Below are 67,320 nucleotides of genomic sequence, written 5' to 3'. Positions count from 1 at the left end.
GGGACATCTGCTAAAGAAATCGGCAGGCGCTTAGTAGAGAGGCTGTCTACACTGTAGGCCACCGAGCTGGAGCTGGAGGGGTGTGGTGACACCAGAGGTCTTGCATTGGTCTGATCTTTCCTTACTATTCTCCTTATCCTCCCTTTGAAAAGAAAGTATTTACATTGTGTTTGTAGCAAATCACTCTCTCAAAAGAGGAAGGAGGTTTGGAGAGAAGGGGAGGGGAAAGAAAGGGTAGAAGGGAGGAAAAGGAAAGAGAAAATAGAACTCTTTTATTTTTTGATTTGGTGGGCTGGCGAGTCTAGAAACTGTTCTCCCACAGTGGCCACCAGATGGGTTTCCACCAAAGTCCCATCCCTTGTGAGTGTGTGTGTGTGTGTGTGTGTGTGTGTGTGTGTGTCTGTGTCTGTGTCTGTGTCCCTGTCCAATGATCGCAGGATAGGGAAATGGCTGGTGTTAATCCAGGGCGTATCTCCTTGTCAATGACAATTCCTGGAGAACAGCCCTCTCTGCAGAGACCGATGGACTGATTAGAACACAATGATGTGGAGAGGTTGGAATGTCCGCAGTCCAGAGACTAACTACCTTAGCCTGAGCTCGCTTCAGCCCTGCCTCCTGCCTCCAGGTTCCTGCCCTGCTGTCCTGCTCAGAATTGCTTTTGGTTCCAGTGTTTATTACAACAAGAGAAACCCTAAGACCCTAGCTCCGACCGATCTTGGGCCTATAGCCTCACTGTATCCCCGCTCTGATGTTCCTTCCCATCAGTGTATTTCAAACCTGCCTTGACTTACGACTTTCTCTGTTCTGTGAAGCTCTAAAGCTTCGTGAAACTGCTTCCATGTTGGAACATGGAACCAAGATCTGTGTTCCTTGGCCATGGTCACTCAAAATAGCTCCAGAATAAACACCCCTCATCACCTCTTAGGTTTTGTTGATGTTTCTTTCTAGCCTTTTCTCTCTGTGTTTTCCTGGACTCCATTTAGTAAATATTGGACTTTTGTATCTTTTCTTGTTTTTTTATCTGTTCTTTCATGTTTTCTTTTTAGTCAGTTCTGAGAGACATTCCCTCTTTTATCATCATTTTGAGCATTTTATTCCAACTATTATGTTATTGATTTCTAATAACTATCTTTTTTCCAGAACATCTTTTTTGTAAAGATTTGAGTCATTTCCCTCCATTCTCAGGTTATCTTCATTTCCCGTAGAATTTACTTCTCGAGTCTGTGTGTGTTTCGGTTTCTTTTCCAGGCTGTTACTTTTGCTAATATTCTGGTGGCCATCCTTAAGGAGAGTCTGCGTAACTGGATGTCTCTCAGCGGTGAGAATTATGACATGATGCTCTGCGAGGTGCGGCAAGGTTCAAATTCATTTTTAGCCTGAGGCTCCGTGATTAATAGGCCAGGACTTCCCTTGGGGACACCAAGCTGATGACTAAAACCCGAGATTCTCTAGGACAATCGGTGTCAGATGCTTGTTTGCTTAGGCCTGGAATGACTGACAGTCAGGGAAGGAAAGGCTGCTGTTAATCTATCAAAGATTGCCTGGTCACATAGTTGGCTAGGAGCTCTCCTCCCCAGCCTGCTGTCTGACGCACCAAGACCTTATTAAAATTCATGTTACTCTAGCTCATGCAGAATGCAGAAGCAAATCTCACTTATTTTGCTTAGAGTTAGTAAGCCAGTCTACACGGCACCCCTAACCAATAGCCAGGTTTGAGAAACTCCTGACTCCGCTTTCCCCAGTGCTGCTTTCTCTTTGCTCATCCCTTGCACACTGTGCCCTTGTTTCACAGGGCTCCTTTTGTTCTGTTTTCCTGCCTTACAGTTCTCAGAATCTCTCTCAGGGTCTCAATAGGTTAGGCCTGAGGTCTGACTGAGTAGCCCTACCTTTGACCTCTGCTAAGGACTGCAGCTGTCGGAGAAACACCGGCAGCGGTCCTGGCTAACCTGGTAAATACTGCAGTAACTTCCTCAGTTTGCTGGATCTGATTCTGATCGATCGTTCCATGGCAGATTAATAAATAAAAGTAATGCTGCAGCTGGGAATCACAAGGGAGTCCAGTTGCTAGCTATGTAACTAATCAGTGGCCAGAAATAAGACTATAGGCCTGAGTCTCAGATAGCCAAGATTCGTTTCTTCCTGTGTGTTGCGCAGGCAGTGGGGTGTGAGGCAGTGGGTCTGCTGGTGAGTTCTCATTTATTTACTCAGTATGAAGAGATGCTGTGACATTCTCATTAGGTTGTGAGGGGTGGATAACAGAGGACTTAGCAACATGGCCCAGAGGAACTCTCCGTGGGCTGGGGCCAGCTGACACATGCCACTTAGGTTTCCAAGGAGCCAAACTCCCCACTCACACACGGCTGATGCATTTGTGTCTAAATGTGGTGCTGCCAGGGCCTCTGGCCAGCTTCAGGGCAGGAAATAGAATGTCCCCTTCTTCCCCAGTGAAATCGGTCTGTGCATGAGTTATACTGGGGCCAGTGAAAAGGCGCAGAGGGACAGGCAGCGGAGGCAGGCAGACCAGGAGGAGGCTTCTACAGATCTCCGCGAGCTGCCTACTTGCACAGGTGTAAGGGCATCTGCCTGGAGGAAGGCGATATGTAACATCTTACTGGAGACTTAGGGAAACAATGTTTCCGACCGGCCACTTGGGACCACGGATGAAGACGCTTCTCGAGATCAGGTGATAAATTTACGCTGTGTTTGTGTTTTCAGCAGTGTATGGGGTGCTTGCAAGCCCTCTAGAAAATGCTTTAGAGTTCGGGTTTTCTAAACAGCAATAGAAAATGAACAGCTGCTGGACTTGGATGCATATATTTGGTTTTAGTTTGACCAGGTTTGGGGAAATTACACATGTAATTTAGAGATCAGAGTGCGATTTTCAAACATGTTTCTCTGATTAATAATTCAGACGCTTAATGCATTTGAGAATGTTGCAGCTGTTGACTGTTCCCAAACGCTCACTAACTTTGCTTTACAAACAAGTCCCAAGTTAATTCTACTTTGTAGATTATGGATTGTGCATAAAGTTAAGAACCTTTCTTCCTAAGTTGACTGGGAGTCTATTAAAACAACAAACCAAACAATAACAGCACAACTGGTATCATGGCTCATTCCTGCAATACCAGTACTTGGAAAACTGAGGCAGGAGGATTGCTGTGTGTTTGAAGTTAACCTGGGCCACATAGTGAGTTCTAGGCTAGCTTAGGCTATAGAGTGGTTAGAAAAAAAATAAAAGTACTAACCGAAAAACAAAAGTTGTTGCTTTGTCTCTCATGATTTGCTACCTTTGAAGAGTTTCGTTCAGCTATGGCCCAGAAATTGATCTCACTTGTGACTCTCCTGCATCACAGAAGTGGTTTTGTGTCAGGCCCTCTCGGTCACTTCCGTCCATTTCCCCAGAGACCTTATCATGGCACTGCCCACCTGAAGAAAGTCAGTTGGTGGTGGTCTCCCTCACGATTTCAGTCCGAATATTTCTCATAACTTTTCAATTCATCCTACTGGATCTCCTGAGCTTTCCCTGGCTCCCTGAAGGATGAGAGATAGAAGGGGCCAAGGAAAGGCAATTCTAGTAAAGACAGAGCTAACAAAACTCCAAAAAGAGTTGGCTCTAGAATCATCTTTCCTTGGCCCCTTCTATCTCTCATCTTTCAAGGCTCAGCTTAAAGTTTGTTTTCTCCAGAACATCCCCCTCCCCAATCCTTTGCCTCCTCTTTCACAATGGCACCTCTGAGGCTAAGCATCCAGAAAGATGGTTGTGGGAGTCCAGCCAACCGCCAAGCCATTTGGTCTCCTGACTCGGGCTGACCCTTTGGTTCCTGCTATGCTTGCTTTCTGAACCCATCCACACTCCCTCCCTCACATGGCAGGGCTCCATGAGGGTCTGTCAGTCATCCAACCCCAGACCTGCTTGGTGTGTTCATGCCCTTGTCTCCTTTCCCTGTTCTTAAGGTCACTAGGATGAGCCAGGAGCCTCTTCTCTGTTCCCTCAGGTCCCTCAGATCACACACATTGGTCCAGGAAAAGAGAGGTGAGATGGAGGGAAAGAGCGTGAACAGAGGAAGATAAGATTCCTTTCATCAGATACAGGCAGGTTGGAAATACTTGCATATTGTATAGTTTTATTCCATCACTCTATGCCCTTTGTATACATCTGTGAATGGCTGTGACGGTTAATTTTTTTTTAATTTATTTTTATTATGTATACAATATTCTGTGTGTATGCCTGCAGGCCAGAAGAGGGCACCAGACCTCATTACAGATGGTTGTGAGCCACCATGTGGTTGCCAGGAATTGAACTCAGGACCTTTGGAAGAGCAGGCAATGCTCTTAACCACTGAGCCATCTCTCCAGCCCTGTGATGGTTAATTTTGATCATGAAATTCACACACCTGACAAAGAAGAACCTGAACTGAGAAATTGCCTCCATCAGATTGGCTTGTTGGCATTTTCCTGGTGGCAGTGTTTTGCTTGCTAATTAATGAAGTAGGGTTCAGTTCACTGTGGGTGGTGCCACCCCTCAGTAGGTGGACAGGGGCTGTATAGGACAAGCAATGGAACAAGCCGTGGGAGCAAGCCAATGTGAAGTGTTTCCTGCCTGGCTTGCCTCCTCTTTCGTCAATGATGACTATAGTCTGTAAGCGGAGATAAACCCTTTATTCCCAGGGGCCAGTTTTGGCCATGCTGTTTATAACAACACAAAGGAGACTAGGGCAGAGATAGGCCACATAGAGTCTGCAGTTGCTGTAATGGACCCTTCATTTTGGGGGCGGATTGTGGAAGTGTTTGAAGATTTGGGCTGAAAGAGCCATTGCTCCCTCAGGACGTAATGAACTGTCCTGGGACTTGAGGGAAGATGCCGAGAGCAATGCAAACCACGGAAGCCTGGTTTATGAAGTCTCAGAGGGAAGCTTGAAAGTCCCTTACAGAATCTATCAGGGCCATTTGTGTGAGAATCTGTGGTGTTTGGTCCTTTGGGGCTGAAGAATGAGGTGTGATTAATAAGAAGAGACCAGCAGCACTGAAGTGAGGCTGGAATAACTGGGGCTGCTTAGCTAGGCCTGAAATGCCAGTTGTGATAAACAGGAGACTGGAGTCACTGAGGTGAACTCTTCCGGCAAGTGTCGGGTCGGCGCGTAGAAGCTGTGGTCCGGAGAGGGCCAGGGCTGCCTTTCAAGCAAGTAGCCAAACTCGATAATGTGAAGTCTCCCACATGGGACTTCAAGGCACTGAAGGGGTCATAGAGAGCAGCTGAGACTTAGCACCATGTGCCAGGGTTGGAGTCTCTGGAGAGAACCGAGACACCATTGTTGAAAGTGCTGCCTTAGTTGCAGAGGAGACACCAGAATAGAGAGAGGCAGGGACATCCACCAAAGACAGCCACAAGCGTGGAGTAGAGTCATCTTGAGTCTACAAGACAAGATGTACGTACTGCTGATTGTAGATATGTGGGACAGTCCAAGTCCTTGGATCCCAGGGGATCGTGAGTCCCAGACACTGGACACAGCTTTTTACACTGTTGGGTTTTGGTTTTGCTTTGATCTGATTGTAATTATGCCTTGGTTCGGCCCTTTTGGGATATAAAAGTATATAATTTACTTTGAATTTTACAGGAGCCCACAGTTAGGAGAATCAGGAGAGACTTTTGATATGGTGCTGTTTTATATTGTGATATCAATGTGAGAGCTTGGGACGTGGAAAGGTTGTGATTCAACAGTGATGTGCTTGTGTCAAGTTGGTGACGGGTGGACTTGGGATGGCTAGCCTCCCGTTGGCTCTCAGCTTGATGCACCTGGGAAGAGGGTACCTGAGCTGAGAAATTACCCTCTCAGGGTGGCCTGTGGTCACGGCTAACTGATGCAGGAGGGCCCGGTCCACTCTGGGGCAGATGGGTCTGGGCTGTTGAAGAAACTTAGCGGAGCAGGCCGAGGAAGCAGAACAGTAAGCAGATCCTCCATTGGTTTCGGCTCCTAGCTCCTGTCTTGGTTTCCTTCAGTAACGTAGTGTAAGCTGTAAGCCGAAACAAACCCTTGCTTGTTCAGACTGCTTTTGGTCCGTGTTCTATCACCCTTTATCCTTTGTTCTGCTCTGTGGCCCTTACCTCCATCCAGACTTCTGGGGCTTCTTGTGGCACAAGGAGAACTCTGAGCTCACAAGTAAATACAGCCAGGGGGCCTAAATAGGGTTGCAATTAAAATCATCTAATATCAAAGGTCTGCAAGTCCTACTCTGAGTAGGGTTAGTCCTAGTAGATGAGCGGAGGTTTTCAAGCAATGTGTGTGTGTGTGTGTGGGTGCGGGGTGCAGAGGTCTACAGAAAGTCTATCTTCTACACAACTTCAGGGGTAGAGAGGCCCAGCACCCCACTTCTTCAGGAGTCAGAGACCCTAATCCCTCCTCCTCAGATGAGCAGCAAGTGCGAGGCACATGTGAAAACACACCAGAGATGGAGGCTTCCTTACGACGAGAGCTGGCCGAAGGATAGCCCAGGCATCTGCCAGCATGGAGCCGGTCCGCCTGGTTCTCACTTGTGAATTTATTTGGGTTTTCTGAATTGGCAGTTGGCGAATACAGCCCTCTAGAGACAAATGCAGGTTCAGTCAGACAACAGGAGGTTTTAGACGGCTAGGTGATTGCCTACATTTAGATTGAAGTTCTTCTGTGTACTTTGGAAATTTCTCGATTTTTGCAAGCTTGAGTTTGTCTTTAAAAATGAGGATAACAGCTCCTACCTCTTACACGTGTTGGGAAGGCAAATAAGGTAATTTATATAGAAATGTTGCACCAATGCCTGGCACATGAAAGTCCTGGTGTCTACCAGCCCCTTAGATGCATTTACTTTTCAGTGAACAATGAATAAGTAGATAAATTACTTACTCCTGTTCACCTGGATTTAGTTCCTGGTGGGGCTTTTCAGTTTTCTTCCAGTGTCCAGCTAATTCCCTCCACCCTTGCTGAGACAGGGAGCTACTCAGCTGGGGATTCAGAGAGGGAAGAAGTGAAACCAAAGGGCTTCAACCAGGGCTAAGATGGCTGAGCGCAGAAAACCGAGGCAAATCCGCCAGCAGCACAGGGCTGGAGGGAACCACCACACCCAGGCCAGGCTTCGCCACAGCTGGTCCTCCCACTCTGTCTCTGCGGAGGAGCCAGCTTGGTTTGGGGCTTGGTTCCAGGCAGTTTCTGGATTCATCCTGTCAGGATATGGGGCTGCTTCAATCCTCTGTCTGGGGTCATTATGATGAGACAAGTGAGAGACTTTTTTTTTTTCTGTGAAAGAATTAGCAACCAATCTTGGTATCTGGGGGTCCCTGTGTTTCAGCCCCTTCCCTATGTCCTCAAATGACTACTAGAACTGAGCCTGAGGGACGTAGGCCAATCGGACCCTCTAGCTGCCCCTGAGGTCTCTCAACCCACAGAACAGGTTGGGGGTTCCATGATCTCGCTAAGGGCTTCACTTAGTCATCCAGTTCTGTCTTGGCCCATCACCTGCTGTGTATCTACAGAAACACTCTTCCCCTCTCTGGTCCTTAGATTTTCCATCTGAAAACCAAGGGAGATTATGGTCCCGTCTGAAATTTCTCTTGCCTCCCAGGGAAAGATCTGACTCTGACACATTATTCAACACACGTCTATGTCGCGACCTTCTCCTGGCTGCAGAGTGCCTGAGGTCTTATGGAATCTACACTTAGTTATGGCTTCCTGAGTCCTTTTATTTGGGAAGGTAATTGTTGGATCCTCCTAGCCCAGAGGTAATTAGGCTCCCAGCCAGAGTGTGAGCAGCCCCATAGAAGAAAATTAGGGCCTCTGACCTATTCTGGTGCTGGTTGGGATTTCTCTGACCTGAAAGGCCGAAGACAAGAATTCCCAGTTCCTCTAGGCCTGTACCAGATTCTGACTAGAGTGTTTCAAGCCAGCTCGGCTCAGCCCCAGGACTCCCCTTCCTTCACTCCACCCTCTTTGGACTACCCGATGTTTGTTTCACAATTAGACAGCCTGCTAAGTGATGCAGGAAGTAGGCCCCCTGGGAAGGCAGATACAGCCCAGCAAAGCAGATAACTGAATGAAGCCTCTGGAAGCTTCTGGGGCCTGGACAGGGTCAAAGATAAGTGGAAATACCAGGCTTATCACTAAGCCTGAGTTCTTCCAGAGAAATCAACCCAGCCAACCAGCCCACCTCATTCCCAGGGCTCCATATAGTTGGGCAACATCTATCTCCAGGCAAAGTAAACACGACTTGGCCACTGTGGCCACAGGATGGGAACTCTGTGCCCTGTCCCAGCACTGTGCAGGCCTGGCACCAGAGGCCAGCAGCGGGCGTCAGATTACACCCAGATATTTGCGGTAAGAGTGGCGTCAAGCCATGGTGCTTTGAAGTTAGAGCCTGAGAAACAAGTGGTAAGGTCGCAGGACTAAAGGAGACAATGACAATTGTTCCCGAGGCTTAGGTCCTCTTGGACAAAGAAATGTAGTCAATAGAAAATTTTGATTGATGGGTATAGTCTGTGGATAGCCATCTTGGGCCTCCCTAGCTTCTACTAGGGTGTAAAGGACAGGCAATGTCAAGCAGTAACTAACCCTCCAGTGTGCGCTGGACTCTGGATTTCTGGGACTGATTTCCGTTTGCTTTCCTTTCTTAACTAAGCTTGGTTCCACAGACAGCGTGTGTGTCTTCCAAGCATGTCTACTGCTGCATGTGGAGGGCACAGAGAGGTGCAGGGCAGACTGACGGGAGAGTGCGGAAATATGTTCCCTGCCCGTACCCATAGCTGCCTTCCTGGGCTGACAGCTTCAGGGGGGAAGGTGGGGACGGCAGTCTTAATCTCTACATGTGCGAGACACTATGCAGGCGCTGGGCTGACTTTCCCGGTCCATCGCAAGCCTCCTGTGAGGAGGAGGGATGCCGCAGGCAGGCAGGTGAAGTCGTTCCCACGCTCGCAGCAGTTCCTACGGCACTACTCCCTGAGCATAGCAATACACCACATTGTTATGAACGCACAAAAAGGAGGGGTGCCTTGTGTTCTGTTTCTTAGACGTGTGCCTTGAGTTCTCCGTAATAGACCTCTTTGTCCCACAGACAACGACGGAAATTTTTCAGTTGTTTTTGTTTGATTGTCTTTTGTTGCTGTTTTGTTTTGTTTGGTTTTGGGTTTTCGAGACAGGGTTTCTCTGTAGCCCTAGCTATCCTAGAGCTTGCTTTGTAGACCAGGCTGGCCTCACGCTCATAGATACTCACCTGCCTCTGCCCCTGGAGTGCTGGGATTAAAGGTTTGGGCCACCACGCTTGACTCAGCTGTTTTCCCATACTTGCTTGCTGTTAGTTCCATCCCTGGACTTCCTTAGATAAATGGTCCTGGACCTTTCTCTTTCGGGCTTTCAAGCGCATCCTAATCTTGCCACATTTCTGTTTTTGCATACTAAAGTGCTTGCTTCCTTTGGGTTGTAGATATTCATCGTTAAATCAGTGATTGTACTTTAACATCCTTCTTTCTTGTAAGACGTTTTTGGGGTTTTTGTTTCTGTTTGTCATGCCTGTCAACCGTCAGGTTACCCGCTGAATACTTTCACTGTGTCAATCACTGATAAACCTTGTAAGGTTCTACATTTCCCTGGTAAACCATGAGATACACATATAATTATTTTTCTTATGTCACAGAACAAGCAAGAAGGGCAGACTCAGAAGTTAGGTAACCCTTGGTCACTGTTCTAGATAATAACTGGGAGGGAGAGAACCAGGAGTTAAATCTAATCATTCCGACTCTCAGGCCCCAAGCTCTTAACATTTCTCAGATATTTTAGGACTGGGAGTGTAGCTCAGAGGTACAATGCTTGCCTAGCATGTGAACATCACTCCACTCCCCCAACCCCTAACAACAACGAAACAAAAAACAGTGTGTGTGTGTGTGGGCGGGGAGAGACGGGTTGCTGGATTTTGAGACAAGGGTTCACAGTCTCATGTAGCTCTGGGTGCCTTCAAGCTTGAACTGTTGACCCTTCTGTTTCTACTTCCCAAGTGCTTGGATCACAGACATGGGCTACCACACTTAGCTAACTATTTTACAGACTGTTCTCTGCTCCCTTAGAATCATCCCTTTGGAGAATTCTTCATTCTCCTGCTTCAACATCGAGACTGGGTTGAAACTTTTTTCCCCTGCTTTGACTGGAGTTCAGCTTTAAAGCAGCTCCCCTGGGGAGGGCGCAGTGAAGAAAGGAAGCTAAAGTGTCCGTGTTTCTACATCTTTGCGAGCTATAGAAGTCTCTGGCAAGGGTGTGCTGTCGTCAAAGTTCTGAAGGGAAATGCTTTCCAACCTAGAAGTTTATGTCCAACCCAGCTGTTTTCTGGTGTCCGGTTGTTAAGATGAGAAGTCTGATGTCTGACTTCTCATTGTTGTGTTTGTGGTTCTTTGTGCAGTTTTGTTTTCTAATTTCCAGAAGCTTTTATTTATTTTTTAAATAAAAATTTATTCTATTTTAAAGTGTATGCGTGTGTGCGCATGAGTGTGTGTGTGTGTGTGTGTGTGTGTGTGTGTGTGTGTGTGATGCACATTGTAAGCTGGTTTCCATAGAGGCCAGGGGTGTTGGATCTTTCGGAGCTGGAGTTACAGGCTGCTGGGAGCTACTGGGCCTGGATGCTGGTTCTCTAGAAAGGCAGTGTGGACTCCTAGCTGCTGGGTCATCTCTGCCATAAAATTGCGCAGTGACTATAGTATTTGCTAAGTTTCTGACACCCCAGTTAATTAGATGTGACACTAGCTGGATATATACTTTAATATAGTTTTGCTTATTTTCTTAAAATGATTTTGATTTTATTTTATGTGTGTGGGTGTTTTGGCCTGCATGTAGTCTGTGTACTGCATGTGTGCCGGGTCCCCAAGGAGGCCCAAGGAAGACGTCAGGTCTTCTGGATCTGGAGTTGTGTGGGTGCTGGAAATCGAACACAGGTCTTCTGGAAGAGCAAACAGTGTTCTTTAACCACCAAGCCATCTCTCCAATCCTTCTCTTTGCTTCTTATGCATATTTCTTTATTTTTATGTTTTGCTTTTTTTAATTTTAAGTTACATTTGTCTGTTTCTTTTTTTCCTTTTTTAAAAAATATTTATTTATTTATTATGTGTACAATATTCTGTCTGTATGTATGCCTGCTGGCCAGAAGAGGGCTCTAAGACCTCATCACAGATGGTTGTGAGCCACCATGTGGTTGCTGGGAATTGAACTCAGGACCTTTGGAAGAGCAGGCAATGCTCTTAACCTCTGAGCCATCTCTCCAGCCTTGTCTGTTTCTTTTATATTGATTGGCTGATCTGTGTACCTTTACCCATAGATCCGTCTCACTTACCCTATGTCTTTATTTCACCCGTTTTTGTGACTATAAATTTTATGAATGGCAATCATTTTGAATTAGTCTGTTTCTCACATTCTCTATTTCCTCCTTGATTATATTTCTTTTCTCTTTAATCTCCTAATTTCTTTGGAGATTCAAAGCTTTCTTTGAATCCCTGATGATCCTTTTTGCCTCTGTATTTCGGAATGAGATTCAGTGGCTGAGGCTTTTGACTGCTCTTTTTTGTAGAACATCATCTGCCTATAATTCCTGCCTGGCTGCTGACCAATCAGCATTTTATTAAACCAATATAAGTGACAAATCTTCACAGTGTGTACTTCTCTGTGCAGAGACGTGGGGAACAGTTAGCCAAGCAGGAATCTCTTGGTGCTGCTGTCTACACTACTGGGGGTCAGCTTCCCAGGGTTCAGATCTGGTCTGATTTAATCTTACATTGTGGGCTGACAAATGTTAAGAAGTTAGTGCCAAAAAACCTTTTGTGGCCAATTTTAAGCATCTAAGAGGCATGAAAGGAGTGGTTCTTAGGTCAATCATACCTGAAGTCCATTCTGTTGGCATTGTGAATGATGTCTTAATATCTCAAAAATACCATTTACGTTCCTTTGTCAAAAGCTGTACTTCTATGGCACGTCAAAGGACAATAAACTTTCTAGAAACACAACTGTGAAGAGCAAATAGGGCTGCAGAAGGTTCATATACAATAGTTATAATCTGATTTGTCTTAATAATAGAAACCTGGAGTCAGATATTAGGGGCCAAAAGCTGAAAGATCAGAGAAGCAGAGCAGCCAGCTACTAGTTCTTACTGCTACAAATTCCTTACACCGAACGGGGTATCCTGTCTCTACAAGTCCTCAGACTGAAAGCCGTCTTTATGAAACCTCTGACTGAGGTTCCTGTCTCCTCCAGCCTTATATTCCTCTCTCCACCCAGCCATATCACTTCCTATCTCCACCTCCCCAGTGCTGGGATTAAAGGTGTGAGTCACCACTGCTTGGCTCTGTTTGTTTCTCTTTTAGACCAATTCAATCTCAAGTAGTCCAGGGTGGCCTTGAATTCTCAGAGATCCTTTTGCCTCTGTCCCTGAGTGCTGGGATTAAAGGTGTGTGCCACCACTGCCTGGCCTCTAAGGCTAACTATTATGGCCTGCTTCACACTCTGATGTCCAGGCAAGCTTTATTTGTGGAAGCACAAACAAAATATTTGGGCACAGGGCCAGAGAGGCAGCTCCGTGGTGAAGAGCACACACTGCTCCTGTAGAGGATCCGAGTTCAAGGCAGGTGATTCACAAGCAACTGTAACCCCAGCTCCAGGGAACCTGACACCTCTGGCCTCCACCAACATCTGAATCCAAGTGCACATATCTTCTTTCCTACAGATCTTATGTTAGGAAGAAAAAAAAGCTTATCAAGAACACAGTGATCAAGAGCAAATGTCTCCGCAGTATGTTAACAGACAACAGATGTGGAATTTACAGAAACAACCAAGAGAAAAACTAAGGTGGAAGTTAAGTACTGCTTGTAGACTTACAAGTCTTTGTTACGTTTCCAACACCAAGAGGCACAGCGAGGGGAACAATGTACGGGCCTGTGTGCTTGCCTTTGCTGAGGAACATATTCTTAGTACAGGTAGGAATTGTCTTCGTTAGGGTTTCTATTGCTGCCATGAAACACCATGACCAAAAAGCAAATTAGGGAGGAAAGGATTTGTTTAACTTATACTTTCATGATCGTTGTTCATCACTGAAGGAAGACAAGACAGGAACTCAAACAGGGCAGGAACCTGGAGGCAGGAGCCGATGCAGAGGCCATGGAGCAGTACTGCCTCCTGACTTGCTTCTTGTGGCTTGCTCAGCCTGCTTGGTTATAGAATCCAGGACAACCAGCCTAGAGAGGATGCCACCTACAGTGGAATGGGCCCTCCTCATCTATCACTAATTAAGAAAACGCCTTACAGCCAGATCTTCAGGAGGCATTTTCTCTGAAAATGACATTCCCTCCATTCAGATGACTCTAACTTGTGGTCAAGATGACATAAAACAAGCCAGCACAGGGAGTACACAAAACCTGGGGAAGATCAGCATCAGTAACAGTCTATTTCATACAATGTCATCGTTGTAAAGTGTTTCCTTAAGTTCTGTGCCGTAGACTGTTTAGGAGTACGTATATAAAAGAGCCAAAACAACTTACACAATTACATGAAGAATTATACAGAGGTCTTTTTTTAATATACGAAGCCAGCTTCTCCTATGGAGTGAGATTTAGAATTTTTCTCTCAGGACAATGGAGTTACAACACTGGCTAAAATTTAGATCTCTTACAGGCTTATGGGACGAGGTTAGTGATTACAAATAGACCATGGACAAGTGCATCTTGCATAAAAAAACAAATACTAACTTTGTCAGAGCAAGCACACACATATGTATGTGTATATTATATATGTATATATTATATACATTTATTATATATTATATATATATGTATATGTACATATACATACACACACACACACACACACACACACATATCAGGGTTTCAAACATCAAGATTTCCCAGGTGGAAGATTTATTTCCCTCAGATTCTGTTTAAGCTGACTAGGAAGGCAGCATTACTATCCATATGCTGTTGTGGGCTGCCTTGCACTTCTTCATGCTTAGTTTAGCCTGGCTCGAGGTCAAGGGGAAACAGGACCATATTCCGGCCTGATGTGCCCAGTGCTTAGGTTCACTGTGGCTACAGCTATTGCTTCTCCTTCATCTACATCTTAAATGAATCTGGACTGTGACCCAAGTCTGAAACAGAAGCGGTTTTTAACAAAACGTCAAATCCTGCCTTTTAGGTTAAATATAAAATGTTATTAGGGACAGAACAATGGACTATGGTTTAAAGTGTCCTAAGGTGGCTTAACTGTCTATTAGCTACAGACTGCCTTGTGATTTTCCCAGGTCTCCAACAAACACATGTTGCACAAGAACCCAAACTATATAAAAATAATTACACACACTTTAAGAGCCAAGAGACAGCAAAGTTCACTTCCTCAGCATCCTTATGATTCTGAACTGTTGATGACATAGTCAATGAATAACTAGAAAGAAAAACCAAGATTAAAGTGTGTTTTGGGCATCAATAGATGCCTACTTTGAATTCTTGAAAGACTGGATTACATCTAATTTTTAACTATTTTTAATTTTACATCTAATTTTACATTTAATTTTTTTCAGTATTTTTTAAGACCTTTACAAATATCAAAGTGTTAAAAATAGTAGAATATTTCTTTAATGATAACTAGTTGAACTTCTTAACTGATTAAAAGCTTCTATATTGCTTGGGAAAATGGAAACTTGCCAAATTGGCTTGTTACCTCAATTGGAATCTCCTAAATCATGCAATTAGCAAACAAGGTGAGATCTCAAGGCACAAGCACAGAAACTCCTCCACGCTGGTCAACAGGCTGACATCCTGAAATGGCATCTGTGAGGGAAGAGTGATCCGGCAGCAGACAAAGGGAAGCAAAGGGGAGGCATCCACAGATGTTGGCCTCTGCTCTGCTTTCCCTAGGCGACTTCGTACCCACACACACAGAAACTGGGCACTACAGTCAACGTCTCGTTACTGCAGGACCGTGCGGAGGAAAAGGAAACTGCAGCTGTTTCCTAGGCCTGCCCTCTGTTTCCTTGAGAAAGGAAAACTGATGAATTCAAGCTGTAGACTTTTAAGACAAAACAACGCGTGAAAGGTAGTGGAACCATGCTGATTTTTTAGGAATGTTTTTGTTCTCTAAAAATAGGCTCTCTTATTAAGTCCTCTTGTCTCTCCATGTCTCACTTACTTTCCTGTGGTAGTTGTAAGGCACCATGGCCAAAGCAACTTACAGAGGGGAGGGCTTATGTTGGGCTCATGGCCCTGGATCTATCTCCATCACAGTGGGGAAGCAAGGCACCAGCACCACAGCATGGAGGCAGGAAGAGCTGGGGGCTTGCATCTTGAAACAGAGAGATTGAACTGGAAATGGAGGGAATCTTTTAAAACCTCTAGGCCCATCCCCAGAGGCATACTTCCTCCAGCAAGGCCATACCTCCTAAACTTTTCCAAACAGGGCCCCCAACTGGAACTCAAACATTCAAATGTCAGAGTCCTCTGGGGGGATCTCATTCAAACCACCACACTCATCTAACAGTTCAGGAAGCAGAGTCACAGCAGGAGAGAGAAGACAGTATGACAATTTTTAACACTCAATGCTGCTTTCTCTTGTTTTGAGACAGGGTCTAGTAGGGCCCAGTGGGCCTGGAGCTGGTTGAGGCTAGGCATGATTTGGGAGTACTGACCCTTCACCCCTGGAATTATAGGTCTATGGGCCTCCACTGCCCCAGTTTGGGCAGTGCTGAGGATCAAACCCAGAGCCTCTAGTAGGCTAGGTGATCATCTGTCTACACCCTGAGATACACCCCAGCCAAGGTTAGGGTACGGACCGCTCAGCATAGTCTATTGCAGCGCCTAGGTCCCTAGCACACAAGTTTCAGGAAATAGGATTATTTGAACAAAGGGACAAATGGGAGAAATATTCATGTGAAGATGGAAAATAGGGTACTGATTCTCTGTATTACAATGAAAGAATGAATTTTTTATTAAAAAAAGAAAAAGCGAGCTTCAAAATGGATTTGATGTTGAAATTGTCATATATATATGTCATATAATTGTCATATATATATATACGTATGTATGCAAATATACCCCAAATTATCTTTTTTAATAAGAAATTCTTTTTTATTCTTTTAAAATTCATATTAGTGCTCTGGCTTCATGTATGTCTGCCTGTGCACCACATGCATGCTTGTGTCTACAGAGGCCAGAAGAAGGCATTGGATCCCCTGGAACTGGAGCTGCAGACAATTGTAGCCTCCATACAGGGGCTGGGAATTGAACTCAGGTCCTCTGGAAGATCAGTCAGTGCTCTTAACCACTGAGCTATCTCTCCAGCTCTGGGAACAATATTTCTAATAGCATTTTCATTATGTTGCATCTGTCAGAGTTACATAACATTACATGTATAATGAGAACATTCTGTCTACAAATATAAGCATAGAATTTAATAGTTCAATGGATGGAGACTAATTCTAATATATCTCTGTGAATTATGCTGGTTTTATCTTGATTATTTTACAGTGTAGATTTATACCAAATTGTTAACTAGACAGGAGATAGATTTTTACCAGACTTGGAGGCCATTAAGATAGCCATCTCCCATTTCCCGGGTAACACACAAGAAAATAACATAGAGAAGGAAAGAGGCCAGAGATGCTATGGTCTAAGGGAAAGCTACTTCCCCATTAAAGCCAAAGAATTTGAGTTCTATCTCTGATCCTGGGTAGGGATATAACCCTCCAGTCGGTCTAAAGTCCATAACATTCAAGGTTATTGTCCTTTTCCTGGTGTAACCCTTAGAGATCTTCACTGTCAAGTCTGCCCATTTTTCTTGCTATCTACCTTTACATCTCTTCTTTGAAAACAGATCCTGATCCTAAGTGTCTGGTTGGCACCCTGGACATTCTCTCTTTCTGAAGAGCCCCCTCCTCCATTTAGCTTCATATAGGTCTCTTATTGAGATCCGCCTTGCCCCTTTTGGGAACTCTGTCTCAGAAGGCTCCCTTTTAATCTCTTTTCTTTCTTCAGCTACCCAGGTGTTTAGCCTGTCCATTTCCCTGTTCTTAAACTCCAACAAAAAGATCCTCAAGAATCAGAGCCTTCTGGTTCAGTTCCCAGACGCCCCATTAATAGGTCTAAGTACTCACAAAAGGGAGGCCCAAGTCCTGGACTCCTAATTCTATAATCTTATTCACAGCAAATATATTCACTCTCAGCAGTTATCACAATAGTAAGATTAGCCATATATATATGCCTATATATATATATATATATATATATATATATGCAGAGTGGTGCATGCCCTTAGTCCAAGCACTCAGGAGGTAGAGGCAGATCTCTGTGAGTTTGGGATAAGTCACAGGTACATAGTGAGACCCTGACTCAATAAAATAAAATAAAATAGACCAAGGCACAGAAATCATGTAAAAGTATCTTTACATACAGGTTAATTCCCAAAAGATTACATTTCTCTAGTAAAAAACAGTTTAGATATTTTTTCTGACTATTCAATGAAGAAATATTTTAATAATTTAGTAACTTTAAATGTAAGCTACTAATGTCTTCTTATAATAAGACTTAATGAAATAGACCTTTAAAAAATTATACCCAGTAAGCTAATATAGATCCTCAAAATTATTATATGTAGAATTATATCTCCTGTACTTTTCACTGAAAAAGAGAAATTTTAAAAAATGTAAGTGTGTGCGTGTGTGTGTGTGCACGCACGCACGCACACATGAGCTCAGGTACTGTTTGAGCCATAAGGGGGCATTATATCCCCTGGAACTGGAGTTACAGGCAGTTGTCTGCCTGACATGGGGTCTGGGAACTGAATCTGGATCCTCACCAGAGTAGCAGGTGCTATTAACCCTGAAGCCATCTCTCCAGCCTCTGAAAAAAGGAAATTTAACAGGGACTTTTTACAAACATACATATTCAGCATTTATATCATAGCCTCTGTAGGTGGACTTTTCTGTCCCTTCTGCCAGCTCCCAAATCACAACATGGAGATTTCTTATTAATTATGAAAGCTCTGCCCATAGCTTAGACTTGTTACTAACTAGCTCTTACAACTTAAATTAGCCCATTTTTATTACCTTACTTTCTGCCTTGTGGCTCTATTACCTTTTCTATGTACTGCTTGTGCTGCCTCCTCTCCATCTGGTTGGTGACTTCCGCATCTCTGACCTTCTTCCCAGTGTCCTCTCTAACCCGAAAATCTTGCCTCGCTATTGGCCTTTCAGCTCTCTATTAAACCAGTCCAAGTGACAAATCTTCACAGTATACAAAAAGATTATTCCACAACAAGCCTCAATAAAAACCTTATACTTATCACTCATCTGTTTTCTTGAGGAAAGAACTTAGCAATAATCCAAGAGAAGTGATAGGAAGTCTTGCCGTGTAAAAAGCAGCTGATGTCTCCTGAAGTTGTAAGATGGAAAATGTCCTTGAAACAATATGACACTAGCGACTGCTAGCACCTTCCAGTCTTTCCTCTCCATCCAAAGCCAACATTCTGTGGGTGGCAGCCACCCCCAAATATGCCTTTTGATCCCTTCATAGTGTCTACGATTGTTACTAGATGGAGTCACAGCCTGTTACCCAACAAGGTAGGACCGATCATTCACCTGCCCTCAACAAGCCAATTAAAAGAACCAAATTAACAGCAGAAATCAGGAAAAGGAGATTTATTCAATGTGGCCATTTCGGGAAAGGGGACAAATACTTCCAGTCTGGGACATATGGGACAAATAGATCCAAACTCTACCTACCCAAGTCTGCCTTCAAGGTCCCGAGGTTTAAAATTAGGTAGAGGTCAGACCTATGCATATCTAAGCAGTCCTGGTTAAAAGAAGTCTCTGCACAGTTCTGATCCGTCACTATTTTGGTTCTACACTCTCTCGAGGTGATCTGAAAATGTAACATTCTCTCTCTGGGGAAGTTTCCTTCAGGCTGGCCCTGGGTTTAGCATTTCCCTTCTTTAGGCTTGTGGTTCTTGAGGGCACTCTGGTTAACACAGAATTAATGCAAAACCCAGCTCTCAACTCAGAAGAAGCAAGAGTTGGATTCCTTTAGAGCTAAGATAGAGATGACCCTAGTCCCAGGAGCATAACTGTAGGTCTTTCCAAATGCAGTGTTCCAACGTAAAAATAGTTTCATGGAGTTTTTATAGGAAGAGAACAAAGAAAGCCACAAGTCAAGGAACTTTCAAAATACATTGGATGGAAACATCGGAGAGGTAGTTACAGCAAGATGGCGGAACCTCAACAAGCCCCAGGTCTTTTTTTGATTATGTTCTTTGAAAAAAAATTAGATTTATTTACTTTATGTGTATGAATGCTTTGTCTGCATACACACACACACACACACACACACGCACACACACATGTATCACATGACTTGTGGCATCAGCAGATGTCAGAAGAGGCTATCAAATCCCCTGGAAGAGAAGTTACAAACAGTTGTCAGCCACCCTGGGAGTGCTGGCAACTAAGCTGCTGAGCCATCTCGAGCCATCTCGCCAACCCTGAGAACATTCTTAGCTCTTCCAGTGGTAGAGGGGAGGGTTCTGCTAAGTTAATGCGTTCCCAAGGTTTCTGTCTGTCAGGATGTTAGAGCTGACATAGGTGGGTCAGGACAGTTGTTTGGTAGGCTAACGATCACCCAAGATAACGGTAGCCCTGCAACTGCGACCTTCCACACTCTGCCCGACCCTGGAGTTTAAGGCAGTGAGCCTGTGCACACAGCTTCTTTTTGGTACCTGTGTAGTTCACACATCTGTCATTTCAATAGTCTGAGAGCCGAAGTGAGGAATGCAAGAGCTTCTGTAGGAAATCTTCATCCCTGCCAGTCGGATGCACTTCCATACCCGGTTTATGTAATGCTGGCAATTGAATCCAGGACTCTGAGCACACTAGGCAATGGTTCTCCCAGCTGAGCCACATCCCCACGCTGTGCATCTGTCTTTAATCTCATTAATAGGGTCGACCAAGCTCCTTTAGGGCTTGCTGAGCGCATTTCATCACCAACACTCAGGATTGCTTCCAGAGCGAGTCTGGATCCTCCCACGGTGAGGAACAGGCATCCTGGAGAGGACTGAGTACAGGGATTGTGACAAAGCATAGCAAGGACACCATTGAAAGGCCACCTATGGCTTAAAATAGCAAAATGGCTTGATGGTGCCTGTGGGTGCTAAATTTCCAGGACAGTTTATTAAAACTGCTTGTGTTCAGTAAAGGGAATCTGAGGTGGGGGGGGGCACTAAAGACCCCTTCCCTTGATGCCTCCCTGTCCGTGGCAAAACCTTCAGAGCCCGCGTGCCTGCTTGCCTTGGCATATTTACCTTTCTGAGCTCTGCTCTTTACCAAAGGGACTGGATGAAAGTTGTCCGGCTGCTCTGTGACACCCTTGGCACTCTGAGATGCAAATTCACCTTCGTGTTCCACCCCAGTGACGATCTGAATGTGTCCACTTCAGACATTGGTACTTCTGTAAGAATCCGATTCAAACTGAGAATTGAAGATAAAGTATTTGAAAAACCACAGAAACGCAGGCCTCATTGTCGTAAACACTATAGAAACGGGAAACTTAGACTTTGGTTGTCTGAGGTACTCCTTGTCACTGCTAGGAGCCAGAGGGTCACTGATAATTGTCCCCAGAGGGCCTTTTTAAGGAACAGGACCCGTGGGGTTGCACTTGGTGAGTAGTTTAGGTTGTTGTTTCTCAGATCTATTTTTAGGTACAAGTGGGGTCCAAGTGCATGTTTGGTAGGGGCAAGACCTGAAGACTCTCCCCACAGGTGGTCCAAATCCACACTTCATGTATCATCCAAGCAGGAAACAATGAAAAGCTAGTTTTAAGTTTGCAGAAACAGTAAAATTTTCGTGACGGTGAAAGGCAGAATTGGGGGAATCGCCTTGCAGTTTGCTCTGCCCTCTGCTGTGAATTAGGTGTGTGGATGGCTGTGGGCACCGTCTCTTCAGCGCCTGGAATTCTGAAAACTGCCTTGCACAGCCAGCTGACAGATATACTCTCTTAGGGATTTTTTTTTTGCTAATAATAAATCACAAGGAAATTTATTTTAAGACAGTTTGTGTGTGTGTGTGTGTGTGTGTGTGTGTGTGTATAATTTTATCATTTTAAAAAGACCAAAGTGAATTTGTATGATAATGAGAACACGTTTTCCTGTGTTTTATTTTTATTTTGTTTTGGTTTCTTGAGACAGGGTTTCTCTGTGTAGCCCTGGCTCTTCCGTAACTAGCTCTGTAGACCAGGCTGGCCTTGAACTCAGAGATTCACCTGTTCCCAAGTGCTGGGATTAAAGATGTGTGCTACCACTGTCTGGTTATTTTTATTTTTAGTTAAATTGCAATTAGATAATTTCTCCCTTTCTTTTCCTCCATCTAACCCCTCCTATGTCCCCCCACTCGAATTCATGTCTTTTTTTCTTTATTGCTATTATATGTATAAAAGCACATGAATTTATAACTACAACCTACTGAGTTTGTTTAGTGTTACTTGTGTATTATTTCAGGTCTGATCACTTGATATTGGATAACCAGTTAGTGGGTTCATCCCTGGGGAAGACTCATTCTCCTGTTCTTAGCTCTCCTTAGTTGCCTATAATTCTTCATCTAGAGGTGGGGTCCTGTGGATTCCCCCTTCCCAGTTTTCATGCTAAAAGATAAATTTTCTCCCAGCCTTTAATATCTACTGTATGAACCCTGGCCTTCTCCATGCAGATTCTTAAAATAACTGCCATCAGCAGCCTCTCAAAGGGGAATGTTAATTGTCACCATGATGCCAAAGAGGCCCCAAGAAGAGGGCCTGGGCTAAACTCAGCTTGTCACTCTCTGGCAGTGACTGAGTGGGAGATAGGCAAAGCAGACACACAGAAAACGTGGCCCTCTCAGCTCCCCAAACGCCCAGGCAGCAGGGCAGGCTGATGTTGCTGCAGAAAGGCTCTTACCAGAACAATGGCCTTCCAGACATGACCACCTAAATGAGAAGCGGGCCTGTGGCGCTTCCTTCCATTTCCTCGCCTTTCCCCTTACCTAGCCAGAATTGGGATGTCAGGAGTTCCAGAGGAGGATCCCGAGGGTCTGGACCCCCTGGGGCTGCCAGCCTTGGCCAGAGCTCTCTTAGCCAACATGGACAGCAAACTTGCGGTGCTGAGTGAGAAGGTTGACAGACTCCTTCATTTCCAAGAAGATGTCACAGAGAAGCTGCAGTGTGTGTGCCGGGGCATGGACCAGCTGGAACAAGGTCTGCATCGGCTGGAGGCCTCCCGCGAGTTGAGTCTGGCAGCGCCCGACGGCCCTCTTCCAGCCACTGCTCAGGCCGCGTGGCCTGAGGTCCTGGAGCTGGTGAGGGCTGTGCGGCAGGAGGGTGCCCAACATGGTGCCAGGCTCGAAGCCCTCTTCAAGATGGTGGTGGCTTTGGACAGGGCTATTACTTTGGTAGGAGCCACATTCCAGAACTCAAAGGTGGATGATTTAAGCACGCAAGGGAATGTGCCCTGCAGGAAAGGCAGCCTGGCCGCTGGCTCCGAGGAGGTTGGTTCTGGATTCCCTGCCCTGGCTGGAGGGTGTTCCGGGACCCCGGTGGGAAGACCTGCCTGGAAATTATTCTTAGAAGAGCTGGGGACATTGTTTCCTTATCATGTATTCTGTGTCCCGTTGATGGGAAATGAAAGACGGAAACTTAGGGAGTATAGATGTATTTCCATATAGTTCAATGATCCCGGCTCTAAGAAAAGATGAGATAGTGGGCCCGTCAGAATGTAGGTCCTTGGGCAACTCATGCTACCCAGATGTGAAGGACAAACTAGATGTGAGGAAAAGGAGGGTGCTTAACAACCCTGGGACTTATCTCTTGCCCCTTCCTGTCCCTTTATATCTGGAGTAAGAAACATGGTCAGTTTATCCCACAGCCCTTACTCAACAACCAAACCCTCATTGTCCCCTACACTGTGTTTTGTCCCAGAGATGGCAAAGTGTAAAGCTGCCTGTGGGAATGAGTGTTGACAGTGACTAGCAAGGGACAGCAGGCAGAGGTATGACCCCCTCCCCCCCCCGGGTGAAAGATGGCATTTCTGGGAGTGGCTGTTCCCAAGGGTTGTATAATCATACCTGCTGGCTATTAGAAGCCTGTCCACTGGGCACACGTGTGTGTGTGTGTGTCTGTGTGTGTCTTTGTGTGTCCGTGTGTGTGTCTCTGTGTGTGTGTGTCTGTGTGTCTCTGTGTCTGTGTGTGTCTCTGTGTGTCTGTGTCTGTCTGTGTCTGTGTGTGTGTGTGTGTCTGTCTCTGTGTGTCTGTGTCTGTCTGTGTCTGTGTGTCTGTGTGTGTCTGTGTGTCTCTGTGTGTGTGTGTCTGTGACTGTGTGTGCGTGCGTCTGTGTGTGTGTCTGTGTCTCTGTGTGTGTGTGTGTGTGTCTGTGTGTCTCTGTGTGTGTGTGTCTGTGACTGTGTGTGCGTGCGTCTGTGTGTGTGTCTGTGTCTCTGTGTGTGTGTGTCTGTGTGTCTCTGTGTGTGCATGTGTGTGTGTGTGTCTGTGTGTCTCTATGTGTGTGTCTGTGTGTGTGTCTGTCTCTGTGTGTCTGTGTGTCTGTGTGTGTGTGTGTCTCTATGTATGTGTCTGTGTGTCTGTGTGTGTGTGCATGCGCGTGTGTGTAGGGAACCCCTTGTTTGAGAACAGTTGAAGATCAGCCACTTAGCAACACCAGATAGCCTGGAGCCGCCATTTAAGATTCTGTGATTATCACTTCCCCTGGCACAGAGTGGATCGGTGCGAATGAGGCTTGTTCTTGAAGAGGACCCTTTCCTGTACAGTCCCGCAGGTCCCAAGCCACCCAGCTGTCCCTCTTCTCCCTGTCTGAAGCTCCTCCCTCCTGGAGCACACATCTCCCCTCTCCCTCAGCTCGCCCATCCCTGCTATGCAGCCCTGGAAATGCTGGCCTGCAGAGAAAATGGGGCACAAGCAGTGGCTCTGGCCACTGGTAACCAGCCTAGATTTTGTGAAAGAAAAAGAATCTAATTACACTACTAAAATCAATTGAATTAATGGCCTTAGAAAGGAAAACTAAAACGCTTTTAATCTGATAGTTTAACACGGTAAAAGAAAACACTTTTGAGATAGGTGGCCCTAGATTTAATCCCTAACATTAAAGAGAGGGAGAGAAAGGGAGGGGGGGTGTGTGGAGAAACCAACCAAGCATAAATCCAAGAAAAACTCACATGAAAAGCATCGCCTTCTGATTCCACCACTGGGTCCTCAGGAGACTCCAGGTTCCTGTGAGCTGTCCAGGTAAAGGTTTTGCAACTAAAAGCATATATGTGCAAAGCCTAATTAGCCTTCATAAAGTTCATTTAAGGCAAGGTGTGGCAGCACACGTCTGCAGGAGGACCAGGGTCAATCTGGGCTATGTGTGGCTTTGTCTAAAACAATTAGAAGTCATTCTGGAGGTTGTGGGCGGGGGGGTCATTATGTCTTCAGTGAAGAGCTTTCTTCTTAGTTTTCCTGAGTGTGGGGAGTGAATTCCACCCTCTTCTGGGGGATGTTTCTGCTACAAGATAATAGCTATTTACATAGCACATCACATTAAAAACTATCCTATGCAATGGATAACGTACAGACGATTTAAAGTCAACAGGGAACTAATCTGGAATGAGTGGTGGTGTTTAAAGAGGTCTCTTACTCAGCATGCCCGAGGCTCACATTTCAAACCTAGCACTACAATAAGCAAACAAGTAGAGTTCAGCATTTATGTCTAAAAGACGTGGACTACCTCAGAAAAAATTGTATTGCTGTTAGTGTGTCCTCAAAGTAAACACTTCTGCTATTATTTGAAGTTAGTATTCAAGCATCCCGAGCGTCTTAAACTTCTTAGTTTCCTTATTGAATCAGGACCAAATGAAGCAGTTGGTGATGACTTATAAAGTTAATCCTTCTTCTGAATTCCTAGAAAGTTGTCTTTTTATTCAGGAAAACCGCAGACATAACCGAGAGCGGAGAGAATGTGCCCTAAAGCTTTGATAGCGTTTACTGAAGGGTGGACCATCATTTAAAACCATTTGCATTTTCAGTGAATGACCTGTTCACAAATTTTCCTCCTGTTCCTTATGTTGTTTTCTACCCTTTCCTGTTTATTCATAAGGGCTCTTTATAGAATAACAGAACTAACTGGCATCTGTGCTGTAAATATAGAGGTGCCGTGGGACAGCGGAGGGCAGGGACTGTCTCTTCATCCCTGCAGCTGTACCTGTCTGCGAGGCCCCACTGCAGCTCCCTCTGCTCTTTGTGCTTGATTTGTGCATCTTTGACTGTCTGCTGGTTTGGGTTCTGTCTTCTCATTAGATTGCCAGTTGTTAACTGGATCATGGCATGCTTCTGCTTGTCAGGGATGAACTTGCAGCTCAGAGAACCCTTCGAACAAGGTCTGTGACAAATTTCTCATGCTGAAATCTAGACTCCAGAGACTTCTGGAGACCCTCCATTTGTTTCTTAAGAGAATAGGGGTGTAGTAATCATATGTAGAACTGAATTACATCCTAACACTGGCTGTTAAATTTGAAAATTAATCCAGGACTCGGTCAAAGTCCTCCTTGATTACTTTATTATATTTTGGTGGTAATGCTGGGGATTGAACTCAGGGCCTCACATATACAAGATGGGTCTCCTGCCATTTAATTACTTCCCCAGACACCACCCACACCTGCTTCATTGTCTAAAGTACCCACTGAACTCTGTAACGATGAATTAGATTATCACTAGAAGCCAGCTGCCCTCAGCTTCAGTCCAACACAGTCGAGCTGTTCAGGACATCAACCCTTATGAGCAGGTGGACACAGGAGCCTTCCTATATTGAAGAAAATGAGGGGAAGGAAGGACTGTTCGCATCAACAGGGACTGCCTCAGGACAGTCTGTGCAAGTCAGTTTCTACTGATGAGGAGGTCTGTGGCAATGCCTCTGATTTCCTAAACAGAAGTGGCAGAGAAGATTCTGCAGAGGAAGGAAGAGGGGTACTGTCTGCTGCAAGGTGTGGGCCACACTGATGATGTGAGGATCATAGCAACAACTAGTATTGTGTGTGTGTGTGTGTGTGTGTGTGTGTGTGCGTGCGTGCGCATGTGTGTGTGTGTGTGTCCTTTGGGCATTGGGCTGTGTGCTCTCATGAATTGTGTCCTTACTATTGAAAGAGGAAACCTGGGCTGACTTCTCAAAAACCAAGTTTAACCCCTAGACCTACTATAACAGAGAGAGAGAACTGACTTCCATAAGTTGTCCTTTGACCTCCACATGTCACCTTGGCACATGCACAGGTACATACACCAAAAGGAAGACAGAAAGAGAAAGAAGGAAGGAAAAGAAAGATGGAGCCCTTTAGTGTCCTGGGGCTTGCAAGAAACTCCCTACAAAGTCTGAAGACCAATGGGGATCAGTTCCTGTAAACTGTTATGTGTGATCTCCAAGGGTAGGGTTCATGCTTGTCCTCCCTCTCACATACACACCTATACGCATACTGAATAAATGAATGAATGAATGCAATATTTGATGTTCTGGGGCCACAAAGAAGTGAGAAGGGAACAGGGCTGAAAAAGGTGACTGGAGCAAAGAAAAGCTGGCAAAGGGGTTGGGGGAGCAGAGGACTTTGGGAACTGCTCTGGCTGATGAACAAAGGACTTAGGTCAGGAATGGAAAATCAAATTCTACCCACCCTAAGTCAGATCAACATTCAAGCTGCTATAGTTCTGATTGAGACTGGGATTCCGAAGTCAAACCATGCTGACGGGATGGGGTACCACAGTGAGTGTCTAACCTCAGCCTGGGTGGGGTCTGGCTGGGGGACCCCGTGTCACCCTTTCTAGTGTAGCAGTGTGGCAGGAGCCTGGCCTCTCAGGTCAAAGTTGTTGCTTTTAATTCTGCCTTCAGCACTGGCCGACTCATCTGCTTCTGTGTTTTTCACTTTCTCTCTGTAAACCAGGAATTATCCCATTAGTAAATGTTATCTCAAAGAGTGGGCAGGACGAGGGGGAACTAATCTGTGAAATGTTTGGAAAAGCGTGTCCAGCAAACAAAAGTTACTTAACAGCTATGGCTATTTTGAAACAGAGTGGTGAGTGTCCGGTGTTGAGGAGCCCTCTAAGGATGCTGAGCATAAGGATGCTGAGCGCTGGTCCAGAGGGATTCTCTGCAGCTCTTCTTTAAACGTAAAAGGTCTGCTAGAGACCAGGGCCTGACAGACATGCTCAGAGCCCTACACTGGACCTGGCCACTCTGTGACAGTCAGAAAACTCTCCAGAAAAGGTTGCATCCCTTGTTGGGGTTTTCAACCTTTGATGGTAAGGTCCCAACTGTGGCTCCTGGTGTTAAGTCATAGCAATAGCTGCGGTTAACATGTCCCTGATCCCCTGTGCACCAGGGAATGTAACTCACCAGCTAAGCGGCCTCTCTCTGGCCCCAGTCACAGAGTTCCTTAATGGGGAGCCCAGAGATCCAAACAGCTGAAGACACATGTTGTCTGCAGCATTGAAAAGATTTTAATTGATTTCCAACACTGGAAACTGAAATCTTTGAATTAAAATGCTAGGGATCCTTTGGGGGTAGCAGAATTGTTCTGCATTTTGTACATTTGTTGAGCTAGTGTGGTGCACACCTTTAGGCTCAGGACTCAGGAGGCAGAAGCAGGTGGATTTTTGTGAGTCTGGCCTTTATTGGGAGTTCTAGACTCTCAGGGCTACATAGTGAGACAGTCTCACAAAAAGTTTATAGTTTGTATGTGTAATTTATTGTATACAAATGATGCTTTAATAAATCACTTTTTATTTAATTTTGAGTTTTAATAAGTCTCATTTAAGCAAAAATCTAAGTCCAGTTTCTCTTGAACAACAAAGATCTGGCATCTCTAGGCCCAAATGATAGAGCGCAGCTGGAGGCGGTTCCTCAGCTCCCAGACTGCTGTGACCACTGGTTGTGTTGCTCTGTCCGCTGAGCATGGGTTTGACTTTGGAATCCAGTCCCATCCAGGACCACTGCAGTGTAGATAGCAGAGCTGAGCTGATGGTGATTTAGGATTGAGGTTTCTTTTCCTTCCCCATTCTTGACTTCAGACCCCGGTCTTTTTAGAACCTCCTCTCGGGGAGCCAGCCCCCTAGCCATTCAGTGAAGCCCTGGAAAGAACATGGGCTCTAGCTTTGAAGCTAGGCGCATGCGGCCTCAATGTCCAGCCATATTGCTGTGGGTCATAGTAAATAAACTAACAACATGTGAGCAAGTGGCAGGTGGCCTGTGGATGTTTGAATGATGGTGTTTTTATGGTGGTTATTTTAGAACAAGGAGCCAGCAGAAGCTACAGGAGTCAAGCAGAAGCTGAGGACCCAAGGTGAGCAAGCTGACCCCCTAGGAGGCTGTGGGTAGGTGAGGGGGTCCACAGGTGAGCAAGCTGACCCCCTAGGAGGCTGTGGGTAGGTGAGGGGGTCCACAGGTGAGCAAGCTGACCCCCTAGGAGGCTGTGGGTAGGTGAGGGGGTCCACCTGCCTGTTTCTGCCGCACGCATAATGGTTCAGAATAAAGTACCAGGTACGTCGCCCATGCCATGGTTGTTCTTGTTTTGTTTGGACTTTTGAGACAGGGTCTCGTGCACCCCAGACTGATCTCAAACTCCACCACATAGCTGAGGATGACCTTGAACTTCTGGTCCTTCTGCCTCCATTTCCAGAGTGCTGGAATTAAGACTTTGGCTGGATTGCTTTTATAAAAGTTAATTCTCTTTTAAAACTTTACGTCCCTGGCGTGGTGGTGCACACCTTTAATCCTGGCACACAGAAGGCAGAAGTGGGCAGATCTCTGTGAGTTTTAGGGCAGCCAAAGCTAACCCTGTCTCAAGAAACAAAATTCTTTTTTAAATAGTATTTTTAGGGTTCTACAGTCAGATTGACAAAATAAGGTATACTAAGAGAAGTCTACCTTTGTCCTTCCTCCTTAAAACCTTTATTTATGACCATTTAAAAAATCCTTATCTTTCCAGTGAGGTTCAGTTTATGCAAACCACTTATAAGTAGCCATAGGTTTACACACATGTGCACACTCACAAATATCCTCCCTTCTCTCAACGCGTGTTGGTGTTTTGTCTGTATATATCTGTGCACCACCTGTGTGCGTCTAGTCTATGGAGGCCAGAGAGGGCATCAGATCCTCTAGAACTGGATTCCAGACACTTGTGAGCTACATTGTAGGTGCTGAGGATCAAACCTGGATTCTCTTGAAGAGTAGGTAGTGCTCTTACCTACTGAACCATCTCTTAAGTCCCTTTTTTCTTATGTTAAGAGTGGCTGTACAACACTTCCTTGGGTGGATGTTCTAACCTACAGACACATCTCTCATGACAATATGGGTTACGTCCAGTTTTTGGCTTTTATAGATGTGGTATGTGGGATGACACATATGTGTTTGCTTTTTTTCCTTGTGATCCATGTCCCTTAGAGTATGTTTCCCCCTTTCCGTTGTCTTGTAGAGAGCCAGAAGGAGGACACAGCAGTGGGGGCAGTGGAGAGGCTGCCTCTCATCATCAGTACTTCACTTAAGGGAGCTGACTTCACCCAGGCAGGAGCTTCACTAAGGCAGGGAACTGAAGTTCTTGGCCTAGGCCAAGTGCCCCCATCCACAGAAGCGGAACCCAGGCTTCTGGGGACGTCTGGTGAGAATACTGGGACTACTGTGGAATTGTCTGTAGCACTCGACAGAATCAGCGAGGTCCTCACCAATCTCAAGATGTCGCAAAGTACAGGACAAGGAACCTCGTCCAGCAAACCTGACTGTTGGCTCTCAGAAGAGAGCATGAGACTGAATTCAGGGCTTAGCCCTCCGCCTGTAGAGTCACTAACTCCAGCCAGTGAAGTCCACAGTGGTGAGGCATTTTCCAGGTAAGGGGTGTTCTTCTGTGCTGGGCAATGGGCGCAAACAGCTGCGTCCTTTATGTGTGGCATGGCCAATGGGCCAGTCACACATGCTGGTGACCACTGTATACATAGAGCCGCACTAGATTCACAGGGGAAGATCTTATGTTTGGGATCCTGGGGGTACTGGTATCTACCTGGCCATGAGAATTACCTGGGAATAGGGAGTAGGAATTAAAAAGAAACATCCATGCCCAGAAATCTTGATTCCTTTGGTCTGGAGTGATTCTCAGGTACCATTCTTGGATTTTTGTTTTTCATTCTAGTGGAGAGTAGGGTTGAGAATGACTAACTTTTTAATAAGTAATTACTTCAGCGAACAGGCTTCACAGCACACTTCACCATGTTCCAAGCACTGGCCTGGCCTTCTGAGGCATCAGCTCATTTTATTCTCCCAGAGTTCCCAGTGTGGGGAAGTGGTCCTGTTATCTTACTGATGATGACATGGGGACTGAGCACCACCATCCCACAAAACCACCAAATTCACGTACTTAATCGCACGCCTGCTTCTTTGGGGCAACATTTAAGTCCTAAACAATATGGCGAGGAGAAAAGGGTGGGGCAGGTAGAGGCATTCTAGAGGCATTGGGGAGGTTTGTGTCAGAGGTCCTGGAGAGGCAGTAAAGCCTGGGACAGGAACTGTGCTTGGCAGAAACGGTAGAAGAGAGAACTGGCTGGTTGCATTCTGTCTGTATTCAGTGCCGTTGGTACAGCACCGCTGTGCCTGCACAGCCTGCAAGGGCCCTGGCCTTCTAGACCTCTCTCAGATGCCCTCATACCTGATGTCCTCTCCACCTGCCCCACGTCTACCACGGAGACAACAAGACCCAGCACTGGGAGTGTAGTAAGGAGGAGCAGGCTGTGTCCCACCCGGCTCCCGGCTGGCTAGCTTATACCCCAAATAACAACATACAAATTGTTTTCATTTAAACACTGCCTAGCTCATTAGTTCTAACCTCTTATTGGCTAACTTTCACATCTTGATTAACCCATTTTCATTAATATGTATCGGCTTACCGGCATGAGTCTTGGGCAGCATCCATCTTGGGCAGGAGAAGCATGGCATCTGCCACACTTCCCTACTTCCCAGCATTCTGTTCTGTGTACTCTGCCCACCTAAGGGCTACTCTATTAAAAGCAATTGGTTATTCAACCAATGAAAGCAACACATAGAAAGAAGACCCTCCTACACCACGGGAGATTACCTAGCTTCTTTTTGCTGTGGCGATTGGTTCTAGAAGGAAATAGGACCCCATCCTACCCCACCTCCCTCTGTCCCAGGGGCCTTGGCAGGCTGGAAAGAGGGATTCCTGGTAGCTGTGCCTGGAAAACCTCTGAATGTAGCAATTGCAGGAATGAACTTCCTGTGACATGTTAGGGATCCCCAAAAACCTCTCACTGAGAAGCATGTGCCACCCCAGTCACAGCCCTGAGCTGAATTTCAGACACGCCAGATCCGAAGCAGGTCTCAGGAAGTGGAGAGGCCACCACCTGCCCTTCCTTCCCTAGAATGTGTTTAATTTTTTTTATTTTTATTTTCGATACAAGGTTTCTCTGTAGTTTTAGTGACTGTCCTGGAACTAGCACTTGTAGACCAGGCTGGCCTTGAACTCACAGAGATCCACATGCCTTTGCCTCCTGAGTGCTGGGATTAACGGCATGTGCCACCACTGCCTGGCTAGAATGTGTTTTTTGAGGAAAGCATATCAAAAATTAAGTGTCAGTTCTGACCAGAAGGGGCTGCTTGTCTAGGTATCCTGAGACCATACCTGAACTTGGCAGCCGGAGTTGTTGGCGGTGCCTGTGGTTGGTGTGCTATGCAGTAGGTAAGGAAGCATTGGACACCAAACATGACATAGAGCTGCGTGACACTGGGGTCACCTCCTACCCCACTGGAAGAGAAGACCAGAGAGGGCTGAAGCGGCCAATGGCTTTTTCCTCGGCCTACCTGGATTCTCCCCCAGCAATTGGTTTGTCAAGCTTTTTGGGCCCCTTGGTCTGAGACAGGCTCAGGTGCTTAGCGTGGCTCCCACCTTGCATGCCACTGTCATCATGGCCAGCTGTCTCGTCCCCACACTCTTGCCCTGGGCTCAACTGTAGACAGGCTGCCAGGTCTCTCGACTGCACCACTTGGGATCGGCGTCCATTATCAAAGGCCTAAAGGTCAGAGCAGCCTGGACTTTCAACTGCTGGAAAAAAACCCTTGTATTTTCCTTTATTCTTTTTATTATGATAAAGGACATGTAACATAGAATGTACTCTCCTAGTCTAAGTGTGTGTGTGCATGCACGTGTGTGTGTGCATACGTGCGTGTACGTGCGTGTGTGTGTGCGTGTGTGTAGCTGTGTAAGGGCCCTGTGTATGCTAGATGAGGGCCCACATTAACCATTTTTTATTTCTTCTTAAAAAATCTAAAAAAATCCATATTTGTGTTTATTTTTGTAAACATTTTAAAACAAAGATGTATTTCTTTATCTATTTGTTTATATCTTCAGAGACATTTGAGCTTCAAACTTGGAGACTAATTTTCCAAAAGAGAATAAATGAAGAACTAGAATGTTGTTAATCTTTACTTAACTCTTAGCTCATGATTTTATATCATGTATACTACAAACTCAAATTTTTACCTTCCATAGCACATTAAAGATTATTAGTGAGGGGAGAATCATGTAACCATATTTTAATTAAATAAAAATAAGGCAACCAGGCCTTGTGCTGTACAAATGATGGCTAGAAAATACAGTTTAGTATTCTTGTTATCACAAATACTATAATATGAATGATACTGAGGAAATTTTGTCATTTGTATTTGTAAGTCTCCTAAGTATTTGTTTTATTTTTTTACTAGCACTTTTAAGATCTCAACAAGCCATCATAAGGTATATATACACAGGGCCTAGATCAACCCATACAAGCTCCCTGATTGTCCCTTCATTCTCTACGAGTCCCTAGGGACCCTGGTTAGATTCTGTGAGCCATGTTGTTGTGGTGTCCTTGACTGCTCTGGCTTCTACAACCTTTCCTCCCCCTCTTCTGTGGGATTCCCTTAGCTTTGCTGAATGTTTGGCTGTGGGTCTCTGCATCTCAACTATCTTTTTCTAGTTTAGAGCCCAGGCCCCTCTATCTAGGGAAAGTGTTGCCTATGGTAGGCTAGGCCCTCCTGCATCAATTAGCAATTAAGAAAATGCTTCATAGACATGGCCACAGGCCAGACCAATCGGGCCAATTCTTCCATTGGAGTTTCCTGTTTCCAGGTGACTCTAAATTTGTGTCAAGTTGACAGCTGAAGCTATGACACTAAGCAATGCTCTACTGCTGAGTTGCATTCCTGGAACGTCCTTGTTTTGAACCTCAGGGTCTTATTTCTCTCTGCCCAGGATCTCTATCCACGTACAAGAGATGGTTACACCTGGGGCGCTGCTTGAGACCCAAAGGGTCAGTTCCACGGCCTCTGCAGAAACTCTAGCAGTTACCCAGCCTCATGAGCAGGACCCACATCCCGAAGGCCCTGGAACTGCACTGGAAGACCAGATCCCTAAAGGAGCTAGTCCATTTCTACCACCGCTAAAGAGGAGTAGCAGCCATGGAGGAGCAAGTACGGAGGAGGAGGCGGGGCCTGGGGCTCAGCCTCTCACAGGACCAAGCTTGGCCACAAGGGGCTGGGGAGATGAGACTGTTGGGACCACGGACCTGCTGCAAGAAAAAGATCCAGGAGCAGGAAAGCCTGAGCCTGGGAAGGACCCTGCAGCCAAAGGCTCAGGGGGAACTGAGGTCGGAAGTAAGGTGTCTACAGCTGCGGAGACTGCCATCATGGTTCTGGGTAAGTGAGGCTGTGATCCAGCTCATCACGGCCTTGAGGTGAGTGCCTGGGAGCCTTCCTTCACCTTCCATAGATTATGTGGTTCTGAGGAAGCCTAAGTCTCTGGATAGTTAAGTCCTGGTACTAGAGTCCAAGAAACAGAAATGTCGAAGAATTAAACTTGGGTCTTTGATGGTTGGGAAGTGGGAACCTCTGTGGCCCAACTGGGTAGGCGTCTCAAAGCAGCTCCCCTACTTGAGGGTTCTACATCTGGCATCGTTTGAAAAAGAGGACAGGCGAGCATGCAGAAGGCAGGAGGGCTAGGGATGGAGTCAGTTGCTAGAGTGTTTGCCTATCTGGAGCTATGGCTTTGATTCCCAACATTGTAGGAAACCAAATGTGGTGTTGCGCATCTCTAATCCAATCTTGTGGGAGATGGAGGCACGATATATTCATTGCTACATGATGAGTTTGAGGTCAACCTAGATTATATGCTCATCCCTCAGAGATGGGGTGGAGAAGAAAAATGAAGAAAAGACACTGACTTATATGTGTCAGGCACAGTGAGCCATTCCCACTGCCATTTGCAATAGCGAGGAAGTGTTGAGAATGACCCACTTGTCAACCCAGATGGGTATCAAGCATCAGAAATCTCAGGCATTTCTACTACAAAGACCTTCAACACCACCAATGGTTTGGAAGTCTCCCTCCTGGTGGGAGAATTGTCTGTGGAGCACCCTTGACACTCAGGGAGCATACAGGATCGTGGAACACTTTCTGCACCGAGGGAGCACACAAGATCGTGGAGCACTCTCTGCATTCAGGGAGCATATAGGATGCTCCCAGGACAAGCGTGAACAGATGATTTCCAAGCCATTTGTGCAGAAAACACTTTGTAGCATCATGACTGTTGCATATTTTCCTTTTCTTTAAAAAATAATTTCATGTGATATTTCTAGGTACTCATATTAACCAGTTAAAATGAAATCCTAGGGCCATTTCATCTGGTAAAACATTTGTTGCCAACCCTGAGTTCAGTTCTGGGACCCATATGGTAAAAACTGAACCAACTCCTGAAAATTATCCTCTGACCTCCACATGTATATGACATGGTATGTACATGCACACACACACACACACACACACACACACACACACACACAGTAATAAAATTAAAAAGAAAAAAACCCCCGCAATCCTAAATGCCTGTCCTTGATGAGTTTCCAAGTGCTGGCTGCCCCTTTCTTCTCTTCTAGATCTATTATCCCTCCTCACCAGCCCATGCCCTAAGATATGCTCACCACGGCTCCCCCATGTGCTCTCTTGCCCTTTGGGGATCTAGTTGAGATCAGCTATCAGGGGGCCAAGGCTGAGTGGTGAGGATGGTATGCTTGTTTTACTAAAAGTCTCCCCTTTACTCTCCCTTGACTGTGTCCACAGTTTCGGTGCCTTTGAACACAGCCGCCTCATGAAAATCTGCTCACTGATACAGTGAGCTCAGCTCCCTCTCCTGACAAATGTATGGCTCTAATGGGGTGACTTTAGAGTCAGGGCTCCCACATGCTGGGACTGTAAGAAGGGCGGCTGTAACATGTGGGCTGGCTTGTTGGGGTTTCTGTCCTGCCCAGTTCCCACAGCCAGCAAGCCCCAAAGAAATTACACAGAGAGTCTACATTAATGATAAACTGATTGGCCCATTAGCTCAGGCTTCATATTAGCTCTTATAACTTATGTTAGTCCACTATTCTAGTCTATGTTAGCCACATGGCTCAGTACCTTTTATAGCGGGGCAGGTCACATCCTGCTTCTTCGGTGATCTGGGCAGGAGTGGGAGGAATGGGCTTCCTCCTTCCTAGAAGTCTCCTGTTCTCATCCACCTCTACTTCCTGTCTGGTTGACCTGCCTATACTTCCTGCCTGGCCAATCAGCATTTATTTAAAACATGATTGACAGAATACAGACAATTCTCCCACAGCAGGCGGTGGTCTTAGGTGACGCTTACTGGGTTTAGGAGGGGAGACTACTTGTAGGAGACTCATGGGTGCTCTGTCGTCTCTCTACAGACGACAGTGCAGCACCCCCAGCCCCCTTTGAACACCGGGTAGTGAATGTCAAGAACACCTCGATCTCAGCAGGCTACACAGTGTCCCAGCATGAAGTCTTGGGAGGGTAAGTACAGTACCCGCCTGGGCAAGGGGCAGGGACTGGAACACAGAGGCTGACTGCATAGAGAAAGAAAAGGGGTCTCCCTGGGATGCAGGCAACTGCACGCACGAGGGAGGAGAGGTGTAGGAGGCCCTCAATGCAGGAAACACTCCTAAGGTAGCAGGGGTGCCAGGAGGGGGTGTTTTCAGGAGGCTGGCAGGGCGGGAGTGAGTAGGGGGTATTCCCACTCGCAGAATAGCCCGTGGCAAGGTCAGGAGGTTTCCCCTGACTGTAGAGCAGATCACATGACTGTGGGCGGTGAAGAAGTGATTTTCTCGACTAGGGGTTAGCCCAGAGGTGAATGAGGACTAAGACAGCAGCCTGTGGTGTAGGACAGCCCACACAGTGTCTGTGAGGAGAGGAACGGCAGCCCTCGTGAGTTGGTGAGCTCTGCATGTTCTCATCTTACCGTGTCTCTCTGCCTCTGTAGAGGTCGGTTTGGCCAGGTGCACAGGTGTACAGAGAGGTCCACAGGCCTTGCACTCGCAGCCAAGATCATCAAAGTGAAGAGCATCAAAGACCGGGTAAGACTTCTGCCCCGGACCAGACAGATCCTTCTAGCCGAGACCTAGAATCTTTCGTTTCCTAGCACCTGCTCCAGCCCCCTCCGTGCCAAGCAGGAAGCATGGTGTACTCCCTTCCCCTCTACCTGGACTACACACTGCTCACTGAGTCACCCACGTTCCTTACTCCAGACCCCATTTCTGTGGATGGCCTGGCATGGCTCTGCCAACACGTTTGCAGGACCTTGGGCACCAAGGGCTTTTCCTTCTTGGGCCTCCGCTCTGTGAGATGAGGGGGTGTCTGTGAGGTGATGAGGAGGTGTCTGTGAGATGAGGAGGTGTCTGTGAGATGAGGGGGTGTCTGTGAGATGAGGGGGTGTCTGTGAGGTGAGCAGGTGTCTGTGAGGTGAGCAGGTGTCTGTAAGGTGAGGGGGTGTCTGTGAGGTGATGAGGAGGTGTCTGTGAGGTGATGAGGGGGCGTCTGTGAATTGAGGGGGTGTCTGTGAGGTGAGGGGGTGTCTGTGAGGTGATGAGGGGGCGTCTGTGAATTGAGGGGGTGTCTGTGAGGTGAGGGGGTGTCTGTGAGGTGAGCAGGTGTCTGTAAGGTGAGGGAGTGTCTGTGAGGTGATGAGGAGGTGTCTGTGAGGTGATGAGGGGGCGTCTGTGAATTGAGGGGGTGTCTGTGAGGTGAGGGGGTGTCTGTGAGATGAGTGGGTGTCTGTGAGGTGATGAGGGGGTGTCTATGAGGTGAGGGGGTGTCTGTGAGGTGATGAGCAGTGGGTGGAATCAAGGTCCTTTCTGTTATAGGAACACAGTTTGGGTGATGAGTCAGGAGAGCTGGTGTGACAACAGGAGTTGGAAGAAGCATAAAATGTGTGTACATGCATGTGTGTGTACATGTGTATGAATGTGTGAGTGGATATATGTAGGAATGTGTGTATGTGTGCGTGAGTGAATGTGTATATGCATGTGTGACTGTGTGCATGTGAGTGTGTGATTGTATATGAGTGTGTGTGTATATGTGTGTGTGTGTGTGTGTGTGTGTGTGTACGCGCGCGCACGAGCATTTGGGCATGCCCACCTCATACATCTTGGGAGATACAGGTGGCTTCTCTTCCTGATCTATTTTCTTGAAAACCATTTTCCTGTGGTCCCACCAGGAGGATGTCAAGAATGAGATCAACATCATGAACCAGCTGAGCCATGTGAACTTAATCCAACTCTATGATGCTTTTGAGAGCAAGAACAGCTTCACCCTGATCATGGAGTAGTGAGTATCTCAGAAGTGGTGACTTCCTTACGGGCCTCGTGGTAGGGACTGAGAGTCTTCAGTCTAGGCAAGCTCCCCTCTCTGCTCTCATAGGCACCCCCAGAGGCACGCCACATGCCCTGGTTCAGTGCCTTGAACCTGAGGGTGGAGGTTGGTGGACAAAGTCCTTTTGTTTCAAACCAGTGACCAGCATGTCCGGTCTAATCTGCAGACATTATGCTAGTTTGGCCTAAACAACTTTTAGTGATTTTGTATGTTAGATTAATGGTTGGAAATTGGAAAATGTAGACAGAAATTGGGAAATCTTTCTATCTAGCTTTCATGAAAACATAAAGAATATAGTTACATTGGAACCAAACCTATGTCTGTAGAGGTGTACAGCAGCTTTTTCTGTATGGGTGTGCTACAGCTGTGTGTGTGTGTGTGTGTGTGTGTGTGTACTGCAGCTTTGTGTGTGTGTGTGTGTACTGCAGCTCTGTGTGTGTGTGTACTGCAGCTCTGTGTGTGTGTGTGTGTGTACTGCAGCTCTGTGTGTGTGTGTGTGTGTACTGCAGCTCTGTGTGTGTGTGTACTGCAGCTCTCTCTGTATGGGTGTACTACAGCTCTGTATGTGTGTATGTGTGTGTGTGTACTGCAGCTCTCTCTGTGTGGGTGTACTACAGCTCTGTGTGTGTGTATGTGTGTGTGTGTGTACTGCAGCTCTCTCTCTGTGGGGGTGTACTACAGCTCTCTCTGTGTGAGGGTGTACTATAGCTCACTGTGTGTAGGGGTATAGTACAACTCACTCCATGTGTAGGGCTGTACTGTAGCTCACTGTGTATAGGGGTATAGTACAACTCACTCCATGTGTAGGGCTGTACTGTAGCTCACTGTGTGTAGGGGTGTACTGCAGCTCACTGTGTGTAGGGGTGTAGTACAACTCACTCCATGTGTAGGGGTATACTATAGCTCACTGTGTGTAGGGGTGTACTGCAGTTCACTGTGTGTAGGGGTGTAGTACAACTCACTCCATGTGTAGAGGTATACTATAGCTCACTGTGTGTAGGGGTGTAGTACAACTCACTCCATGTGTAGCGGTGTACTATAGCTCACTGTGTGTAGGGGTGTATTGCAGCTCACTGTGTGTAGAGGTGTACTGCAGCTCACTGTGTGTAGGGGTGCACTATAGCTCACTCTGTGCAGGGGTGTAGTACAACTCACTCCATGTGTCGAGGTGTATTGAAGCTCACTCTGTGGAGTTGAGCCTTCTCTCTAGCCCAGAAACTAACTCTTGATTTGGAAGCCATAGACAAGGGTCATTTATCTTTGTGCTTGTGTTGTTGTGCACCTTCTGACAGGGATAATAAGAATAAAACATTTGTCATAGCATATATGAATCAAAAGAGGGCAAAACAGTGGGGACAGTGGTCGAGATCTTGCTGGGCCTGTCTGAGACCCTGGGTTCAGTCACCAATACTGGACAAAATACTGGGGAAAACAGAGAAAACTTTTGTCTCACATGCGGTCTAATTTGCCTAGTTAGGGTTCTTTTTAATTTTTCAGTTAATTAACTCCTTAATTTGTTTATTGAGACAGGGTTTCATGTCGCGCACGTCTGAAATCATCGTGTAGCTGTGAAAGGTCCTGACCTCTTGACTATTTTTTCTCTGCCTCCCAAGGACTGGGTCATAGCTGTGGGTCACCATGCCAGGCTTCACTTGGGCTTGTTGCTATGTGGGTGTATTTGGCACTCCCAAGCAACTGAATTTGCAACCCTAATTTTAGATATCCAGGTTCTAGGAAAATCTCCTGTGGGGAATATGCCAGAGCAAAGGACCCAACCAAACCCCACATAGCAGTATCAGAAGCCTTTGTAAGCTGCCTCGGGCATTCCGTGGGCTGTAACCGACTCTGCACACCTAGACTGGCTGCTCTCAGGCCCTCTGAGAGCTTCGCTCGGTTTGACACCTGCTTCTTCCCTTTCTCCGGCAGTGTGGATGGAGGTGAACTCTTTGACCGGATCACGGATGAGAAGTACCACCTGACTGAACTGGATGTGGTCCTGTTCACCAAGCAGATCTGCGAGGGTGTGCATTACCTACACCAGCACTATATCCTGCACCTGGACCTCAAGGTCAGCGCTGGGCCTCGGTGTCCGGCTTCTTGGGGTTTCTGTCCCACCCGGTACCCCACAGCCGGCAAGTCCCAAAGAAATCAGAGTCTACATTAGGTTATAAACTGATTGGTCCATTAGGTCAGGCTTCTTATTAGTCCTTGTAACTTATATTAATCCATTATCATTATCTATGGTAGCCATAATGGCTCAGTACCTTTTCCAGCTGGGCAGCTTACATGTTTCCTCTCCGGTGGTCTGGGCAGAACTGTGGAGGGAGCTTCCTGCTTCCCAGAGTGCTCCCAGTCTCTTTGCTCCACCTCTACTTCCTGTCTGGCTTTCCCGCCTATCCTGCCTGCCTGGCCAATCAGTGTTTTATTAAAATATGATTGACAGAATACAGACAATTCTCCCACACCACCTCGGCAGGTGCCTTCTGAGCATCCGAGCCTGGCTCACTGTGGTCTCTGGGGCTTCCCCTCCTGGCTCTGCCGTTTACTAGTTCTGGTATCCACAATAGACCTGTTATTTTGTCTCTATCCTTGTATGTGGTGTGTAGACAATTGTGCCTCTTTAAGTGTTGTTGAGTATTAAATAATACAGTAGTATTTTTCTTTAGAAATGTCTTAAAATTATTTTTTTAGTCTGGAGATATGACTCAACAGTTAAAAGCATTTGCTGTTCTTCTCAAGGATCTGAGTCCAGTTCTCAGCATCTACACTGGGTAGCTCACAACTGTCTATAACTCTAACTCCAGGGGGTTTTCTACCCTCCTCTGGCTTCCACAGGCACCCACAAACACATGGTGTGCACTCATATAGACACACCCACATAAATAAAAATAAATATTTAAAATTATTTTTTTAATAACCTCAAGGGGTGGGCTTGTGAGATAGCTTTTCAGAAATGCTGCCAAGCTTGATGACCTTGAGTTTGACCCCTGGGTTCTACACAGCTCAGATCCCAGTACCTGTGTAAGGAGCATCATGTGGGGTCCTGCATCTGTGATCCCACTAGAGACAGAAGATTTTGGGGCCAGACAGTTTACCCAATAGGTGAGCTCCAGGTTCAGGGAAAAACTCTATCTCAGAAATAAGGTGAAGCTGAGTGATGATGGCGCACACCTCTAGTCCCAGCACTCGGGAGGCGGAGGCAGGTGGTTCTCTGTGAGTTTGAGACCAGCCTGGTCTATAAGAGCTAGTTTCAGAAGGGCTCCAAATCTACAGAGAAACCCTGTCTCGAAAAACGAAAAGCAAAAACAAGAAAAGGTGAAGAGCATGTAGAGGATACTCAGTGTTGACCTCTAGCCGTTACACATACAATCATGCATGCTTACACACAGATATGTACATACATGCATGTATCACACATATATACACATATACATGCATGCATTACACACACAGTTTTAAAGGGATATATACTTGTGATACCAAATATGGGCAATATAAAAGTGTGTAAAATACATTTTTCCCAACTAGTTTTCGTGAACAGAAGACTTCTTCATGAGTGACTTAGCATCACACAGGAATATCTACAAAGGGTCATAGGATACATCCTGGTTTACATTTTGTGTGTAGTGTATAGTGTGTGTGCTTGCGTGCATTCACAGGTGTACATATTCCATGATGCACGTGTGCCACAGTGCATTGTGTAGAAGTCAGAGAGGAACTCACAGGAGTTAGTTCTGTCCTCTACCATGTAGTTTCCGGGACAAAGCTGGTCATCAGGCAGGGAGCATGCAACTTGACCAGCTGGGCCATTTTAGTAGGCTTGTATCTTATTTCTAAACAGTAATTGTAGACATCTTTTCTTATGGTTTTAAAGAGCCATCTGAGATTTCACTAAATGAACACATTACACTTTTCTCTGTCTTCTAGGAGAATCTGACTGTCATGTATGTTCAATCTCAGGCATAGTTTCTGGCAGGTAGAGAGCACATATGGTCTTTTCTGAGATTTTAGGCTATTCCCACAAGAGGGTGCCTTTTGATCACCTGTTTCAGAAGGGTCTTGCATTTCTGTGAGTCCCTTTCAGAAGAGAAGCAGGGTGCTTGTACCTGTTGGGGTGCGTGCCACTGTTTTTGACCACCTTTCTTGACTGGCATCAGACTGTAAGGCAAGCATTCGGAAAGATATTGGGTAGGGCAGGGACCTGGCTTTAACTGTTATGAGAGCTAATTTCAAGGTTTTAGACCAGATGCTCTGCAGGATGAGCAATTGGAGAAAACCTGGGTCTCTTATCTGCACTTCTGGGTCAAGAACTGGCCTTTGGGGAAGAGTCCCCAAAGCTTGGAACTCTGATCTGACTGAGGTCTGGGTCGAGGACCAGTCCTTTGGGGGCTGGGTATTCCTATAGCTCTGTAGAAGAGAAACAGAGACCCATTTCCCAGCCTAGAGCAGGACTTGTCTAGTTGTGAGACCTGGGGAAGTTCCTAGAGTTTATCAGTCACAAAATGGGGATAATTCTCTCTCCAAGGAGTGCTGTGCCAATACTGGACTCTAGACTGAATGTGGAAAAAAGTAAAAATAGCGTTTTTATATTTACAATGCTAAAATGAAAACATTTGGAATATACTATGCCAAAAATATTATTAAAATGACATTTAAAAACACTTTAAGGGACCAGGCATAGTGATACACACTTTTAATCTCAACACTTGGGAGGCAGAGTCTGATGGGTTTCTATGAATGTGAGGCCAGCCCAGTCTACATAGTGAATTTCAGGCCAGTCAAGGACTACATAGTAACATTATTTCTCAACAAAACATCACCTGGGATGAACCAGCTTAGCCGGGGCACTGGGACTGAAGGGACAGTGTCTCAGGAATAAGTGGGTAAAGAGTCGGTGAATGACAAACACACAAAGACTCAAAGGAATTGCATCTGAATGAGTCATTACTAGGCCTGAGGCTCAACCTTTATACAGAAAAAATTGCTTAACAGCATGCATTGTTTTTTCATGTGATACAGATTATTCTTAGAATCACTATATCAGACACATGAGAATAGATTTTCATCAGACCGATGTCCCTGGTGTGAGTCTGCGGTGGTCATGGCTTGGCGTTAGTTTCCATATAAATCTCTATCGAGGCTATGAGTTCATGGCATTTTGAGCTAAGGGCTCTCCATCTTCACTCAGCATCTCCTTCCTCACAACTTGTCATTCCAAGGCAAAAAACATTGCTAGACTCTTTCAGGATCCCAGAGCTGATCTGAAAGACCTAAAAGGAAAAAGTATGTCAAGGCCATGATTCCAGCCTATTGGTCACAGTCATCATTGCAAACTTGCAGATACTGCCCCTCCCTGCTGGGAATGGTACCTTTGTATCCTAGGTACCACCCCACCACGGATCCACATCCCAGACCCTGATCCCTTTTTCCTGATGAAGGTCTCACTGTGTAGTTCAGGCTGGCCTCAAATTTTCAGCGCTCATTGTTTTAGCCTTCTGAGTGCCAGGATTGAAGTGTGTGCACCAAATCTGGCTAACCCTATACTCTGTGAGTAAGACATTACTTTGGTCTCATTTCTGAAATCCTGGGGATCTGAGCTCTGAGATTTTAAAAGTTTCCCTGATGAGGATCTGGGACTCGGGCTCAGTTGGCACAGTGCTTGCCCAGCACACACAAGGCCCTGGGTTTGAGCCTGGGCACTATATAAAACTGGGTGTGACGGCACACACCTGTAATCCCAGCACTCAGAGGTAGAGGCAGGAGGAGCAGATGTTAAAGCCCACTCTTGACTATATAGTAAATTTTAGGCCGGTGTGGGAAACAGGAGGACCTTGTCTCCAGAAAAGATAAATAAATAAAATAGACATAACTCTTTTGATTCTAATTTGCAGCCAGTGTTGCGGAGCATTATCCCAAGCCAGTTCTCTCACATAAGCAATTCATGGGCCCAGTCTCCAGCACAGAAGCGTGCTGTTCGGTTCTCACACGATGCCTGTTTGTTTACATTTTATTTCACTGTCAACATTTTAAAACTTGGAATCTTCATATCCAACTCTGGGTCTTCGACTTCTCTTCTGCTGTGTCCACAGGGTCCCTGCTTCTGCAGGACAAAGGTCTTACTTTCTCATAGTCCATACCAACACTTTTTAAAAGATTTTGTTTTGAATTCTTTGTACATGTGTGTGTGTGTGTGTGTGTGTGTGTGTGTGTGTGTGTGTGTGTGTGTGAGAGAGAGAGAGAGAGAGAGAGAGAGAGAGAGAGAGAGAGAGAATGTGCCCGAGTACAGTTTTTCATGGAGACAGAAAAGATGGTGTCAGATGCATTAGAGCTGGCATTGCAGGTGGTTGTGAGTTGTCCAACATGGGTGTGAGGTACTGAACTCAGATTCTCTGCAAGAACAGCACAAGCCCTTAACCACTACGCCATTTTTCCAGCTCCCTATGCCAACAACTGCATCATTAGTGCAGCTCATTTATTTTTATTGTCTGTCTAGCCCCATTTGACTACCCTAAGCCATTAGATTCCCTTAGATTCTGGGGAAACGAGGCCTATGGACAAATAAGTGTGGGAGCTGTAGGCTTCCTTAACCAGGGGTAATAAGGGTAAAATATCTTTCCCTTCCTTTTCTCTTCTAGCCAGAGAACATACTGTGTGTCAATCAGACAGGACATCAAATTAAGATCATTGACTTTGGGCTGGCTAGAAGGTAAGGCTCCTGATACACTGACAAAATTCCTTCTTCAGGGGCACCTACAGCTCTCTGGAATGTACTTACCTGTCTGAGATCTGGCCATTTTTGAGTTTGGGGATGAATGCAGGAAAGTTCTCACTTAGAGAATGTGGCCTTTTGCTTGCCGTTAACGCAGTGGGTTGTAGTACAGGCTCCATTTGTTCCAAAAGATCACAGAGTTAACTGTACTTTGAACTACCTGTCTGAGCAGAGGAATAGAGTTACAGGGGACTGCTGAACAGGGGTCAAGGCAGACTAAATTCCATCAGTTCTCCCTTCTGCCAGGGGCCAAGCTAGGTAATAAATATATCCACCACCATCCTTGCACTCTGAGAAATCTCTAGTTTACATATGAAAACACATATGTGACAAAATAGGGTGGTGCCCTGATAAGTGGATTTGGAGCCCCTGAAGACTAGGTTAGAATTTAGTACAGTGGGGGGCTGGAGAGATGGCTCAGCACTTAAGAGCACTGGTTACTCTTCTAAAGGAACCGTGTTCGATTTCCAGCACCTGTATGGCAGTCCGTAACTGTCTGTAGTCCCAGGGGATCTAGCATCCTCACACAGTCATACATACATGTACATAAAAAAATAATTAAATCTTTTCCGGGTGGTGGTGGCATATGCCTTTAATCCTAGCACTTGGGAGGCAGAGGCAGGAGGATCTATGTGAGTTTGAGTTCGAGGCCAGCCTGGTCTAGAGAGGGAGTTCCAGAACAGGCTCTGAAGCTACACAGAGAAACACTACCTCGAAAAACCAAAAAAAAACCTATTAAAAAATTAAAAATAAGAATTTAATACAGTGATGTCATAATGACATTCTTGCTCATATGGAGACCACCCTCAGATCATGAGGGCTGGATGGGTTCTTACCTGCTAGTGCAAACTCTATCAGCTCTCCTATCAGTGCATTAATTGTATTGCATACAATTAAAATTTTTGTTACATTTATTTATGAGAGAGGCACAGTACATGCTGCAGATGCTGTATGGAGGTCAGAGGGCAACTTCTAGGAGTTGGTTCTTTCCTTCCTATAAATGGGTCCTAGGAATTGAACTCAGAGCATCAGGCTTGACAGCAATGTACCACATTTTCCTTATCCATTCTTCGGTTGAGGGGCATTTAGGTTGTTTCCAGGTTCTGGCTATGACAAGCAATGCTGCTATGAACATAGTTGAGCACATCTCCTTGTGGCACGATTGAGCATCCTTTGGATATATATCCAAAAGTGGTATTGCTGGGTCTTGAGGAAGGTTGTTTCCTAATTTTCTGAGAAATCACCACACTGACATCCAAAGGGGTTGTACCAGATTACGTTCCCACCAGCAGTTCAGGAATGTTCCCTTTACCCCACATTCTTTTTTTTTTAATTAAATTATTTATTTATTATGTATACAATATTCTGTCTGTGTGTATGTCTGCAGGCCAGAAGAAGGCACCAGACCTCATTATAGATGGTTGTGAGCCACCATGTGGTTGCTGGGAATTGAACTCAGGACCTTTGGAAGAGTAGGCAATGCTCTTAACCACTGAGCCATCTTTCCAACCCCCTACCCCACATTCTTTCCAGCATAAGTTGTCATCAGTGTTTTTGATCTTGGCTATTCTTACAGGTGTCAGATGGAAGCTCAGAATTGTTTTGATTTGCATTTCTCTGATGACTAAGGATGTTGAACATTTCCTTAAGTGTCTTTCAGCCATTTTAGATTCCCCTGTTGAGAGTTCTCTGTTTAGGTCTGTACTCCATTTTTTTTTTATTGGATTACTCGTTCTTCTGATGACCAATTTCTTGAGTGTATTTCGGAGATCAGACCTCTGTCTGATGTGGGGTTGGTGAAAATCTTTTACCATTCTGTAGGCTGTCATTTTGTCTTGTTGACCATGTCCTTTGCTTTACAGAAGCTTTTCAGTTTCAGGAGGTCCCATTTATTAATTGTTTCTCTCAGTGTCTGTGCTGCTGGGGTTATTTAGGAAGTGATCTCCTGTGCCAATATTCAAGTGTACTTCCCACTTTCTCTTCTATGAGGTTCAGTGTGACTTAAGCTATTTGATCCATTTGGACTTGAGTTTTATGCATGGTGATAGATATGGATCTATTTTCATTCTTCTACATGTTGAATCCAGTTATGCCAGCACAATTTATTAAATATGCTTTATTTTTTCCATTTGGTATTTTTTGCTTCTTTGCCAAAAATCAGGTGTTTGAAAGTGTATGGATTAATATCTGAGTATTCTATTCGGCTCCTTTGGTCTTCCTGTTGGTTTTTATGCCAGTACCAGGCTGTTTTTAGTACTGTAGCCCTGTGTAGAGTTTGAAGTCAGGGATTGTGATACCACCAGAAATTCTTTTATTGTACAGGATTGTTTTGGCTATCCTGGGTTTTTTGCTTTTCCATATGAAGTTGAGTATCGTTCTTTTGAGGTCTGTGAAGAATTTTGCTGGGCATTGCATTGAATCTGTAGATTGCTTTTCATAAGATTGCTATTGTTGCTATGTTAATTCTACCTACCTAAGAGCATGGGAGATCTTTCCACTTTCTGGTGTCTTCTTCAATTCCTTTCTTCAAAGATTTAAAGTTCCTGTCATACAAGTCTACCACTTGTTTGGTTAGAGTTACAACAAGATATTTTATGCTATTTGTGGCTATTGTGATATTTCTCTGATTTCTTTCTCAGTCCATTTATCATCTGTGTAAAGGAGGGCTACTTATTTTTTTTTTCGAGTTAATCTTGTACCCTGCTACATTACTGAAAATGTTTATGAGTTGTAGAAGTTCCTTGGTAGAATTTTTGGGGTCATCTATGTAAACTATCATATCATCAGCAAATAGTGAAGGTTTGACTTTTTTTCTTATTTGTATCCCCTTGATCTCCTTTTGTTGTCCTGTTTTTCAAGAACTATATTGAATAGATATGCAGAGAGTGAACAGCCTTGTCTTGTTTCTTGAAGGTCCCAGATTCATGCCCAGACCCACAACAGTCTCTGACTCTGGCCCACTGGCTCAGTAGTTGCTCCCCTGTACCTGTGAAGTTTGCTGTCTCAGGTCTGTTCTGATCCAGGTTGCTGGCTCAGTACTGCCTCCATAAATGTCCCTGGTCTGAACCCACTCTTGAGGAGGTTCCTGGCTTGGGGTTGGTTCTGCAATGGTCTCTGGCTCCGATCTACTCCCTTGGAGGTCCCAGACTCATCTGTGCCCTGACGGGCAGAGGACCTGACTCAGGCCTACTACGTCAGAGGTTCCATACTGACACCCAGGCTTGCAGAGGTCCTGGCTCATGTCTGCTCCCTTGAAGGTCTCAGATTCATGCCTGGACCCACAACAGTCTCTGGCTCTGGCCCACTGGCTCAGCAGTTGCTCCCCTGTATCTACTCCTGTGGAGCTTGCTGTCTCAGGCCTGTTCCGGCCTATGTCACTGGCTTTTACTTAGGGTTTCTATTGCTGTGAAGAGACACCATGATCATGGCAACTCCTATAAATAAAATGTTTAACTGAGGTTGCTTGCTTATAGTTTCAGAAGTTCAGCCCATCGTCTTCGTGGCACAGCAGACATGGTGCTGGAGAAGTAGCCGAGAGTCCTGCATCTTGTAGGCAACAGGAAACGTCTCTGACACCTCAAACTTGTTCTATAGTGAGGATGACCTTGACCTTTAAGTCTTAATATTCCGACTTCCACCTCTTTAGTGTTGGCGTTGTAGCCAGCGCCACTGCATAGCTTTGCTTATCGGTTTGTTATTGAGACAAGGTCTTATGCAGCCCTTGGCTGGCCTCAAACTTGTGATCGCCCTTCCTCACCCTTCTGAGTGCTAAGAATGTGTGTGTGTGTGTGTGTGTGTGTGTGTGTGTGTGTATGTGTGTGTGTGTGTGTGTGTGTGTATGGCACTAGTTCTGGCCTGAGGACAGGTGTGTGTGAGCAGAGCAAGCTGAGGAGAGCACAGTAGGGGATGAATGCCCTCAAGAAGAACCCTGAATGTTAGGCTCAAAAGCTTAACTGTTACTGACAGGCCACAGAATCTTACCACTCAGTGACTTCATTTTGGTCCCTTGAAACTACTCTGAGAAAAATCAGTATTTACAACATCCAAACTGGCAATTACTGCAGATTCAATCTTTAAAAAGATCTAGACAACTAATTTTGAACATTTACCTACACACCACTCTTTGAGATCATTGAGCTGGCTCAGTTTAGTTAGTGTTACATTTTATCTAATTACATATATATGTATATGCATATGTATGTGAGTGTTTTGCCTGTGTGTATGTCTATGCACACATGTACAGTGTCTACAGAGGCCAGAAGAAGGCACTGGATCCCCTGGAAACGGAGTTACAAATGGTTGTGAGCCACCATATGGGTTCTGGGCATCTAGGTGTTCTGCAAACGTTCCCGTCTCCTAACCACTGAGCCATCTCTCCAGCCCCTCGGTGAGGTCAGATAAGCCCTGTGTTTCTCACTCCCTTCTCATGTCTGTAACACAGGGGCAGTTACGGCCTAGCTTGGTTATTGACTCAGTGTCATTTTTACTCCGATTCCTCTGACTAAAGCAATTCTGGTGGCCAGCCCCAGCACCGAGGAATGCAGTAAGGTGTTCCCACTTCTAGAGGAATAACTATCACATCCCAGGACGCAGGGGGTAGAAAGGGGACAGAGGAAAGCCACCACTGTCCCCTGGAGTCCCACTTTCAATGCTTTTGAATACATGCTCAAAACATTGCTACATCACATAATCCTATTTTTTTAATTTTTTGATTGGTCATCTCTCAGGATTTTGTTTTGTTGGGACAGAGTCAGTCATCCAAGCTTGCTTAAGCTCACTGTGTAACTTATCCTGGTCTCAAACTCATCTTGGTCCTCCTGTGTTCGCCTCCTGGGTGTTAGAATCACAGTTTACGACATCACACCCTGCTCACTTTTCTGTTTTCCCTAGTGTCTGCTCCACTTCACATTCCTCACCTACACTCCATAAAGGATGGGAATTCTCTGCATTCTAGTTAACACTTGCTAGAGTTTCTCTCCCTCCCCATAGGGGTGTGTGTGTGTGTGTGTGTGTGTGTGTGTGTGTGTGTGTGTTTACACACATTTATATAGGTGCATATGGGGCCATGTTTTATTATTAGTTTGTATTTCTCTAATGATTGTTGAGGATGACCTCTGTTTCTTTTTCTTACTATGACGTTGTGTAAACCAACAGAGCAGTCACTCTCCAGACACTCTGCTCCATTTGTCTGTGCTCATTCATGTGGGGTGCACCAAGTAAGATATATTAGTCTTCTCTCATCTTCAGATTGTAAGTGGCTGGGAGGAGTGTAGCTTTCTGCTCTACCACTAACTTAAGGCTGGAAGGCATGTCTGAGGGTGTGGTTATTCCCTGGGAAACGTCGTGTGTAGTGTGAGTGTTGGGTCCACGCAACATGCCTGACAGGTTGAATCCACATGTGCATCCACATGTTCTCTCCCATGGTGCATTCTCTCCCTTTTCCTCAGGTACAAGCCTCGGGAGAAGCTAAAGGTGAACTTTGGGACTCCAGAGTTCCTGGCCCCAGAAGTTGTTAACTATGAGTTTGTCTCATTCCCGACAGACATGTGGAGTGTGGGAGTTATCACCTACATGCTGTGAGTATCCAGGGCCTCGTTCTGGGTGGGACTTGGGCTGTCCGTCTTGTGGTGGTACTTTTAGAAGCGGAAAAACACAATTTGGGAAGTGTTCTCAGGACCACTCATAGAGGAGCAGACTAGTGAGATTCAAGAAAGGCAGTCAGCTAAGGATGTGCTACAAATGGATCTTACTTCTAGATACTGAAAGAAGATGAGGACATGACTGTTCTAGGTATGGTTGAGAAGAAGGTTTCAGTGTAGTTATGAGGGAGCGGACAGCCAGAGGCACCTGGAAGAGTCCAGACTGAACCGAGCCCTGGGGATGGAATGAAGAGTGAGAGAGGAAGAGAAGAAGGGGTGGGGGGTAAGGGGACCAAGAGGCCAAGAGAGGAACCAGGAGCCAAATGCTTAGCCACAATAAATGAATTTATATAGAAAAGAGAAGCTGGGGAAAGGGAATCCAGTCCCTGGGAGGGAGAGATATAGGGTAGGGGGCAGGTGAGAAGTGCTGTCAGGAGCCATAGGTATTGAGTGATGCTGGGAGGGATGGGAGGAGCCACAAGTACTGAGTGATGCTGGGAGGAATAGGAGGAGCCGTAGGTACTGAGTGATGCTGGGAGAGTTGGGAGAGCCATAGGTACTGAGTGATGCTGGGAGGGATGGGAGGAGCCGTAGGTACTGAGTGATGCTGGGAAGGATGGGAGGAGCCACAGGTACTGAGTGATGCTGGGAGGAATGGGAGGAGCCACAGGTACTGACTGATGCTGGGAGAGTTGGGAGAGCCATAGGTACTGAGTGATGCTGGGAGGGATGGGAGGAGCCGTAGGTACTGAGTAATGCTGGGAAGGATGGGAGGAGCCACAGGTACTGAGTGATGCTGGGAGGAATGGGAGGAGCCACAGGTACTGACTGATGCTGGGAGAGTTGGGAGAGCCATAGGTACTGAGTGATGCTGGGAGAGCTGGGAGGAACCACAGGTATTGAGTGATGCTGGGAAGGATGGGAGGAGCCGTAGGTACTGAGTGATGCTGGGAAGGATGGGAGGAGCCACAGGTACTGAGTGATGCTGGGAGGGATGGGAGGAGCCACAGGTACTGAGTGATGCTGGGAGAGTTGGGAGAGCCATAGGTACTGAGTGATGCTGGGAGGGATGGGAGGAGCCACGGGTACTGAGTGATGCTGGGAGAGTTGGGAGGAGTCACAGGTACTGAGTGATGCTGGGAGGGATGGGAGGAACCACAGGTACTGAGTGATGCTGGGAGAGTTGGGAGAGCCATTGGTACTGAGTGATTCTGGGAGGGATGTGGGGAACCACAGGTACTGAGTGATGCTGGGAAGTATGGGAGGAACCACAGGTACTGAGTGATTACTGGGAGGGCTGTCCAGGATCCAATTTGATATGTTAAACACTTTAACTGATATATTTATAGATCTCTGAAGAGTTTGAGGACCATTATCTATTAAGTATACTTGATATAAACAAACTTGTTTTTAGTTACTTACTTTTGGCTTAACTTTGGGAACATACACAGGAGGCAACATAAAGCTCACTAAATAAATTACATTTGTACTTAGCATGACTATGAGGCTAGTTCTAAGCACATGGAAGAATCTGATCATTTTTAGTAAGGTGACTGACCATTAACTTGCAAGTCTTAATTATTTTTTTTAACAGTTTACAAGTTAGTAGCTTTCATAAGATTAGGATTTTAGTTTTATCCCTGTTAAGTTTGGGCCTTAAAATTTTGAGTTGAAGATTCTTTAGTATCAAAATAAAACTTTAGACTATAAATACAGTTCATATAGAGACTGGGAATTTTAAATACAATCTACAGAGGGATTGGGGTCTTTATTTTCTTGATCTTTTTATAGTACATGATTACAGAATATCATAATTTCTTATATGGATCAGTTTATCCAAATAGTGAAAGTTTAACAAAGTTAGCAAAGACAACGAGGCTAGACATGTATCTTCAAGTCTGTTACTGCTAACCCAAGAAGACCTTGGGAATTTATAAACCTTATTTCCAAATATGTTATTCCTTATTTAAGCTTTCTAGAAGTCAGTTGTTGAACACAGTTAACAAAGACATATGTAGTTATGCATACAGCTCTAAGCCAGTTTCTATTAACCTGAGTAGATCTTTATAACTTTAGGAATTTATCATCAAACAAAACTCCATCCCAATTCAAGATATTTTGGAGACCTGCTGATGTATTTCTCTAAAAGGAAATACAATGATACACAGAGGGCCTAGTAGGACTAAGAAGTTTTATGATTGTTGTTTTAGTTGGTTTGTACCACATGTCCATCTTCACCAAGATGGTGGTGAAGTTACATGGTATGTACCCTTTAACCTTAGTAAAGGTGGCTGCCAGCCATGTGGTTGCTTCTATCCTAATGAGGTCATCAGTCAAGATGGAGGCAAGCCACATGATTGCTATTTAAAACATCTATTTTCCTAAACAAGCGTTAAATTCAAGTTATACATAGTGTAAGCAGATCTATTTTTTTATAACAGTTGAATCACATATAGCAAATTAATACTAAATCTTTTGTTTTAGGTTTCAAGCTAGTTTTTTTTTTTGTGTGTGTGTGTGATAGATTCTTTAACCACATCAGTGAGATTTCAAATGCTGAGATAAAGAGTGTTTACACAATAGTCTCAGAAGACTCCTTGAGAGCAGAGTGCAGAGAAATTGTAGAGATAAAAGACTGTAAAGAGTGGAGAATGGAGACTTTGGGGACTGTAGAGCAGGGAAAGTTTATATCTAAGAGGTTTGGGGTCTTTTGTATGGTGGCAGAAGCTGTTGTGATTGGGGAGAATTTGAAAACCCAGTGTGCCAGTTTTTGGTCATTGATTGAGCTGAACTGAGGCCAAACCATTTGCAGTAAGACAGTGAGTTTTAACAAAATCTGAGCCCGAGACTAAAAGGAGAAAGAGCTAAAAAATGGACTCCACCCAAGGGAGGGTCGGGTGAGTTCCAAGAGGGAGCGTGAGAGCAGAGAACAATGTAGCTGTAAGAACCAAGGTCCGCAGATAGGAACTCTGCCTGAAGGAGGATTCCTAGAGGCCATAGGGCTGCAGCTCCTCAGGGAAGGCAAAGATGCTCCTAAACAAAGGGAGCAGAGGAGGTAAGTGTTGTGGTGACAACAATGCCAATCCAGGGCGTCTCCACACAAACCGTGTCCCAAACACAGAACAGGGGCATCCCTTTACACGTGATAGGGCCCCAGTAGGGTGAGAGGAGCTTCCTGGCACAGCAGACAAAGCGGGCAGCTCCAGGGTGCACAGAGTACAAGAAGAGAGATGCGAGTAGCAGAGAAAACAGCTGGAGGCGGACAGGAGAAGCTCTTGGGAAAAGGGAGGGTTCCAGTAGAGGGAAGTGTGTAAGGGCTGCTCAAGGGGTGGGGCCCCAGAAGGTGCCGGAGGCTTCATAGGAGAAAGATGCCCGTGTGGTGGATGCTCCAGAGGACACAGGGGCTCCAGAAGCCAGAGAGAGGACACTTACCCAGTAGGTGAGGAGAGGCGGATGGCTAGAGCAGGTGGAAGAAAGAAGTTATGAGGAGTTAGACTCTAGAATTTGGAGTCAAATGTGGTGGGAGGCAGAAGTCAGCAGATACAAGTGGTCCCTGCATACCCTGGGACAGTCAGATCAGCAGCTTGGTTTGGAGAGGCCGAGTCCCCTGGAAGGGAGTACATAAGCACCAATCCTGTGGTTTCAGCACTAAAAGAATGAAAATGAGGATGTGGCTGCTCCTAAGAATGACTGAGGAAAAGGGTTTTATTGTAGTTATGAGGTATCTGGAAGAGTCCAGACTTAACTGGACCATGATGGGGGCTGGGGGCAAGAGAAGAAGAGATGGGGAAGTTAGGTTATCTTGTCTCTCTGCCTTAGCCTGAGCATAGTAAAGCCAATATTTCATTAGTTTGAAGGACAATAGTATCTATTAGCCCCTAGCTGTCCCAGAGAAATAGAAAGCTAATTTTAAATAAATACACACACTGGGCATGGTGGTGCACACCCTTAATCCCAGCACTCAGGAGGCAAAGGCAGGAGGATCTCTCTGAGTCCAGGGACAACCTGGTCTACACAGTGAGTTACAGAATAGCAAGGGTTAACTAGAAAGACACCATCTCAGAAAACAAAAAGAACAACAAAAATAAACAGGTACACACTTGACAGCTGGACACATTGCGTTAGGCTCCACTCTCCGGATCCTCTAGAGATAAGAAAAAGGTGGTACATGATAGGCTGTTCAGAATGTCTGTCCCTCGCCTGCCTCCTTCACGTGGAACCACAGGCAGTGGAGAAGTAATGGAAGTAGAGCTCGTGACCTACTGAGCTGACTTCACTCATGGTCCTTTCTCTCCTCTGTAGACTCAGTGGTTTGTCCCCATTTCTAGGGGAAACTGATGCAGAGACCATGAATTTCATTGTGAACTGTAGCTGGGATTTTGATGCTGATACCTTCAAAGGGCTGTCAGAGGATGCCAAGGACTTTGTCTCCCGGTTGCTGGTCAAAGAGAAGAGGTATTTTTAATTTCTGGTCACTCAGTGACCATTATAATGAACCCTGGTCTGTGTGCTGAGCTGGAATGCTGAATCCTTTTAGCCTGGGGGATTTCTTAGTCTGTTACTTGTGTGGAACATTAAAAGGTGCAGCAGCAGGGCAACGGGAATTACTCTAAAAACAACTAGACAAGACAGAATCTTAGAAAGAGTTTTATTACAAGTGAGTCCTATTCCTATTTCCAAGTTATCACTTACAATAAGTTAACATTGAAAAAAGTTGAGATAGTATGTCCGAGCTCTTTCTTTATCCCAAATAATGAAACGGAGACTTACTATTAGTTATAAATGCTCGGCCTTAGCTTAGCTTGTTTCCCTAGCTCTTTAACTTAATTTAACCTGTTTCTCTTCATCTATGTTTTGCCTCAGGGCTTTTTACCTTCCTTTCACTCTATGTTCTACTTTCTTGCTTGCTCTGTGTCTGGCTGCCCCCTGGCATCTCCCTGCTGTCTCTTGTTTTTATTCTTTATCTCCCTGTGTCTCTCTGGAACCTAGATTCCTCCTCCTCCTCACTCTCTCTGTCTGGAAGTCCTGCCTATACTTCCTTCCTAGCTATGACAATTTAGTTTTTTATTAGACCAGTCAGGTACCTTAGGCAGGCAAGGTAGACAAATGCAACACATCTTTACGAAGTTAAACTAATATTCACAACAAGATATGAAGGTGTCGTCTTTCAGAATACAGGTCTGAGTGCTTTGTTTCTTGGTCACAAGGGCCTCTTTAGATTTCAGCAGTGTCTTAGGGTGATTATTACAGTGATGAAACGCCATGCCGAAAACAAATTTGGGGAGAAAAGGGTCTATTGCACTCATGGTCTCATATAATAGTTTGCCATCCAAAGTAGTGAGGACAGGAACTCACACAGGCTAGGAATCTGGAGGCAGGAGCCGAGGCAGAGACTGTGGAGGGGTGCTGCTTACTGGCTTGCTCTGCATGGCTTGCTTAGCCTGCTTTCTTATGGAACCCAGGACCACCAGCCCAGGAATGGCACCATCTACAATGGGCTGGGTCCTCCTCCCACCAATTACGAATCAAAAAATGTCCTATAGATTTGCCTTCGGCCACATCTTATGGAAGTATTTTCTCAGTTGAGGTTCCCTCTTCTCAGATGACCCTAGCTTGTGTCAAGTGAACTTAAAATTTTTGATACTCAGACATAAAATAATTGAAAACAACCAATGACAACAAAAGTACACCCCCAGGAGAAAGGCCCAAGAGTCCAGGCTTTAGGAAAGCTCACTACTCTCTTTGTACTGTAGAGACCTGGGGGGCTGGAGAGATGGCTCAGTGGTTAAGAGCATTGCCTGCTCTTTCAAAGGTCCTGAGTTCAATTCCCGGCAACCACATGGTGGCTCACAACCATCTCTAATGACGTCTGGTGCCCTCTTCTGGCCTGCAGACATACACACAGACAGAATATTGTATACATAATACATAAATAAATAAATATTAAAAAAAGAGAGAGAGAACTGTACAGACCTGGGTGGAACCCCCAAACTTGTAGTTCAGATGAGCCGACTGATGCGCTAGACTCTGCCACGAGAAATGGTTTTGTTCAAACACCACATTCTCCTAAAAGCAATCCAAGCGGGTCTTCCTGGGTCTTCCTTTGCTCTGCCTTAACTTCCCCAGCCCTTCACGGGAGGTAATTGTGAGTCACTGGGACGCAAGATTCCCCGGAGGTCAGGAAACTTTCACTGACAACTTCCTGTCTCTTGTGAGGAGTGGAAGATCGGGTGCCTGCATGAACCTGTTCCATCGACTCAGGCTTCCTACCCAATGGAACAGACTTTTAGACAACTCTCAAAGGCTAGTGCAACTCAAACTTCCTACTGCGTTTGACTCCACAGCTGCAGGATGAGCGCCACACAGTGCCTGAAACACGAGTGGTTAAACCATTTGCCTGCCAAAGCCTCGGGGTCCAACGTTCGTCTCAGATCCCAAGTATTGCTGCAGAAATATATGGCCCAGAGCAAATGGAAGGTATTTTGGTTTTTTGCTTCAGTCAAAGCCACATTTGTCTTCTGTCCTTTGAAAGAATTACAGCCAAATTTTAACTAATACATGGATTCCTGATACAATGGCTATTTAAAGGGAAAATTCTCTCATGTTGCAGATGCTAGCTGGATTATGAGATGACACGGGGTGGGCATGATGGTAGATGCCTTTAAACTCAGGGACCTGAGAGGCAGAGAAAGAGGCAGGCAGATCACTGAATTGAAGGCTAACCTACTCTACACCTCAGGTTCCAGGACAAGCCAGGGCTACATAGTGAGATAAGGTTACAAACAAACAAACAAACAAACATGCCACAGATCAGAAATCACTGGTATAAAAATGATGTTAGCCCTTAGCTATCTGAATTCTTGAAGTACCAGGATGAAACTAAGTGCATATTCTCAGTGGCGACAGAGGGAGGATCCTGGCTTAGCTGTGTGTAGCTAGAGGCTTGATCCTCTCACATTTCAGAGATGTGAGATGGAAAAGCTGTATTTTACGTGTTATTCACCATGGATCTGTTTGATCATATCAACACAGAACCTGTCTTAACAGCAATTGTTTTCCAGGGAACTAGCTTGCCAAATTTTGGTGTTGATTTAGATTCCCCATGGGGAGAAATAACAACAGGATTTTGTGCTGGGTTCGGCATGTGTGAGGCTCTTGGTTCAAACCTCAGCATCAAACAAACAAACAAACAAACAAACAAACAAACAGGAAACCCACACCTATATCTCTCCCAACTCAGAAACAGACAATGAAAGCAAAACCCCTTTCCTTGGATCCAGGACTTAAGCATAAATGTGCACACAGCCCTGTTTTACAGCACACTTACACTACTCCAGAAGTGTAGGTCAGTCTGTTTTCTTTTCTGTGCCATTTGCTTCTAGTGCACAGGTTGGATTTGGTGACCTGTTGGTGACTATGAGTCATAATTTGAAAACTTGTTACAGTGAGTTCTATTTTCCACTTGAAAGGTCAGAATAAATTTTCTTCTCAGTTATGACTCAGAAATTTGGTCCCCCTTTGGAGCACCAGTTTTATTTATTTTTCTTTTTTTTGACCCCACCCTATTTTTCATTTTATTAAAAATAGTTTTTTCCCCTCACATAATATATCCTGATTATGGTTTCCTCTCCCTCTACTTCTCCCAGTCCCTCCCTACCTCCCCTCTCATCTGGATCCACTCCTTTTCTGTCTCTCATTAGAAAACAAACAGGCTTTGGAGGGATGATAATAAAATAAGACATAATAAGACAAAGAAAAACCTAGCACATTGGAATTGGACAAAGCAAGCAGAAGGAAAAGAGCCCAAGAGAAGGCACGAGAGTCAGAGACCCACTGTTCACACACAGAGCACTAGTTTTTAGTAAGCCCACATGCCTAGGCTTGTTTTTTCATCATTTCCTCTTACGTGTATCTAAAGATATTCCTTTGTTTCTCTTTTATCCCCTTCCCCCACTTTACTTCAAGAAACATTTCCACGTGGTGACTGCAGTCAACCGGTTAAGGAAATTTCCAACGTGTCCCTAATCTTCAATTCTGCTGCTCCACTGGGCCCAGGAATTCTTGAGACAACATGCGGTGGTTGTATGAAGAGCTTATTCAAGATTTTATATAGCCTGGTCTTTTGCTATTATTGATTCTTCTTGGTTTGCAAAGGATGACGGGAGAAAGAGAGAGAAAGAAAAGAAGAAGAAAGAGAGAAGGAAAGGAAAAGGAAGAAAGCTAGGGAAGAAGAAAGGTTGTTGCTGCCTCCCTTGTGGATAAAAAGTGTTCGGTTTGGTTTTGTGTTTTAAGCTGTAGGAATGTTTCTCTGCCTTGTAAGATCTCCAGGTCTGATGCACCGCTTCCTCCCTAGGACCCTTTCTGTTGGTAATAAGAGAAGGCATGCTCAGGATGGGCAGGGAAGTCCTACCTGGCTTTAGTCAAGTTTGAATTCCAAACTTGTCATGATTAAAGAACCCAGTAATGAGGGAAGTCTGGATCTGGAAAGGGTTAGTGGCAAGAGTGGAGAATGAATGTGATCAGAACATATTGTATGAAATCCTCAAAGAATTAATAAAGTATATTTTTAAAAAGGATTCGATAGACTTGAGCTGCTTGCACCTGGTCAGAGAAGCTCCTTTTTGCAGTGGTGGTAGTGAGTGCCCAGACTGGGAACGAGACAAAGTGCAGAGCAAGTAGGCTCAGCTCCGGGTGAGTCATCTTGTTACCATCCCACCATCCAAGGCTCAGGGAAAGCCACAGAAGAGAGGACAGAAAGAATCTAAGAGTTGGGGAGGAGGATGAGCGAGTGCTCTGAAGTGCTGTCTCCTAGACACGACTTTCGCAGGCATCCAATTCACAGCATCTATAGCTACAAGATCAAGTCAGTCAAAAACGGAGGGGAGGGAACTCCTGAGGTTCACCCTTATTGGTGGAGCTGTTGGCAATCGGTAACTAATGGGGTAGGGAGAATCATTCTCCTCCAGCCTCTAGTGGTAGCTGTTTATGCCCCTGCGGATGCTACCCACCCATGTGCATACGGGCAGTACTGTTAGACTTGGGGGTTTCCTAATAGCAAAACAAATGAAAAGAGGATATGAAGCTAGGAAGGAGAAGGGGTGGGAGGATATTAGGGAGAACTGGAGGCAGGTAGATGGATATGATCACTATGCATTGTACTACTGTATGGAGTGTTCAAAGAATAAAGAATATCATTGAAAAAACTCAGTACATTCTTTTGCAAGGAAAGTCCTGTCATTTTTTCCCCCAGTGCAAAGGTTTCCAGTGTCAAGAGTTCTTAGAATTATGACTGACTTAGCATCAATCTCATACTACTCCACTCTGCTCCCAGGATATCTGAGAAGAACCCTTGGATGTTTTAACTCCTCTTTTAAGAATCAATACTGGTCAGGTAGTGGTGTCACACCTTTAATCCCAGCACTCAGGAGGCAGAGGCAGGCAGATATCTGAGTTCGAGGCCAGCCTGGTCTACAGAGTGAGTTCCAGGACATCTAAGGCTACACAGTGAAACCCTGTCTCGAAAAACTAAATGGAAAGAAAAGAAGAAAAACATCAGCCAGGTATAGTGACTATACCTGCAATCCCAACACTCAAAAGTCTGAGGCAGGAGGATTTCAAGTTGAGGCCAGCTGAGCTACATGATGAGGCCCCGTCTCAAAAAACCATTCCAATTAAATAGAAAATAAAAGAACCAATATCAACCTACATTTCTTTAGTATTATTTGAAATTTTATAACCCATCAGCCTTCAAGAGCAAATTTGATCATTTTGAATAGGCTTTTAAATCCCCTGCTTCTCTTCCAATTCTTACCCATGCTGACATCCCCTTTCTTGGTTATGAATTTCTAGTCTCATAACTCTGGACAGTGATATACACTTTAAGGAAGAAAAAGATGACTGTGATGTCCAGCTTTCTGATGGTAACTCAGAAATGACGTGGCTGCTGGGGATTGAGCATAGGTCCTCATGTCTGTATGGCAAGGAGTTTCCCCACTGAGTCGTCTCTTCAGCCCCCAGATCGTTGTCACCCAGCACTTTCGGTCACTGTAGTGACTTTTAGATTTTAGCTAGATGTGTGTCAGTTTCACAGCTTTCTTACACACCCCAACACACACCGTCATGTTAAAGCCTGCTCCAAGGTGACCACAAATGGACATCTGAAGCAGGGCTGTGAATGCCATCTTAGAGAGACAGTCGGGGATCTGGCAGAAGGTCAGTTATCTCTCTGGGGAAGTAAGTAAGTGCAGTCTCATAGCCTGGAGAGGACTAGAACTGATCTTCTGAGTTCTGTCTACGAGAGTGATTCTTACTCTCCTGGGACTGAGGACCCTTGGTGGAAGCTGAATCTTCCTGGAGACACACACAAGTTGTTGCACAGATCCAGATAAGCTTGTCCAATAGCAATGCAAAACAAGCCATGTGCACAATTTTAATTTTCTCACCATTCCTCTAAATCATCCATTTAAATTAACTTCAACAATTTAACCAAATTGTTAGAGTCTAACAATGTGACAAATATTTGAATTGAAGGTACAACTAACTTTTTCAATAGGATTAAAGCCCCCTTCACAGGAGGGATCCCATTCTTCCTCTTATAAAACAGGGCAAAAACCTGTGTCTAGGAAAGACTTGGGTCTGTTGTTGGGTTAGATGGAAGTGATGTCCCTATTAAATTGCCCTCTAAATATTTGTGCTTAAACCCAGATATTGCTGCTGCTTCCCGCCATGAGGAGTTCCTGTTACAGTTGGTGTCTAGCTGGTCAAAGCACCAGGAGCAAGTGGCTGTTGCTGGGGTCTTCAGTACTGATTGGGCACAGCATCCCAATGTCAGCCTTAAAGAGAAAAACACAATCATATATACACACCAAACCCTCAAGGTGCAGAAAACCATGCAGGAGGGGAAAAATGTAATAACTGGAAGAAAAGGAATGGAGTGTAGTTATTTGCTCTTGGCCTGATGAGGTCGTTTGTCAGAGCTCAAGGATGTGGATCCACTCCACCTTGACTAAAGGTCAGAGAGTTCAGGCCTATTATTGCACCTTCAAGGTTATGAATGGAGGTTTAACCCAGGGTGTGGCTGTCTACAAAATGCTTGGCCTAAGGTGTGGTCACTGCATATTCTGCCTAAACAACAGAATACTTAACTCAGGATACGGTTACTTGATGTTTTGGATATTGAAGAGGTAATTGCTTTGTTTGTTCTTTGTATCATGGTAAAGCAGGATTTTGCCTTCTTCCCCCTCTTTTGGAGTGGGGTATGCAAAGCATATGGAAAATAAACATGGACAAAGAATGGAGTATATAAAGCTTAAGAAAATAGAAATGGGGCAAATTCAGTATTCAGTGTTGCCCTCCCAACTATTCTGTGTCTCTGTCCCCTTTTTTGTGTCTGTTTTTCCTACCTAACATTTCTAATCCACACGTCCCTACCTTGGAACAAGTCCTTCAAGGCTGAACCCTGACAGATGCCCCCCAGTGTGGGGCTCACAGCAGATGGTGCCAGGATGTGTGGTCAGTGGTACAAATGAAGAACACGATAGATGCTGCAGATGAATAAGACACCGCAGGTGTGGAGGTGAGAAGTGAGCTCGCAAATAAATAATAAATGTGGAAAGGAGGTGATGATCAGGAGTAAAAAATTGCATATAATTGTAGATTTGGGACAAGAAAAGAGTAGACCGCTGTCTGTGCATTTGCTTGGGTGTATTTTGATAGCCAGAGGAGCTGAGGTGGAGCAGAAACAAATGCAGAGATTTTTAGAGTTTGTAGATATTGCAAATATTCTGCTTTTCCCCCCACACTGGCGGTACGTTTTTGGACTACTGAAGGACTCTGGGAAGTGAAGGTGTCACCTGGTTCATGCTCCTGACAAGCTCCTGGTGCTGTAGTCCCAGAAGTGCAGCCTGTTATGGTTTAAGTAAAATGCTGCAGGTTCCCCGAGGGGCGACAGGCAGGGGGCAGTAGGAACCGAGACCCCGGCGGGCCACAAAGGCAGCTGGGTCCCAGGCAGGGAACCCCTGAGTGGCCCATGGGTCATGAGGGCCAGCGGGTCCTAGGTATAGAGTCACATGATGAGTGAGAGATCAAGAGGGATAGGCATGCCATGCAGAGCGAGGTTGGATATTTATTTAATGGGTTATAGAGTGGAAAGGTGGAAAGGGGAGAAGGAAGAAGAGCAGAAGGAGGCAGAGAGAGAGAGAGAGGGTGAGAAACAGAGAGAGAGCTTGGGGGAAGGGGAAAAGTGGGGAGAAGGGAGCATAGGCAGAAGCTGCGTCTTTGGGAGAGAGATGGAAAAGAAAGGGCTAAGACTGATGACTAAAGAAAGATCCAGATCTGCCTACTTCAGCAGTGGAGGGGGGACTGGGCTGGGCAGGGTTTGTCTCTTAAAGGGACCGAACAACACAGTCCCTGCCTGCCTCTTCTGAGTGTGCAGGGGAGTGATAGGAACACGCGGTGCATGGCTCAGTGATGGCTGTAAGCTGAGGCCTCCAGGAAACACTGCCATTTTAGGTCTATTCCTGGGCTCAGAGAAGTAAAAGTGGCTCAGCCAGGTACCTCGAAAATAGTGTGTCCCTTCCTGACTAAGCTCCCAGCCAGCCAAGCCTGTGGATGGCTTGTTCTCAAAGTCCTTTCAATGGCAGTTACCTGGGTGCCTGTGATGCAGTGAAGTTTGTCAGCCACCACCCTTGCTGGCCTCCAGCAGGACCGCTGAACCACAGAGAGCAGGACCTGCACCCCACCCAGACCCAACAGGCGTCAGCAAACTGGAGCCTCCTCTGCTCCACAGGCAGTCACTGCTGGGGAGCAGGAAGCCGCAAGAGACAGGACAGTTCAGAAGGCTGTTCTTCCTGCTGCTGCAGTTAAAGTCAGGGGATGACTGGAGGCAGCATGGCCTGCAAGCCCAACAAGCCTGTATGGGTAGATCAATAGTTTTTAGCAGAGAAGAGGATGCAGGATTTCTTCTGTTTGGGGGGTAAAAAGAAATCTGGAGAATGGAGAATGATGTGGGATTTGAGAGGAGTTAATGAGACCATTAAGGCCCAGGGAGCTGCCCCCACCTACCTAGGAGTGTGTAAAAATGCAAATTGTTGCCTGTCAGATAATGAAAACCTTGCAGCTTGAATTAGAAAGACAGCATAGCTTGTTCAATACAAAACAAAACAAAACAAAACAAAAAAACAAAACAAAACAAAACAAAAACCGTTGGAATCTAGGCCATATTTTGGTAGGTGACCTAATGTGATCAATGCTCCTTCTATTAAGCAACAGGTTGATTGGTTATTTCAAAGTAATGATTCTTGAACAATTGGGCTTGTTCAATTTGTAGACCAAATTGGTAATCTCTTTTCTGCTGATCGATTGCTGCAATTTGCACAAGTACATTTCTTTATTTTTCCTAAAATTGTAATGAAAGATCCCTTAAAGAATGCTAAATTAATTTTTTACAGATGGTTCTTCCAATGGAAGAGCAGCATACACTGTTGTTGGTAAAGGATATGTAGTGCAAACAGATCTGGCTTTAGCTCAAATAGTTGAGCAGTGAGCTGTTGTTGTAGTATTCCATCTTTCTGCAAATAAGGTATTTAATTTATAAACTGACAGCTATTACATCTTTAAAACTCTTCCGGTCATAGAAACTGTCCCCTGCATTGGATTTAATAGTAAAGTTAAATTAGTGTTCCAGAAAATTCAAGATGTCAATCATCAAAGAAAATTGCTGTGCTTTATGGGTCATATTAGAGCACATCCAAATCTTCCTGGCCCGTTGGCTGAAGGTAGTGCCTTAGCTGATAAATTTACTCAATTTATCACTTTATCTCAACTTGAGTTTGCTCAGCAGTCATATGCTTTGCATCATCACAATAGTAAAAGCTTACGAAAACAATTTGGATTAACAAGAGAAATTGCTTGTCAGATTGTTAAGCAATGTGATATATGCCCATAGTATTTACTTGTATCTCATCTGGGAGTAAAACCTTGAGGTCTGTTTCCTAATCATTTACAGAAAAAAGATGTTACTCACATTGCAGAATTTGGCAAATTAAGATATGTGCATGTGACAATTGATACATATTCGGTTGTTTTTTTTTAAATCTTTTTCAATCTTTTTTAAAATATTTATTTATTCATTATACATACAATACTCTTTTTGCATGTGTGCCTGAAGGCCAGAAGAGGGCACCAGACCCCATTACAGATGGTTGTGAGCCACCATGTGGTTGGTTGGAAATTGAACTCAGGACCTTTAAAAGAACAGGCAGTGCTCTTAACCACTGAGCCATCTCTCCAGCCCCCATATTCAGTTTTCTTAAAGGCCAGACTGCACAGACTGAAGAAGACACTAAGCATGCAGTAACTCATTACTTAAAGTGTTTTTCATATATGAGAATTCCTAAAATTATAAATATGGATAACTGATTCATATATACAAGCAAAGAATTTCAGCAATTGTGTTCCCAGTGGACTATTGAGCATAAAACAAGTATTCCTTACAACCCTCAAGGACAAGGAATTGGTGCGTGTGTCCATGTCTCCTTGAAAGCATAACTTCAAAAGATAAAAAAGGGGAAATTATACCCTCAGTCATCACATAATGCCTTAAATCATGCCCTTTTCATTCTAAATTTCTTGGATGTGGATGCCTGTAAGCAATCTGCTTCACATAGATTTTGGCATGATGGCACCAGAGTGACCTTCACTAGATAAAAATGGAAAGATCCTTGCATTTATGGAAAGAACCTGACCCTGTTTTAACATGGGGTCAAGGACACATTTGTGTTTTTTAACAAGAGGAGAATGAAATTCAATGACTTCCTGAAAGCTTGGTGCAGTTCGTGGAACAGAAGAATACCAGCCCTGATGACACAGTAGCTGCTGAGACCTTCCCAGAGGAGTTGGAGTGAGAGATTGCTGAATCTGTGTTCCTGACCCTCTGATGCTGTCATGCTGCAGTCTGAGAAGGAAAGGGGATTGTGGTTAAGATTCTTGCTTTCCTGATAGACTGGCTACACAGATTTCTAGACCTTAGTGAGTCCTATTTACTCTGAAGCCAGCCGAAGGATGCTGACTGAATGTTTGACAGTTTTTCTACACTATATCTTGGGACTCAGAACTCATTTTCCAGTACAGTGTTCTTCTGTTGTAGAAATGGAAAGCTTTGACGGCAGGTGCCTCAGAAATTCCCGCTGGGAGAAAAAGACTTGTCGAAGCAATTGAACACTATTATGGAGGCAATGTGTGACTGAAGCCCCTTTTCAGAATATGAGGAAGAGTGGCAAGAAAGATTTTGCTGCTACTCAGAGACTGGGACAGCTCAAACTTACCTTTGAAAGTGTAGAAGCAGCAATGCAATTGGACTATAGGAGAGGAAAAAGACTCATAGCTCACCCATCACAGAAACTTTTCCTTGTTTTTTGTTTAGAACAAAGATATGAGAACTGTGATTTGACAAACTGTGTGTTTATTGTTAATTTTCATACTAGAATCATGGTATTGAACTGTTAATATTTGTAACTACTTTGGTTTACTATGAAGATGTTACTGGTTAGAAAAAGGTTAGATCTTATCTGAGAAAAATTTACATGATGCCAATGAGTCCTTAGATTTGGTACATTTAATAAGACAAATTTGGATTTTGTTGCAACTGAAACTACTAAAGACATTGTAGACCAATTTAAATAGGCTATTCTTTACTCCTTTATTAGGAGATTTTGTGGCCATAAGAGCATGTGTATCACAAAGCATTATCTACTTTCCTATCTAGTTATTTGTGAACTCTCTCACTGAAATGTTGGCTCAGAGGAGCATGACTTCTAGCTATAAGCTCTCCCTTAACCCTGTATAAACAGAGGCTGATAGTCAATGATGGGTAAGATCTTGTTCCCTCCAGGCAATCTAAGATAGGACATGCATTATGGAATGTATGTACTGATGATAAGTAAGTCTGAAAGGTGAAAGGAAACAACCTAAGCCAGGCACAGCCATCTGTCTTGTGGCAGAAGCACAGGCTTTAATAAATAAATTAAAAAAGAGGAGTATGTAGGAGCCCTTGGATGTGGATCCATTTCACTTTGACTAAAGGTCAGAGAATTCAGGTCTATTATTGCTCCTTCAAGGTTAGGGCAGGAGGCTTGACCCAGGATGTGACCACCTATGGGATGCTTGGCCTAAGGTGTGGTCTCTGCCTGTTCTGCCTAAACAACAGAATACTTAACTCAGAATATAGTTACTTGATGTTTTTGGTATTGAAGAGGTAATTACTCTGTTTAGTCATTGTATCATGGGAAAGCAGTCTTAACTCCCCCCCTTTGGATTGGGGTATATGGAAATGAATTTAGTATTCACTGTATTGCCTTCCTGACTATTGTGTGTCTCTGTCCTTTTCTTTTGTGTCTGTTTTTTCTACCTAACATTTCCAATCCACATGCCCCTACCCTGGAATGTATGAGCCCACCAGGGCTGGACCCTGACAGTCATTGATGTCTTGAGGCAGAGGAGTTAAGATGACTTGGCCCACACTCGTAGCAACAAAGGAAAGAGAGCATAACTGACATCGAGATCTAGGTAGTGGTACTCCACTTTTTGACATCTCATGGATCATATTGAATGAAGGGTTATATATTAAGCACATATTAAGCACACAGACACCAATGAAATTTAATAAGAAAAAGTCCATGTAAAATTTTAGGATATCCACCTCCATAGATAAGCAAAAGATTCCTCACGTAATAGTCCTAATTATGTGGTGTTCTATTTAGAGTCCAAATTTTAGAGAGTTTTTAAATTGCTGAACAGGTTCCAAGTTCAATACCATTAGTAAAGTGACTACACCTAAGTAATACAACTTCATCAATTTTTATTTTTGTTATAAAAGTGAAAAAAATAAGACTAGTGGGATATTGACATTGTATTTGCGAGATGAGCACATCAATAGTTGTAACTGTGCTGCTTGTCCTATATTTTGGTTTTAATTTTACTCTTGTTGAGCTTCATTCTTAAAAATAATTGATCACAAATATGAGTGCCATCAGAAAGTGATGATGCCCTGTGGATCAGAGGGTTTTTGTCACTGGGAAGGCAGGATTCTATAGTGTAGTAGAGATACTAAGTGTAGTAAAGAAGTTGGGCATGGTGGCGCATGCCTTTAGCCTAAGCA

At 45.1% G+C, this 67,320-nt stretch overlaps 1 protein-coding gene across 2 annotated transcripts; it reads left to right on the top strand.

Annotated features, from left to right (window-relative positions):
- Positions 1–8,184: 8,184 nt before the first annotated feature.
- On the top strand, positions 8,185–59,372 carry Mylk3 (myosin light chain kinase 3). Of its 2 annotated transcripts, none has more exons than XM_048434652.3 (13): positions 8,185–8,342; positions 28,311–28,362; positions 29,494–29,902; positions 33,313–33,755; positions 35,798–35,903; positions 36,370–36,463; positions 37,603–37,712; positions 39,684–39,825; positions 44,393–44,463; positions 49,974–50,102; positions 54,468–54,620; positions 56,510–56,642; positions 58,131–59,372. In XM_048434652.3, exons 1-13 carry the CDS (start codon positions 8,256–8,258, stop codon positions 58,188–58,190), a joined length of 1,989 nt encoding a protein of 662 aa, XP_048290609.3. In that variant the 5' UTR covers positions 8,185–8,255; the 3' UTR covers positions 58,191–59,372. The 2 variants fall into 2 exon arrangements, with proteins under 2 accessions (XP_048290609.3, XP_048290608.3); XM_048434651.3 differs by lacking the exon at positions 8,185–8,342 and adding an exon at positions 21,827–22,536.
- The last annotated feature ends 7,948 nt before the right edge of the window (positions 59,373–67,320 follow it).

The sequence above is a fragment of the Myodes glareolus genome, chromosome 22 (assembly GCF_982192425.1).
Source record: "Myodes glareolus chromosome 22, mMyoGla1.1, whole genome shotgun sequence".
Lineage (NCBI taxonomy): Eukaryota > Metazoa > Chordata > Mammalia > Rodentia > Cricetidae > Myodes > Myodes glareolus.
The sequence above is the reverse complement of the archived record's forward strand: the minus strand, read 5'-3'. Positions and strand labels throughout refer to the sequence as shown.

Excerpts from the sequence above, each read along its gene's own strand:
- Mylk3 (XM_048434651.3), top strand. The coding sequence starts at position 22,051 with ATGTCAGGAGTTCCAGAGGAGGATCCCGAGGGTCTGGACCCCCTGGGG. Across the intron at positions 33,756-35,797 it reads GACTGCCATCATGGTTCTGG|ACGACAGTGCAGCACCCCCA; the intron begins GTAAGTGAGGCT and ends GTCTCTCTACAG. Across the intron at positions 56,643-58,130 it reads TGGCCCAGAGCAAATGGAAG|AAACATTTCCACGTGGTGAC; the intron begins GTATTTTGGTTT and ends CTTTACTTCAAG.